The sequence below is a fragment of the Sarcophilus harrisii genome, chromosome 2, assembly GCF_902635505.1.
Source record: "Sarcophilus harrisii chromosome 2, mSarHar1.11, whole genome shotgun sequence".
Lineage (NCBI taxonomy): Eukaryota > Metazoa > Chordata > Mammalia > Dasyuromorphia > Dasyuridae > Sarcophilus > Sarcophilus harrisii.
This window is the reverse complement of record NC_045427.1, coordinates 267043985-267116073: the sequence shown is the minus strand read 5'-3', so window position 1 is coordinate 267116073 and position 72089 is coordinate 267043985. Positions and strand designations below refer to the sequence as shown.

Genomic DNA, 72089 nt, shown 5'->3' with positions numbered 1-72089 from the left:
TGTGAGAGCCACAAACAATGCTGGCTGTCAGAGAACAAGTTGTGAGTGAATAAGCCCTAGAATCCAGCCATGGGAATCTACCCCATCCCTACTACTTCTCAACTGTATCTCTAAGACATAACATTAGCATATCAACCTATTATTTGTTTTTCTTTCCCATAAAGTTATCTTTTGGGGAAATTCCCTTGGAAATTAGCTCTTGGTCAAGCAGTGTAATTATCTTCTACTTTTGGCTCTTTGCTAGATTCCCCTGGAACTTTAGCCTGCTTCAATTGGTGGCATTACAATTACAATAAATTTTTGCCCCTTTACTTGGAGACTGATTGTGTGGATTCTTTCACCATACCCACAACACCAATAGGGGACCCTAATATTGTTGGGGTATCTTCTGCATCAACACTGTAAGATCTACAAAGTACTTTATAATCATTATTTAGCTTTATCTTCATGACAACTGTGGAAAGTAAGTCCCTATTTTATTATCTCCATTTTATACATGAGGAAATTGAGACAGAAGTTAAATAACTTGCATCTAAGTTTGGATTTGAACTCCAGATTTTTTTTTTAATCCAAGTCAGCAAAATACTTCCTAGCTAGCTTATAAGAAAGTTTATTGGATAGGGAACCTTGATACTTCCCTTTCTTTTCTTGTTCAGGGTACTGAAGACATATTCTATTTTCTTTTTTGTTGATGAGTGGTGAATTATTTCATGACTCTTCGTGATCCTTTTTGGGATTTTCTTGGCAAAGATTGGTTTGCTCACTTTTAGAAAAAGTGAAGTAAATAGGGTTAAGTGATTTGGTTAGGGTCAACACAACTAATAAACATCTAAGATCAGATCCATTGACCTACCTATGTGCCCAATTTTCTACTTTACTTTGGGTGAATATTTTCTTTTAATGGAATCTCTTATATCATAAACAGATCATCATTTAAAATATATATATAGGAACTATGAAATTACTATACTAAATGAGTCAAAGTCCCTGCCCCAGGGATAAAAAGCAATGACAACAGGCATAGACATAGACAAAACAAAAAAAAATGATAGAGGAAGCATTGTTCTGTAGTAGTCTCTGCTTTTCTTGGGGTTGGCTTTAGGGAACACAGATGAGTTAAGAAGCTGTTGAATTTGTTATTTTTAATTCTGGTTGGCTCAACATAAAGAAACTTGTTTACAACCTTTTAAAAATAAAGGGATTCTCTGAAAAGCTCAAAGTATTTTTCAGATTTTTATCGAATTAATCCTCATGATAATCCTGTAAGGGAATTAGGATTCAAAAGGTTCTATTATCCAAGTCTTTGAGGTTTCAGAAGCCACATAATAGTCACTTTGCCTGTGGTTACTTACCAGTCTTGACTTAATTCATAAATTTATGATGTTCTTTGAAATATATAAAAAGTTAACCTCCAAATCTTGGCTTGCTGGTAATCATCAGTCATTCTCAGGTACAAATTTAGTTTTCCACTAAGGAATCTGTAGAAAAGATATTAACGTACAAAATGAAAGAGATAAAAACTTAAAATGTTTGGAAGGGCAAAGTTGGGGTGAATTGCTATATAACTATTAAATGAACAGATATTCATCAATCAACAACTATTGATTGAATTCGTACAATGTAAATGGTCCTTACAGATCAGTAAGTGGTCAACTCCACAAGTGTATTAACTCAACAAATAATGCCATTGAATTCAGTTCAGTTCAACAAATATTTATTAAACACCTGCTAAATACAAGGCATTGTTGTAAATTATTTGTATGCAAAATAAATAATTGTAGAAGTGTAGAAAAATTAGGGTGAAGGTCATTCCAAGGAAAACAGGCAAAATGGTAGGAGAAAACAATATAGCCCAGTTCTCCTTCACAGATAATGCCTCAAAGTATCAGACCAAATATTAATAAGGAAACCCATGAAGAAAATACATTGAGTTATTTTTATATCCCAGAGAACAGGAACAGAAACCAAGTTAGAGCTGTGTTGCTAATTTGTAAATCAGGTTCAAACCTAAACTGGTTCCTGTACTGGAATCTATACTGGGCAGGGAGCAGGTATAGAAGCAATTAGTAGTTGTATGTCAGTGACCCAAGATTGAGTCATGTATCTAGCCCCCAATTTGAGCTAGAGCCTTCAATTGACAGATTAGTTCAGGGACTCAAACCAAATAGGACTCTCCAGCCGGCTCTCCAGGACTGGGACTAACAACAATCTAACTGAATTCCAGCAAAAGACCATGTCCCTCTAACTAAGGGGGCCCTGGTGATGAACAAACTGACCCTATAGAATATCTTGTATTGACAAAATTATCTTGTATAGACAAAACTATCCTGTACTGGACACTTACCTTATACATTGTGAAGGTTAAGCTATTCCTGAGGCTGTCTTGTAGAAATAGGACAGTCACCAGTTGATTTATTGACATACACAATTATCAAAGTTAGCACACCTTGTTTAGGATTCTTTCTCATAAAAGATCCCACATTCCCCCTTGTTAGTTGTATGTACATTAGGAACTTTGCCCATTTGCTAAGCATTACAATGATTTGTAGATAATTTAAGTCTGTGAATTCATTGCAAATGACTCTCTATCTTTGCAACTTGTTGAACCTCAATCAGGTTCAACCTGGACAGCCCAAGAATACAAAACAGGACCAAACAATGCTTTAAGGTTCTGTCCAGTAGTGCTCAAAGTCTGACTCTAACATAACAATTCAAAAAAAAGTAAAACAGAAGTAACATGATAGAAACTAATATGATACCAGGGATACCTAGAATACAAACCCAGAAGAAGAAAATAATTCCAAAAGGATTAAAAACAAAGCCTCAAAGAAAAACACAATTTGGCCCCTGGGTCAAGTAGAATTCCTAGAAGAAATGAAGCAAGTGGAGCTTCTTTAAGATTTGAAATTATATTATAAATGAAATTCAAGTCCTCTAGGAAAGAAGTGGTAAAAACAAACAAACAAAACCAACAGCATGGAGGAAGTATTTTGAAAGGTATATTAATAGTTTAATATTAGAAGAACAAAACTTCTAATAAAAAAAATCAAATGAAGTTGGCTTAGCTATACCTGATCTAAAACTATATTATAAAACAGTGGTCACCAAAACCACTTGGTATTGGTTAAGAAATAGACTAGTTGATCAGTGGAATAGGTTAGGTTCACAGGACAAAATAGTCAACAACTATAGCAATCCAGTGTTTGACAAACCCAAAGATCCCAACTTTTGGGATAAGAATTCATTATTTGACAAAAATTGCTGGGAAAATTGAAAATTAGTATGGCAAAAACTAGGCATTGACCCATATTTAACACCATAATAAGAGCAAAATGGGTCCATGATCTAGGCATAAAAAATGAGATTATAAATAAATTAGAAGAACATAGGATAGTTTACCTCTCAGACCTGTGGCAGAGCCTCAGGAATCATTGGATTCTCTGAGATATGATAAGACTGTTGTAGAACTTGAAAACCCTCAGGAATCATTGGATTTTCTGAGAAATGATAAAACTGTTGCAGGATTTCAAAATCTGCTGTGATCATTGGGTTCCCTAACACATAAAAAGACTGTTGCATGACTTCAAAAATCTGCTGGAATCATTGGATTCCCTAACACATAAAAAGACTGTTGCAGGACTTCAAAAACTTGAGGGGATCATTGGATTCCCTAACACATGAAAAGACTGTTGCAGGACTTCAAAAACTTGCAGGGATCATTGGTTTCCGTAACACATGAAAAGACTGTTGCAGGACTTCAAAAACTTGTGGGGATCATTGGATTCCCTGACACGTGAAGCAATGGACAATAGATTGGTTTTGGACTATTTCTTGGCTGCTGAAGAAGACATACGTGGGACTGTTGTTTACATACCCTCCTTCTAGGACTTCTGGAAATCTCTTATAATACCATATTGATTTATATTATTTGTTATATCACTACTTGCTTATACAATTCATGTTTGTTGTACCACATTGAGCCTGCACTGATTGTGGGGAGAGTCATCACTAATAGCCTGTGTGTTATTGCTATGTGTTTGTGTAATACCTCCCATGCTGATGGGTTTGTGCATACCTGTTTCTAATAAGATCCTTCAGCCCAGAAACCCACTAGCAATCCCCACTTCCCTTTGGTGCTTTTCATCTCCCTTCCTGAGATGTTGGGGAGGGCATGATCACCTCCTTTTTAGTGCTTTCACTTCCCTTCCTGAGAAGTCAGAGGGACATGATCACCTCCTTTTTGGTGTTTTCACCTCCTTTCCTGAGAAGTCAGGGAGGGCATGATCACCTCCTTTTGGGGGCTCTCACCATCTTGAGAAGTCAGGGATGGCATGACCACCTGTGTTCTAAAACAAAAGAAAGCAGGAGATGTAGAGGGCTGAAACTATTGAATCTATGCACTGAAGTCATGACTGCAGAACACTTGAGGCTAACTACCGATTGGACAATACTCTATGGGCATATGCTTGGAAAATTGTCCTTTCCACTATCTGTGCTGGCTCAATGATTGATGTATACAGAGGATTGTAGGAGGGACTAGGGGGTGGAGTAAGACTAGCCAGGGTCACTTTTTGGCGGTAGACCAAAGGAGAAGGTTTGCAGAGATTCTGCTTCCATCCTGTCCAACCCTGCATCTAAGACCAAGAATAAAGACTAAGGACATTTGCTAATCCTGACTCCAGCTGATTCTGGGGTATCCTGGGTGCTAGTACAGTCGTCACAGAGGAGGAAGGAATTTGTGACCAAAGAAGAACTAGAGATCATTATTAATCACAAAGTAGAAAATTTTGATTATATTAAATTAAAAAGCTTTTGTACAAATAAAATTAATGTGGACAGGATTAGGAGGAAAGCAAAACATTTTTACAGCTAAAGGTTCTGATAAAGGCCTCATCTCCAAAATACATAGAGAATTGACTCTAATTTATAAGAAATCAAGCCATTTTCCAATTGATAAATGGTCAAAGGATATGAACAGACAATTTTCAGATGAAGAAATTGAAATTATTTCTAGTCATATAAAAAGGTGTTCCAAATCATTATTAATCAGAGAAATGCAAATTAAGACAACTCTGAGATACCACTACACATCTCTCAGATTGGCTAAGATAACAGGAAAAGATGAGGAATGTTGGAGGGGATGTGGGAAAACTGGGACACTGATGGATCCACCCATTCTGGAGTGCAATTTGGAACTATGCTCAAAAAGTTATCAAACTGTGCATACCTTTTGATCCAGCAGTGTTATTACTGGAGTTATATCCCAAAGAGACATTAAGGAAGGGAAAGGGACCTGTATGTGCAAAAATATTTGTGGCAGCCCTTTTTGTAGTGGCTAGAAACTGGAAACTGAGTGGATGCCCGTCAATTGGAGAATGGCTGAATAAATTGTGGTATAAGAATGTTATGGAATATTATTGTTCTATAAGAAATGACCAGCAGAATGAATACAGAAAGGCTTGGAGAGACTTACATACGCTGATGCTAAATGAAATAAGCAGAACCAGAAGATCATTATATACTTCAACAACGATACTATATGATGATCAATTCTGATAGACATGGCTCTCTTCAACAATAAGAGGTTTCAAATCAGTTCCAATTGATTTATAATGAACAGAACCAGCTACACCCAGAGAAAGAACACTGGGAAATGAGTATGGACCACAACATAACATTTCTACTCTTTCTGTTATTGTTTGCTTATATTTTTGTTTTTTTCTTCTCGGGTTATTTTTTTTACCTTCTTTTTAAATCCGATCTTTCTTGTGCAGCAAGATAACTATAAATACGTATACATAAATTGTATTTAACATATTTAACAGGAATGGGACTGTCTACCATCTAGAGGAGGGGCTGGAGGGAAGGAGGGGAAAAGTTGGAACAGAAGTTTTCACAAGGGTCAATGTTGAAAAATTACCCATGCATATGTTATGTATATAAAAAGCTATAGTAAAAAAAAAAAGAATAAAACTTCACCAAAATAATAGACTCCTTGAACATTAAGATGGACCTAACAAAAATTAGTGACTCCATGAATAATAAATGTTAAAGTCAAAGATTGAAAAAAGTGGAAGAAAATATAAAGTTTCTCATCTAAAAAATAACCTGGAAAACAGAATAAGGAGAACTAATCTAAGAATCATTACATTACCATGACCAAAAAATAGGAACTAGATATCATACTTTAAGAAATCACAAAAGAAAACTATCTAGAACTCTTAGAATTAGAAAGTAAAGTGAAATCAGTCATCTCTAGAAAAAATCCCTAAAATGAAAATATTCAGGAGCATCATAGCCAAAATCCAGGTCAAAGAAAAAATATTGCACTTAGAAAAAAAGAGTTCAAGTATTGTAGAATCAGTCCAAGTTGTACAAGATTTATCAACCACCACTAAAAAGAAATGTAGAATACAACATTCCAAAAGGCAAAAGATATAAGATATAATCAAAAGCAACTTATCCAGAAAAACTGAATTAAAAAGAGGTAGGGGGGAAGAAGGAAAGAAAGATGTTTCTTTAATGGAGTAAAAGATTTCCAGGCATTTCTAATGAAAAGAATAGAACTGAATAGAAACTTTTAAATACAAGCAGAGTAGTCAAAAGAAATATTTAAATAGTAAATATAAGTGTGTAATTGAGAGGGAATATACAAAGATGAAGCATTTACATTCTAACACAGGGAGTTGATTAAAATGTTCCCTCAGAATACTAGTGTCATCAGGGGTCATAAAAGAACTTAAATGAGACAAATGGTCTGAGGATGGTTTTATAATGATTTGATAGGTTTAAAAGAAGAAAAGAAAAGGGAAGGGAGAAAGGGAAAGGAAATTAATGAAGGAAGAAAGTGAGGAAAAGGGTGCATGAACTTATCTTACAAAAGGTGGATGTGTAAGTAAGAAACAATTCAAATAAGATAAATGAAGAAATGAGAGTCATTTGAACCTCTTTTTCACTAGAAACAGGGTGAGTAGAACAAACACACCCAAAGTTTGACATAGGACAAAATTCTACTCAATGGGGAAATGAGAGGAAAAGGGAAGAAATGAAGGAAGGAAAAATATGGAATAATAAGGGGATAGTTTAAAGGAAGTTTTTATCATAAGCAGGATAAACTGACCTCACAGGGCAGGACATAAATAGTATTTTAAAGAGAAACTTAGGCTAAGAACATGCGATTGCATTAAGTATAGAGTACTTTAATAAATCCATATTCTTCCCAGTGCCTTCTCTTCTTTATAAAGAGTTAGAAACAAAGAAAGAGGAAAGGTATAAAAGAAAATTATGGACATAATTACAATCAATGAATGTGGATAGAACAAACTCACTTACTACACTACAAAGCAGTAATCATCAAAAGGATTTGATACTTTTTTTTAAGAGAGGTTAATCCATGAAACAGAAAGTTCACAATATGCCAAATTTCATATTTTAGTATTCAAGAAGCCCAGTGACTCCAGCTATTGGGATAAGAACTCACTATTCAACAAACACTGCTGTGAAAACTGGAAAACAGTCTAGCAGAAATTAAGTTTAGACCCAGACCTCAAAATCACATACCAACAATTAGCTCCAAAGAGGATATACAACTTGAAATATCTTGTGTTGTCTTCTATTACAATGTTAAATCCTTCACAAAAGGAAAATGAGATATCTTACCTTTGTACCCTTAGTATTTAACATTGTTTTGCATACTGTAAGTGTTCAATAAATGCTTTCAAATTTAATTGATTCCCTAAACACAATGTCTGTTTAGATATTTATTAGATATACTAATATCTGTGCTTAATTCACGATAAGAGCTTTAAGATTCAACCTTCACCTTATCCATACTCATTCTAATCCTATTGCTCCACTTTTGAACTCAATTTGACTACTTCCAACCTCTACCAGCTAGCTTCATTATTATCCTTTTCTCTTGCACTTTCAAATCTTGCTTCCTCTCTTCTAGCCACTTGTCTCTACCTAAAGCATACTTTCCTATCCTGAGAAATTTCTTCCACAGATCTTGCTAGTCTTTTTAAAATACATTCTATTTCTCCCTTCCCTTTACTACCAAGCTTCATTAAGAAGGAATCTATGGATTACATTTTCTCACATTTTGCAATCTGACTTTCATCGTTACTATTCTCCTAAAATTTATCTCTAAAGGTTGCTGGTGACTTCATTGACCAATCACAATATTAAAGTATCTCATAGAGGGAAAGGACTTCTGAGGTTTTACAATCCACCCTGCATCCAAATAAGAATCTCCTATCACCTCTGACAAATAATTATCCATCCTTTGGTTGAAAATTTCCAATGGGGAGGAACCCATTGGACTTTTGAATAGCTCTAACCATTAACAAATTTTCTTGATAGGAAAAATCAGAGGTCTTTCGCTCTTTATCTTTGACTTCTTGGTAGCTTTGGATATTATTAACCACCTTATCTTTCCTAAAACTTCTTTCTTTGGTTTCCATTGAAATGTTTAGAAGTATCCCAAAGCTATCATTTTGCTTACCTGCATTCCATACACACCCCTCCTTACCTTACACACATCACTAGCGACCCATTCCTGGAACAGAACAGAGCAGAATAGGACACTGGTTTCCTGGGTTTCTGCCTGGGTTTCATTGTTGTTGCCGTTTTAGTTCTTGGAGAATGATGTAAAAAATACATGAGTCCATGGATCGACATGGATATGTCTGTATGTCATATCTGTATACAAGGAGAGAAACAGAAACAGACAGACAGAGATAGAGTGAGACAAAGAGTGAGAGAATGTGCATTTGAGCACTATTGGTCTACTTGTATCCTTCAAATAATTTATCCTTCTGCCAACCCCTGATTGTTGAAAATCTTCAAGGCTTTGTTCTTGACCTTTACATTGTGCTTTTTTTCTACATTATCTCACTTATCAATCTCATCTGCTTTCTCCCAGCTTCAATGCTATGCAAAAGACTCCTAGATCTATATCCCCTATAACTTCAACTGCTTACTGGACATCTCTGTCTGAATGTCTTGCCAGCATCTTTAACTTAGCTTGTCTAAAACAGATCTCATCATCTTCCTGACCACTCTTCCTACTGACTTCTCTGTTCCTGTTCCAATTTCTGAGAACACCACCCTCCTATCAAATGGCTCAGAAGACAGCATCAGTCATCTTTGACTCTTTTTTCTCCTCATTTCACATATCCAAATCAGTTTTCAAGTCTTCAATTTACCTATGAAATATCAAGGAATTTGTGAAACATAATGTATCAAGGATATGGATCTTTACCACAGGGCAGGGATTCCTCCATTGCTTTGATTAGGCTATCAGTTCCCTGCCCACCCCACTTTCCCCATTTCCTCTTTCACTAATTGACAGAGCAGGGAAATTTTCGTAATTTGGTCCAGTTGACTGAAGAATGTTAAAGTACGAAAGGCAAATGAAAAGAGAAAAAAGCTTTTTAAAGATCCTAGAAAGGTGCTGAGTGGAACAGAACAGTGATACATCACCTGGTCCCTGGAAAATGGAAGAAATAAACTAAAAAAATTTACCCCAAGTTAGCCAAGAATAGAAAACAAAGACTTGGTTGAGTAGAACAAATATTCCCAATGCCATCTAAAAAAAATCTTGTATGTGTAAGGTAGAGCTGTGGGATGCCCAAGGATGTGTGTGTGTGTGTATGTGTGTAAATAATGGAAAGTTTCAAAGAGCCTGGAAGAATTCTGGCCTCTTAAGAGTAAAAAAGCTAAAATACCATCAACTGAGGTATTAATGTAATCATTCCCTATTGGATTTAACGTATATTTTAACAAATTTAACATGTATTGGACTACTTGCCATCTAGGGGAGAGAGTGGGGGAAAGAGGGAAAAATTTGAACAGAAAGTTTTGCAAGGGTCTGTCGTTGTTCTTCTTTTCTAAAATATGATGGTTCTCTGGGAGTAGGTTTCTTGGGGAGGTTTTCTGGAGGCAGCCTTAGTTTCAGTTCCAAGTAATAATCATCTCAAATGCAGCCAGGTGTTAAAAGTTTAAATCCTTTATTGTCTCTTCCAAAATAGACAAGTTAGCTTTCTTTGGTCCCTAGAGCTCTCGTTGCTAGTCTTTTGCCTCTGCCAGCTTCAGGCTCTCCTCTTCCAAATCCCCAGTTCTGCCCGACTGCAATCTCTAGCTTGTCAATCTCCCCAACTGACTGACTTCTAGCTTTCAATCTCTTCAACTGACTTCTCACTTGTGAATCTCCCGAAGTCTCCTCACTGACGTGGCTCTCAATATCTCCAACTGACCCTCGCTGAGACTGAGAGCTTCTTATATATGATCTCTTAAAGGTGTGAACCCAAAGGTTGACTCCTCCTCTGAGAGAGTGGGATTGTGGGAGGTGTAAACTTGGATATCTCATACTGAATCCTGAAATCTCCCAAATTTGTGAACTAATGTATGAGCTAATGTGTGAACTCTCAAAGGTATAAATATAAGCATTGTTTCTACTAGTGACTTAACACCTTGTTTCAAGTTCTGGCTCATAACAAGGGTCATTGTTGAAAAATTATCTATGCATATGATTTGTAAATAAAAAGCTTTAATTAAAAAAAAGTTTAAAAACAAACAAACAAAAGGAACAAGTATTCAGGATCAAGAGGCTTTGGGGACATGGTAGAAAAAAGTTCAGAGTACAAACTGGAAGAGGAATTAAATCTCTTCTGCTTGACTTAAGGGAAAGAACAAGGAGTAATGGGCACTGCAGAGAGGTAGATTTAAATTTGATATGAGGAAAATCTTACTAACAATTAGAGTTGTACAAAAGTAGAATGGGCTACCTTGGGAAATAGCAGATTCTCTATCAATGGATGAATACAAGTAAAGATTAGATGACCAGTTTTTAGAGGTGATATTGAGAAAATTCCATTTCAGGTAGAAGTTCAAATAATGACTTTTAAATTCCTTTAAAATTCTGATATCTGTGTGAATAACTTATTGGCCAGAAGGTTAACTATGTGTCCCCTTCTTAACTAGCTGTTGTTGGGGTTTTTTAAGACCACTTTAGTACTTGGGTCTTCTTGCCAATTAGTTTGTAAACTTTTTTTTCCAAAACAGTTCTAACAAAATTCTGGACTAAAGATTGTAGATTTTGGACTTCCAAAAAAAAGGGATTAGGAGATATTTTGTCCAATCCCTTGACTTTATAGATAACAAAATTAAGACACAGAGTAATTAACTTATTTGCCCTGGGCCACACAGCTAGAAAGTATCTAAGGTGGGATTTCAACTGTGTCTTCCTGTGTCTGGTATCCTATCCACTACATCATGTTGTCTCACTGTATTATAGATGTTCCAAAAATTGAACTCAACTCTTTTAACTCCAAATGCAGCACTGTATTACTTTGTAATAGAAAGAGTACTATACCTGAAGTCAGAAGGGCTTAATCTACTTCTGGATCTACTTTATAATCTTGGGCAAGTTATTTCACTTTTGAAAAACCCATTTCTTCATCAGTAAATGAGGGGTCAGTTCTGAAATTTTTTTCTATTCTAAATTTTCAGTATTTCTTATTTTTAAAAACAAAAGTAACAAAAAATGCATTTATATGTTTCTTAAATGTTACCACTTAGTTATGAGTAGAAATTTCTAATATGGCTCTGGTTACAGTAATGGATTTAAGTATATTAGTTAACTTGTCATAATTAATTTTAAAATGATTGGCTAGAAGAAGGAAAAGAATATGTTAACAAGAGTTCAGTATTTAATTCAACAACAAAAAATTAATATTTATGTGGGAATTGACCTCAGCAACCAAGGCTGGTTCCAAGATTTCCACTTCTGTCTGCCAGATCTATCAGGACAGAGAACAAGGACACGGGAAATATGGCCACTAAGGGTGCACTAATTGCCTCTGTATTCTCAAAGACATATTCAGGCATTTTTTTTTTTCAAAAAAATTTTACATTTTCTAAGGGAAAAAAAACCCTAAAACAAAAGTAAAATAAGAAAAAAAGGGGAAATCTTACAGTTTTCTGATTTCAACTTAAATCATCACAGACAATTGACTTAACAATTTTTGAGGCACCTTAGTATTAGTTCCTTATCTTCATTTTAATCCTTGCCAAGGGGGTGGGGGGGTGGGGAGGGACAAACAACTCTTTTTTCAGCTCTTGAGAGCTTCTCCTTTCTTACACTTCTCCTATTTTTAAAGATTGGAAAAGTTCATATTAGACCTAGGATATTGGAGATCACAATCTGTGAAGATTTGTTGAAGTAAATAAGGAGTTTACCCTAGAGAAGACTAGGATGAGGAAGGAGTGGAAGATGGAATAGAAGTCATAGGCAGCAAACACAGCTGCCTTTAATCATTTGAAGGAATCCTTGTGGAACAGAGAGAAAGTTGTTCTGCTTAGCACTAAAAGGTAAGAACTAGGAGCATTGTGTAGATTATTAAGGAAAAAAATATTAATATTGTACTCTGCACTTTAGCCACAAATCCATCTGAAACAATTTTAAGGATTTAGCATTTAGAGAAACATAAGCCATTCCTCAATTGATCAATTTGTCTAAGAATACAAACAAGTAGTTTTCAAGAGGAAAAAACCTCAAGTTTTCAGTATCCATGACAAATATATATATATATATATATATATTACAAATCACTACTAATTAGAGAAATGAGAATTAAAGAAATTCTGACATTCTGTATCTATCTCACACTTTCAAGACTGACAAAGATGACAAAAGAAGTTAAGTGAAAAATGTTAGAGATGCTATGGGAAAATTGGCACATTGATGAACTCTTAGTGGATCTATGAAATGGGTACACTCATTTTGGAAAAGTTTGGAATTGTACCCCCCTAAAATTATTAAACAATACATGCCCTGTGACCTGTTATACCACTGCTGTGCCTATATCCAAAAGAGATAAGAAGGAGGAAAAGGTCCTTTATTTAACAATTATATTTATCTGTGATGTGATGTATAATGTGGGGTTTGGCACCAAAAGTTGGGGTTCAGGTATGTGAAGAATTCACAGTGGCAAAAGGTAGATTTATTTAGGGAAGTGGTTACAGACAAAACGGAAGGATATAATAGGTACCAGGAATGGTAAATATGAAAGAGTAGAAGAACATATGAAAGACAAATTCCTCAGTGGAACTCACAATTGCCCAGTAGAAAGGGCCCACCCCATGAAATTTGGGCATGGCCTTAGTTGGCAGGCTAAATCCTAAAAGAGACTTAATACCTTAAAAGAGTTCATTAGTTGTAAGGAGGAAAAGTAGAGTTGGGAAGCAGAGTGGAGTTAAGTGAGATACCACATGGCATGGAAAGGGGTAAGACACTACAAGGCAGAGTGTTGTGGTGGATTGATCCAAAGGAGGGCAGTAATTATAGTATTGGCTATAAGTTGTTTTATAAGGAGAATTTAACCTCAAGAACTTGAAATAACTTGTATTTCTGACTGGATTACCTCCAGTGGATGGGATCACAGAATTAAATTGAACATGATTATCAAAGCCTTCTTCCTGCCAGCCTTAGGGTATAATTTTTATCAATTTTTCAGTTTCTCTTTGCCCACCACACCCACCATTCAGGATCTTATCATTTGCTCTTGGGGGAAGTAATTTTTAGGTTCAAGCTGTACATTATTATTAATTATTATTAAGGAATAATAATTATTGATCCTTAATAAGGAAGGAATGCTTCAAGCTATATACTCCCTGCTTAATTCCCTTTCCATCAGATGCCAGTTTTATAATGAATACACATAGAAAATAGTAAATAAACGCATTTATCCAACAAACAGAATATAACAAATATCCAACAAATAGAATACAACAAATAAACAGAAATAAGAAAAAGCATACATATGAGGACATATGCCAAACATTACAGTGAACAAGGCCTCCCACTCATACCAATCCAGAGAATGAATCTCAGATCCTACCCAAAGAGTAATTTTCCAAAATCTATATAGAGTAAGCTGGGATGGAATTTGATAGACTTTTTTCCCAGAGTTTTTCTTGCCTTTCAGCAATATGAAGAGAGATTGGAATTGTCAGATCTTCTCTCTTAAAGCCAGAAATCAGAAAAGCCAAAATTTCTTTTTTCTTCAGTTCCAACTCTACTTGCCCTTCACAGAGACCTGGATATTGAATAAACAATTTCCAATAAGGGAAGAGCCCCATACAATTGGCCCTATGAATCAAAGGTTACACTATATAGCCATTGAAGGAAATGGTTTAGCTTATTTGTTAGCTTATTTGCACATTTGTTACAAGAAATTTGTTTTCTCCTTTTCTTTTTTTTTTTTTTTCCCAATGAATTTCTATTCATTAAAAAAACTAACAACTTTTTCACAGTTGTGAAAAATACAGACTATCAGATGAGGTCTCTATATAATTAGTTTTATCTAGCTCTATCTTTTTAGAAGAGACTTCTTTGGAAGTGAACATAATTTGCAAATGTATGTGATGTAAAAACAACTACTACAACAACAAATCAATAAAATGGAAAGTGAAAAAACAAATCAACATTCTAAATTCACACAATTCTAATTTAGAGAATTATCAGAACTGACAATCTCTCTATCCTTATTTGTATTCTCTCTCAGGCCCTTGGACAACTCTTTAGCTCAAGATAATTTATTTAGAAGAATCTTGAATGAGGAAAAGGTCACAATTTGCTGAAATAAAGTTTGAGAGGGAGCCTTCATTCTAGAATAGTTACTACTTGATTTTTTCCTTTTCCTCTCAAAGACTGAAAAGTTTTTTTTCTAAAATGTTGCTGTTGAATCTTGTCCATGACCCATTGTTATTAGCAAGCCAGTGCTATCTGTGGGTGTACAAATACTATGGTGGTTGGGCCATTTCCTTCTCCTGTGACACAATGCAAACAAAGGTTAAGTTACTTGTCCAGGGACACATAGCTAGTAAATGTCTGAGGCTGGATTTGAACTCAGGTCTTTCTGACTCTAGACCAATGGTCTCTAGCTGCCTCCTTTATATAGATAGTCTTTGTGAATCCTTTGTGAATGGAGAAGAAGAAAGAGGGAACAACCTTTAGGAGGATCCTATCTCTGGTCCTATCATTGTTTGTACAAAAACTTTTCAGTTTGGTATAATCGAAATTTTCTATTTTGTGATCAGTAATGATCTCTAGTTCTGCTTTGGTCATAAAAACCTTCCCCTTCCACAGGTCTGAGAGGTAAACTATCCTATGTTCCTCTAATTTATTAATAATTTCATTCTTTATGCCTAGGTCATGAACCCATTTTGACCTTATCTTGGTGTACGGCGTTAAGTATGGATCATTGCCTAGTTTCTGCCATATTAGTTTCCAATTTTTCCCAGCAATTTTATCAAACAGTAAGTTCTTATCCCAAAAGCTGGGATCTTTGGGTTTTCAAAGACTAGGTTGCTATATTTGTTGACTGTTTTATCCCTTGAACCTAATCTATTCCACTGATCAACTAATCTATTCCTTAGCCAATACCAAATAGTTTTGGTAACTGCTGCTCTATAGTATAGTTTTAGATCTGGTACAGCTAAGCCACCATCATTTGATTTTTTTATTAATTCCCTTGAAATTCTGGACCTTTTGTTTTCCATATGAACTTTGTTTGTTATTTTTTCTAGGTCATTAAAATAGTTTTTGGGAGTCTGATTGGTATAGCTAAATAAATAGATTAGTTTAGTAATATTGTCATCTTTATTATATTTGCTCGCCCTATCCAAGAGCATTTAATATTTTTCCAATTGGTTAGATCAGACTTAATTTGTGTGAAAAGTGGTCTGTAATTTTGCTCATAAAGTTTCTGATTTTCCCTTGGCAGATAGATTCTAAATATTTTATATTATCAGTAGTTACTTTAAATGGAATTTCTCTTTGTAACTCTGACTGTTGGATTTTGTTAGTGATATATAAGAATGTTGATGACTTATGTGGGTTTATTTTATAACCAGCAACTTTGCTAAAGTTGTGGATTATTTCTAATAACTTTTTAGCAGAATCGCTGGGGTTCTCTAAGTATACCATCATGTCATCGGCAAAGAGTGATAATTTGCTTCCTCATTGCCTATTCTTATTCCTTTAATCTCTTTCTCAGCTCTTATTGCTATAGCTAGCGTTTCTAATACAATATTAAATAAGTAACGGTGATATGGGCAACCTTGTTTCCTCAGATCTTATTGGGAATGGTTGCAGTTTGTCTCCATTACATATGATGCTTACTGATGGTTTTAAATAGATGCTGCTGATTATTTTAAGGAAAAGTCCATTTATTCCTATACTCTCAAGTGTTTTAATAGGAATGGATGTTGGATTTTATCAAATGCTTTTTCTGCATCTATTGAGGATGATCATATGGTTTTGTTAATTTGGTTATTGACATGGCCAATTATATTGATAGTTTTCCTAATATTGAACCAGCCCTGCATTCCTGGTATAAATCCTACTTGATCATAGTGTATTATCTTGGAGATGATTTTCTGTAGTCTTTTTGCTAATATCTTATTTAAGATTTTAGCATCAATATTCATTAGGGAGATTGGTCTATAATTTTTCTTTCTGTTTTCAGCCTACCTGGTTTAGGTATCAGTACCATGTCTGTGTCATAGAAGGAATTTGGTGGGACTCCTTCATTCCCTATTTTATCAAATAATTTATATGCATTGGGCCAAATTGTTCTTTAAATGTTTGGTAAAATTCACATGTAAATCCATCTGGTCCTGGGATTTTTTTCTTAGGGAGTTAGTTTAATTGCCTGTTCATTTCTTTTTCTGAAATGGAACTATTCAAACAATTTACTTCTTCCTCTATTAGTCTGGGAAGTCTGTATTTTGGAGGTAGTCATCCATTTCCTTAGGTTATCAAATTTATTGGCATAAAGTTGAGCAAAATAACTCCTTATTATTTCTCAATTTCCTCTTCATTGGTGGAAAGTTCTCCCTTTTCATTTTTAAGACTACTAATTTCATTTTCCTCCCTCCTTTTTCTAATCAGATTTACTAAAGGCTTATCTATTTTATTGGCTTTTTCATAGAACCAACTCTTAGTTTTATTAATTAGTTCAATAGTTTTTTTACTTTCAATATTTTAATTTCTCCTTTTAATTTTAGAATTTCCAATTTAGTATTTGATTGGGGGTTTTTAATTTGGTCTTTTTAGTTTTTTAGTTTGCAAGCCCAATTCATTAATCTTTTCTTTTCTGTTTTATTCAAGTAAGCCTCTAAGGATATAAAATTCCCTCTTATTACCGCTTTGGCTGCATCCCACAAATTTTGGTATGATGTCTCATCATTGTCATTATCTTGAGTGAATATTAATTGTATCTATAATTTGCTGCTTCACCCAATCATTCTTTAAGATGAGATTGTTTAGTTTCCAATTACTTTTGGTCTATTTCCCCTAACTTTTTGTTGAATGTAGTTTTATTGCATCATGATCTGAAAAAAGATTTACTATTTCTGCTTTCTTGCATTTAATTTTGAGGTCTTTATGTCCTAATATATGGTCAATTTTTGAATAGGTTCCATGAACTGCTGAGAAGAAAGTATATTCTCTTCTATCTCCATTCAATTTTCTCCAAAGATCCAACATACCTAATTTTTCTAATATTATATTTACTTCTTTAATTTCTTTCTTATTTGTTTTGTGGTTTGATTTGTCTAATTCTGAGAGTGCAAGGTTGAGATCTCCTACTATTACAGTTTTGTTGTCTATTTCTTCTTGCAACTCTCTTAACTTCTCCTTTAGGAAGCTGAATGCCATACCACTTGGTGCATATATGTTTAATATTGATATTGCTTCGTTGTTTATGCTACCCTTTAGCAGGATGTAGTTTCCTTCCTTATCTCTTTTAATTAGATCAATTTTTACTTTTGTTGATCTGAGATAGGATGGCTACCCTGCTTTTTGACTTCACCTGAAGCATAATAGATTTTGCTCCAGCCTTTTACCTTTACTCTATATGTATCCCCTGCTTTAAATGTGTTTCTTGAAACAACATATTGTAGGGTTCTGACTTTTGATCCAGTCTGCTATCTGCCTCCTCTTTATGGGGGAGTTCATCCCATTCACATTTACGGTTAGAATTACTAAATCTGTATTTCCTGCCATCCTAATAACCCCAGATTGTGCTTTACTTATTCTTTCCCTCCCCAACCCTCTTTCCCCTTTTAAACTTATGTACCCCTCTTGTATCACGATACTTATCCTCTTTATAATCCCTCCCTCCCCCACTTTGAGTCTTTCCCCCTTCCTTCCCTTATTACTCTTTTTCTTTTCCCTTTTCCTCTCCCCCGTTTTTAATGAGGTGAGAGAGAATTTTCTCTAAAACAAATGTCAATTATTTTTTCTTTGAGCCAACTCTGATGAGAGTAAGATTCACACAATGTTCCTCCCCTCTCAAATTCCCTCAGATATGATAAGTTTCCTTAGCCTCTTTGTGGGATGTGGTTTCCCTCTTTTTATCCCTCCTTCCCACCTTATTCTGCCATCATCCCTTTTCCATATCTACTTCCCTTTTTATGTTATATCAGTACTATCAAATTTACATGTATTTTTTTGTATATCCACAACAGAAATACAATTCTCAAGAGTTATTTTTACCTTTTTCTGCATCTCTTGAGTTTCTATTCTTGAGATCAAATTTTTGTTTAGTTCTGGTTTTTCTTCAGAAACAAATGGAATTCATTTGTTTTCATTAAACGTCCATCTTCTTCCCTGGAAGAAAATGCTCAGCTTAGCTGGGTAGTTTATTCTTGGCTGCATCCCAAGTTCTTGTGCCTTTCGAAATATCATATTCCAGGCCCTTCTTTCCTTTAATGTAGAGGCAGCCAGATCTTGGGTGATCCTTATTGTGGCACCTCGGTATTTAAATGGTTTTTTGGCTGCTTGTAAAATTTTTTCCTTAATCTGGATAGTTCTGAAATTTTGCCACAATATTCCTTGGGTTTTTATTTTAGGGTTTCTTTCAGAAGGTGTTCGATGAATTCTTTCAATGCCTATTTTACCTTCTGATTCTATTACATCTGGGCAGTTCTCTTTGATGATTTCTTGTAAAATAGTATCTAGGCTCTTTTTTCATCATAGTTTTGGAAAGTCCAATAATCCTCAGATTATCTCTCCTAGACCTATTTTTCAAGTCTGTCATTTTAGCAAGTAGATAATTCATGGTTTTTCCAGTTTGTCATTTTGGTTTTGCTTGACTGATTCTTGCTGTCTCAATGCATCATTAGTTTCAATTTGTTCAGTTCTAATTTTAAAATTATTTTCTTCATTAGCTTTTTTTACTTCTTTCTGTATATGTCCAATTGAGTTTTTGAATGTATTGTTTTGGTCTGTGGAATTTTTTCCATTTCACTAATTTTTTTTAGTGAATTATTTTCTTTTCAATTCACAGATCCTACTTTCTAGTGAATTCTTTATTTTTCCAATTCACAATTCTTACTTTCCTGTGATTTTTTATTTTTCCAATTCCACCAATTTGCACTTCCTGGGAATTTTTAACTTTTCCAATTCGTATTTCAGGAAGTTGTTGCTCTCTTGTAAGGCTTCTTTTCCTTTCCCATTTATCTTCTAACTCTCTTTTGAGACTTTTAATGGTCTCTTCTATGAGAGCATCATGTAAGGAGGACAGTCTGATGCATTTTTGCTGTTTGAGGTCTCTTCAGGTTTGCTGACCTGCTCTTTTTCTGCATAGAAGCTGTCGATTGTTCTTTTCATCTTTTTATTCATGTTTTAAAGCCTTTAGGATAGGTCTCTAGGCAGGGGTTACCAACTTCCTCTGCAGAGCAGGGAAAGATGTAAACCGATTTCCGCTCCGAGGTATGGGAGTGCTCTGGGTGAGTTTTCCTTCCCCAACAGGAAGTGGATTCAGCACTGGCCGAGCTATCAAACTGCTTAGTAGGGCTGAGTGGATTATCGATTGCCCTCGGCTAGAGACTAAGTGGTGAAAGTGTCACCGCCCAGGCCGGAGCCTCTTGTGGGACTGTGAGTATTAGCAGCTGACCACAGACCGCCACAAACTCTGCCCAGCGTCTCTGCCTGATGTAAATCGGCCCTGGAAAAGCTCTATGGCCCCAAGCCGAGCTCCCCCCTGCGCAGATTGGAGGCTAACCCGGGCTGCGTCCTCCTGCCGTGCAGGATCACAACTGCCCCAAGGAAAAGCCTCGTACTGCGGGTTGGGGCTGCGCGCTTGTGCTGAGATCTTGCCTTCACCCTCGGTTTGAGACTCTCCTCGGAACCCATTTCTCTCCCGTCTGCGATCTCCCCTGGCCCCGGAACCAACCTTTTTTGGCGAGACTGCAGATTTTCTTCGGCCGGTGAGTTGTTTTACTTCTTATCTTTACGAATTATAGCAGTCAAGACTATTTTTGAGGCTCGATATAATATTGATAAAGAGGGTAAGAGAAGAGCTTAGAAAGTCGCGTGTGTCTTCTCCGCCATCTTGGCTCCGCCCCTATCATTGTTTTGAAACTATCATTATTCCATTGTTCTTGACCTTTTAAAGTATTTTTCCTAAAAGGAAAGGTCTGGAAAGAGTTTTAGACTTCAGAATATTATTTCTTAATATTTTTTCAAATGAATTTAAAAGATTTTAATATGCTCTCCACCTTTCCTAAAAATTAGTTTAAAAGTACAATAGGCTTCTCAATCTATTGACCACTTGTCAAGGATTTAGGGGTCCTCAAACTACGGCCTGCAGACCAGATGCAGCAGCTGAGGACGTTTATCCCCCTCACTCAGGGCTATGAAGTTTCTTTATTTAAAGGACCACAAAACAAAGTTTTTGTTTTTGCTATAGTCCAGCTCTCCAACAGTCTGAGGGACAGTGAACTGGACCCCTGAGATATAACTTGACTTGACCTCATTTTAAATTGCTTAATTGGTGTCAAAAAGCTGTTCAAAGAAATAATTACAATTAAGTAACTTTGTCTTGGAGAAATTAGGTGGCACAGTAGATAGAACTCTAGGCCTCTGAGTTCAAATCCACCCTCAAACACTAGATAGGTGACTCTGGGCAAGTCACTTTACCTTGTTTTCCTCAGTTTCTTCATTTGTAAAATGAGCTGGTGAAGGAAATAGAGGTCATGAAAGTCAGACATAACTGAAAAATGAATGAATAAAACTTTGTCTTACCACCTTAGAGTGGGTTTGGGACTTAGCACTCCATTTTGTCTGTCTTGAGAAGACCAATATTGTCACTCTCTCATAGAACTTTCTGAAAGTTTATTTCAGTGGGAAGGGTTTATTAGAAGGGGGAAAGTTATAGTCCTTTTGCTGAAGAAGAAGATAGGATAAGTTATCTAAAACCATTCTTCTCTCTTTTAGTGAAAGCCTAAAAGAACTACTTGTCAAAAAAGCATCCAATTTCCTATTCCATCTAAAATTATAACATAAACCTTCCCACTTCTGTTTTTCTTTTTAAATTATCAGTTCAATGGGATAATTAATATTGAGGACCCCTGAGATATAACTTGACTTCCCTATTTCCCAAGCTGAGGCACTTAAAACAGGTACTCTTTGGGTATTCTCTTGGGAAGTTATAGAAGCATTTTGGGGGCTATTTTTTTCCCTTTTAGTATAATAGAGAAACTAAAGGCAGGTTCCAATTATTCTAGAAAACTTGGCTTAGCTTGGAATGTTTTCATATATGGGAGAGAAGAATCCCAGGGCATCTATTGCAGGAAATATATGGAGGCCTTCTGATATTGCCACTTAAATGATTTACATGTTACAATGGCTGCCTAATTGAGCTAAAGAATCATAGGATGAGAGATTTAGGACTTGAAAAGACCCGAGAGATTTTCTAGTCCAAACCAATTGTTTTACATACAAGGAAGCTGAAACTTCTTCAGAAGTTATGACTTTATTCACCAGGACAATCAATGGATCCTCTAACCCAAGAAATCATGGAGCACCAAGCTTCTCAAAATCATTCATGAGAGTGGCCTTTGTTACATTAACCTTGTAGAAAAAACAAGTTGGTCAGGCAAAAATTTATTTATTAAGCACTTTCCATCAGATATTGTGCTAAGTGCTAGGGAGGTGAAGAAAGGCAAAGACAGTTCCTTGTCCTAAAGGAAATCAAAGTCTAATGAAGGAAACATCTGTGTAAAAATAAATTATATGTAGGATAAATTGTGGATGATTTAGGAGGGAAGGCACTAACTTTGAGAGGGATGAGAAAAAGATTCCTGCAGAAAATGGAATCTTAGTTTAAACCTGAAGGAAGCAAAAAATCCAGGAGGCAGAGAAAAAGAAGAGAATTCTAGAAATGGGATAGAGGGTACATGGGGATATTCACCAGATATGGTGAATGACATGGAGTACATGATATTCAGAGAACAGTTAGGAGGCTGGTATCAGTAGATGACAGAATGTGAAGTGGGAAGCTAAGTTTTAAGGAACCCAGAATGGTAGGAAGGGCTCTAGATTATGAAAGGTATTAACTAATATTCAGTGGATTTTATATATGATCCTGTAGTAAGTAGGAAGCCAGTAGGGTTTATTCAATTGGGGGTAGTGACATGGTCAGATCTTTGCTTTAGGAAGATCACTTTGATGGCTAAGTGGAGAACAGAGTATAATGGGGAGTGGCCTTCCATAGGGAGACCAAACATAGAACCTTAAAAAATGGGGTTTATTGTAATAGTATGAAGTGTATGTAATTATAATAGTTATGAAGTGATGATATATGGCCTCAACATAAATGTGTCATCATTATTTCAAATTGGGCAGCTTGGTGGTACAGTGGATATAGTGCCAGACTAGTGTCAGAAGGATTCATCTCAATGAGTTCAAAACCAACTTCAGACACTATCTGTAGGATCCTGTGGGAGTCACTTAACCTGTTTGCCTCTTCTATAAAAAGAGCTGGAGAAGGAAAGAGCAAACGACTCCATTATCTTTACCAAGAAAACCCCAAAAGGAGTCACAAAGAGTCAGATATGACTCAAATATCTCAACAATAACAAAAATTATTTCAAATAAGGGACTGCCTCTATGATATGGTCAATCCTGTTCATCATGGTAGCCATAAATTTACAATCTTAGAATGAGAAGGGACCTCAGATATCACCTATTCCAAACTGAAGAAGAATCTTAACTACATGCCTGTCAGATAGTCCTTATAGCATTAGTCTGAAGAAATCCAGCAAAAAGGATCTCTGGAAACAAAACACCACTCCCAAATAGCACTCATTGTTACATTTGCCATTTTTAAGCTTAGACACATTATCCCTAGTTCTGTCATTTAGGAACAAGCAGTACAATTTTATTCTCTCTTCATGATAGTTTTTTTAAATAATTGCTGATAGCTATCATGTTCCCCCTAAGTTGTCTTTTTCACCTCCAAAATCACTCCGAATTTCAACTTGAGGCCTGTGACATCTTGCTGCCTTCCTCTACACATACCCTAGCTTATCAATTTTGTATTCGTGTCTGACTCTCCATGACTCCATTTTGGGGTTTTCTTGGCAGAGATGCTACAGTAGTTTGCCATTTCCTTCTCTGGATCATTTACGGATGACAAAATTGAGGCAAACAGAATTAAGTGACCTACCCAGGGTCATCCAGCTAGTCAGTCAGCTTGGAATTCAGGAAGATGACTAGCCCTGGTGAGCTCTCCACTGCACCACTTAGCTGCACTTAGCTTATCAATACTTCATCAGATTTATGCTCTCATCAGTCAGTGATTCTCCCAATAATCCAGATGGAAACTTGTGCAGGCCCACCCATCCTGTGTCCTGTAACACTTCTATAGGGGAGGTTCAGCCAGTACCCTGGGAGCCTTCCTCTCAATGAGATGATGGCCAGCAATGGACCATGGAGGCTTTCTATCAGTTAATATTTTCTTTGTGTGACTAACTCATCCTTTCTTGTACAATTTTTGATTGGTTAATATGCTACAATTTTCACACATCCATTATGTGCCACTATGTACTATTTTTTTTCTATCTCCTCACTAATCCTGAAAACTATACCTCCCAAGGTAGCCTAATGTTTCTTTAGCTTTTTTGGCATTCCTCTCCCCATTTCAGAGAAACATAGGAATACTTGTATAAACTGATGAAGAATTAAGTGAACAGAACCAGGAAGAAAAATTAAACTGCAACATAATAAATACAAATAATTTTATTTTATTTACTTTTGAGTTTATTTTTAAACAGTATTTTATTTTTCCAAAAACAGGTAAAAATTAGTTTTCAACATTCATTTTTGTGAAACTTTGTGTTCTAGATTTTTCTCTCCTTCCTTTACTCCTCCCTCTCCACAACAACAAGCAATCTGATATAGGCTAAATAGGTGCAATTCTTTTAAACATACTTTCATATTTGTCATGTTGTGCAATTTTAAAATATTCAAAGACTTTGATCATTGCACTGATTCCAGAGAATCTATGATGAAACATAGCATAGTTACTTCCTGACTAAAAAGTTATGGATTCAAAATGGTGAAGAATTAGACATGCTCATTCTGGGAATTTGTTTTACTTAACTGTGTATATTTGTTACAAGGATCTTGTTTTTATTTTGGAGAGATAAGACAGAATAAAACTCAATTTTTACTCATATGAAAATTAAAATACACTTTAAAAAATACTGCATTCTAGAATCATTTTTTCTTTTTTACTTTTTTAGAATTGGACCTATGATTACACTGATATAGGGAATTTGTAGTAAGGAATTTTCTACAACCAATATAGACCAACATCTATTCTTTCACTTATATAGCCTTTTGGACTGTTTTCTGGGAGTAATGAGAGGCTGAATGACTTGCTTATAATCACATGGCCAGTAAGTATTATTAGAAAGCAGGTCTTTCAAGACTGGTTCTCTATCAATATACCCTGAGGATTTTCCAGAATTTTCCCACTTGTCCAAATCAGAAGCCTGCAAAAAAGATTACATTCTATTTACTTTTTGAAAACCAGGACATCTGCCTTCTCTAATCCATTGGTACTTTTACCATTTTCCACAATCTTACAAAGATCACCCATGGAGGCTTAGTACTCATACCTCGTAACTCTTTCAGTAGTCTAGTATGTAATCCATCTGGGCTAAATAACTAAAATATTCCTGAGACATTGCAATATCCCAAGTTGCCTTCTAAAACATCAGAGAGAGCACAAACTAACTTCAGGAAGAACTGGATTCATTCATTAATTTTGTGGATGTTATACAGCAAGCATTTCATTTTCAGCAATTCTCCAAGACTATACAGTTGCTGAAACACACATTGCTGGAGGTATGACAAATATGTCATACCTGGAGTCCACTATGTTGCTAGAAATTGAAAGTCTGTTCTGTACCACCACCACCACCACCATCATCTCTCTCTCTCTCTCTCTTTCTCTCTCTCTCCCTCCCTCTTTCCTTTCTTTCCTTCCTCCTTCCCTCCTTCCTCCCTCCCTTCCCCCTCTCTCTCTCACACACACACACACACACAGAGACATTTTCCAGGTAAATTAGTTTAGTTTTGAATGAATGAAAAATTTATCAAGCACTTACCTATATGCAAAGCACAGTGCTAAGAGCTGAAGATAGAAATAGAAAAGTTAGCTAGTCCCTCTTTTCAAGGATTTCCCACTTTAATGAGGGAGACAATATATACGGGAAAGTCCTGTAGCCTAATTTAGGGTCCAGGAACAAAATAGATGTTTATATTTCATCTTTAATGTTAAATTAAACTATGTGTGTCCAGATATGGTAAATGTGATCAATATTGAATTCATAGGAGTTTGCCCTGCTAAAGTATAGATTAAATGCTTAGACTATGTGGAGAATCAAGGAATTTGGGTTGCTAGTAGAAAATGACCTAAGTTGCCACTGATTCCTTTCCAGTTTTGCTTCTGAGTTGATTTGTTATCAACCAGGAACATTTGGAGGAGTGAAAAAAATCTCACTCCCATCTCTTTTGCAGTTTTGCTAAGTGAAAGTCTCAGGATGATTGAAGGGAAAATATTGATAAGCTAGAAATTTAAAAGAAATTTTTTTTATTGACAAAACATTTGCATGGCTAATTTTTTAGCATTGACCCTTGCAAAAACTTCTGTTCCAACTTTTCCTCTCCTTCCCTCCACCCTCTCCCCTAGATGGCAGGTATTCCCATACATGTTAAATATGTTAAAGTATATGTTAAATACAATATGTGTATACATATGTATACAGTTGTCCTGCTACACAAGAAAAATCGGATTTAGAAAGAAGATAAAAATAACCTGGGAAGAAAAACATAAATGCAAACAAACAATAACAGAAAGAGTATAAATGCTATGTTGTGGTCCACACTCATTTCCCAGTGTTCTTTCACTGGGTGTAGCTGGTTCTGTTCATCACTGATCAATTGGAACTGATTTGGATCCTGTCATTGTTGAAGAGGGCCACGTTCATCAGAATTGATCCTCATAGAGTATTGTTGTTGAAATGTATAATGATCTTCTGGTTCTGCTCATTTCACTTAGCATCAGTTCATGTAAGTCTCTCTAAATCTCTCTGTATTCAACCTCTGGTCATTTCTTACAGAACAATAATATTCCATAAGATTCATATACCACAATTTACCCAACCATTCTCCAATTGATGGGCATCCATTCATTTTCAAGTTTCTAGCCACTACAAAAAGGGCTGCCACAAACATTCTTGCACCTTTCCCTCCTATAAGATCTCTTTGGCATATAAGCCCAATAGTAATACTGCTGGATCACAGGGTATGCACAGTTTGATAACTTTTTGGGCATAGTTCCAAATTGCTCTCCAGAATGGCTGGATCCGTTCACAACTCCACCAACAATGCATCAGTGTCCCAGTTTCCCCACATCTCCAACATTCATCACTATCTTTTCCTGTCATCTTAACCAATCTGAGAGGTGTGTAATGGTTATCTCAGAGTTGTCTTAATTTCATTTCTCTGATCAATAATGATTTGGAACACCTTTTCATATGGGTAGAAATAGTTTCAATTTCATCATCTGAAAATTGTCTGTTCATATCCTTTGACCAATTGGAGAACTGACTTGATTTCTTATAAATTTGAGTCATTTCTCTATATATTTTGGAAATGAGGCTTTTATCAGAACCTTTAGCTGTAAAGATGTTTTCCCAGTTTATTGCTTCCCTTCTAATAAAAGAAATTTTAGATCATAATTCAGATGAGAGATTAGACTGAGGGACCCTGAGCAACTTTTAGAGAAACCAAAAATGAGATTTCATCTCAGTTTGAGAGTTCATTTGAATTGCCAGTACTGGATAAACTCTTGGAGTTTCTACTACAAAAGCTAAATCCTCTTTGTCAAGCAAATAAACATTTGTAAAGTAATAAGCACTGTTCTATCCTCACAGACGGTAGGATAACCTGTGGGATTATCTACCCTTTTATAGATGAAGATTATTGTCATTTATGTTGCTATGGTACTTTATTAAACATCTTTAGCTTTAGCTAATGTACCCTCTGATTGGTCTAGAAAAGGAAATATGTCATTATGGTTTGATGAGCTATAGTTTTGAGAAGATGTTGACTCACAAAGTTACCTAATCTGCACTGGTTTTCTGAAGTCAGGTATGTGTGTGTGATTCTATATCTACAATTAGGGAAAAGTTCATAATCCCTGAATAGGAGTACTGGTTTTCTTAGGAGCTCATTTATGGGGGTGAACAGGGGAAACCTTGTGATGAGTTTTCCCAAGCAGCATCTGAAATATATCTTCAATGGAAGGTCAGCATGAACCCTTGAACTTTGCAGAAAGGACATAGGATACTCCTCTGTTTCTCATTGACTTGTAACACAAGTCAGTGTAGTCAGACTACAGTCTGGTAACTGTGAATGGGGATGGGGAATTATCTGTTTGTTACTAGAAAAGTTACCCCCTCACTCTGCTCTATAAAGCAAACCTGTCTTATTTAACTTTCTAGCCCTTAGACTTCCAGGTCCCAATAGAGTAGGGAAGATTTTCATTCTCTCTCTTTTTTTAATAATTGTTTTAATTTTTCAAAATACATGCAAAAATAGTTTTCAATATTCACCCTTGAAAAACCTTGTGTTCCATATTTTTCTCCTTCCCCTTCTCTTCCCTTCCCCTAGGCAGCAAGCAATCCAATAATATATGCAATGAAATATGTGCAATTTTTCTAAATATATTTTCTTATTTATCCTGCTGCACAAGAAAAATCAGATCAAAAAGGGAAAAAAGAGAGGAAAAAAACAAGCAAATAACCAAAAAAAAAAAAAAAAAAAAAAAGGTGAAAATACTATATTATGATCTACATTCATTCCCAACAGTCCTCTTTCTGGATGCAAAGGCTCTCTCCAACCCAAGTCTTTTGGAATTGGACTGAATCATCTCACTATTGAAAAGGGCCAAATCCATTGGAGTTGATCATTACATAATCTTATTGTTGCTGTGTATAATGTTTTCCTGGTTCTACACATTTTACTTATCATCAGTTCATGTAAATCTCTCCAGGCCTCTCTGAAATCATCCTGCTGATCATTTTTTATAGGACAACAATATTCCATTACATTAATATGCCGTAATTGCATTCAGTTTCCAGTTTCTGGCCACTACAAACAGGGCTGCCACAAACATTTTTGCACATGTGGGTCCCTTTCCTTCCTTTAAGATCTCTTTGTGATACGGGCCCAGTAGAAACACTGCTGGGTCAAAGGGTATGCAGTTTGACAGCCCTTTGGGAGCAGATCTTCATTCTAAGGGGAAGGAGTGTGTTTGCCTGAGGTTTCTGGACTTCGAATATCAGGCTCTTTCTGCCTTTATGAATATAGATCAGACACCAGTTTTTGAGACTCAACTTTACATGCTTAAGATATTGGCAGCAGCCAAAGCATTAACAGAATTCCTAAAGAAGCACATGGCAGTGGCCAAGCTGTATTTGACTGAGAAGAAAGAGCTTGAGTTTCCGTTTCTCCAGCTTTTGAGGGGTTAATCATGTGGTAATCAAGTTCAAGAGTTCCAAAGTTCGAGAGTTCACCTGCTTAGAAGAAATTTTCTCTGCTGCTGGAGAACAAAAACCAAGTCATGGTATAGAGCAGGTGGCAAGGTCAGATAGGAAAGCTCTGGACCCGGCCTAAGCTTCCTGCTGTTTCTTAGAGAGGTGGTTCAGCATGAATGATCTACGTGAATAGGATTGTTCATTAGCTCCCAAAAGTGTTTACCCCCTTGAGGGACTCGAACAAGTTATTTGAATATTTCACATGTTTCTGTCTAAGTCCTTGGGATCTCATGTAGTTTAGGAGGTTGGGGGTGCAGCAATGGGGACCAAATAAAGGCTATCCTGTATCCAGGCACCTACACGGTACATTTGCGTGTCAGCGGGAGAGATGCGGGATCCTTGCTTCCTACATCTGGGTATTCAGAGGTTTTGTCCGCAAGGAAGCAGAGAGAAAATGGGGAGGTAAAATGACTTGCCCAGAGTCACACAGATGGGGAACAGAGAGGCTGCTGTCGAAGTGGGCAGCTGCCTCCTGCTTTGATTTGTGAAATCGTTTCTTACAAGAGATTCCCGGATGCTGCAAAGAAGGGTGAACAGCCTAACCCAGGGGCCAAGAATTGCGGGCACCCTAAGTCAGGTCCCTTCTCCCTTAGCTCGACACGACTTCTGCCGGCTCGTCCGGCCCGGGCAGTTACAGGCCCCCAGTTACGGAGACGCGGTTTGGGACTTGTGCTGATCCGGGCAGTTTAGGCACGGCGCTGCAGGAATCAGGCCCGAGACTGCGCGGACGCGGCTCCCCTCCGCGGCTGCCCGCGGCTCGGGCCAGAGCGGACGCAGAAGAGGCCGCCTGCTTCGGCAGCCACGGAACGGGCCGAGAGAACACAGAAGAAGACACCGACTCTTCTCCCTTCTCCCCCGAAAGGGCGTCCCGGCTGGTCCGAAGGGTCGGCGGCGACAGCCTCGCCCGCGGCGGGCGCAGGAGCAGGGGGAGGCCGTGCCCCGGGGCCGCAGTAGCCCTATTGCAAGGAGCTGAGACGCGCAGCTTAGGACCCCGGAGTCCGGGAGCTAGGGACCCTGCGGGCGAGCGGGCGGGGCGGGAAGGCGCCCGACTGTGCGCGCGCTGCCCCAGCGTGAGCGCGCGTGCCTCGGGGACTGCAGGAAGAGGGCCCCCGCTCTCGCGCGCTCTCGGCCCCCGCCCAGCGGTCCCCCGGCCAGTTCTCGTGCGGACCCCTCCCTTTCTCGTGCGGCTCTGGTTTCGCGGCTCCGGCGCACGCGCGCTGCCCCTCGCGGAGGCGGAGGGGGTGGGGACACCCAGGAGCGCAGGAGGCGCCCTCGGTGTGGGAGGCTGCGCTAGCGCCAAAGCCGTCGGACGCCGCCGGAGGAGCCGGCGCCCGGATCCGTGCGGCCGCCTTCCCCGCCCCTGGCTCTCTCTCCCACTCTCCGCGCTCCTCCTGCCCGGAGCAGGGTAAAGAAGCCAGGCGCGCCAGGCTGACCTTGCTGCAGAGGGGCGGAGCGCAGCGCAGCGCGGCGGGCCGAGGCGGGCCGGGGAGATGAGTTCTCCCCTGCGCGGAGGCTCCCCGGCAGGCGTCGGGCAGGAGGCTTCGCCGCGCCAGCGACCCAGGTATCTGGCCCGACTTCACCGATGATGAGACTCCCCGGGGAGGAGGGAGGACCCGCCAGGGCGAGCGGGCTCGGCCCCTCGCGCCTGCATAAGGGAGGCTGCAGCCCGGGCGTTCTATGCTCTGTCCCGGAGCGTGAGCGGGCGGGCGGGCTGCAGGTGAGTGCGCGGCGCCGGCGTCCTTGTGTGCCGATGGGGAAGCCTCCCCTCGGAGCCCGGCGCCTGCTGCCTGGGCTGCTGCCCCCTCCGGGGTTCGTCTCCCACGCTTGTGTATGGGCTCGGGTTCCGCGGAGAGTCCCGCGCCCTCGTCCCGTCCGTCCGCGGGCTCGTGTTCTGCGCCTGACGTTCGTGCTCCAGTTGCGTCGGAAGTCGGCGGTCCCGGCTCCGTGTGGGAGCCTTTGCCCTGCTCCTGCTGCCCGAATTCTGCCCCGTCTCTCCCAGTCTCGCCTGGCCCCCGCCAGCGCCCCAACTTTGCGGGCTCCCGAACCCCCCTAACTCTCCTCCCGCTGGGGTGAGCATAGAGCAAGAGTCGGCCCAGGTTAACTGAGACGGAGGGTCCCAGCTGGGGTGTAAACGAAAGCCAAAGATAGCAAACATTTAATTTTTATTTAACTCCTTTTTTCCTAGGATGGGAAAAAACAAACGGACGTGCTCCGCCCAGAAATCTCTTTCCAAGTAAAGGGAACTTGGTGACTGGAAGCTCCAGGCTGTGTGAAGTCCAGAGCCGACAGATTTACCAGCCATCTCTTCAGCCATGGCCCGAGCCAATGTATGGAACCGTCTCAAGTCCTGGTGGAAAAAAGATGATACGCCCCCGTTTCTGAATGATACTAGCGCCTTTGACTTCTCGGATGAAGTAGGGGATGAAGATTTCCCCAGGTTTAATAAGCTCCGAGTTGTGGTTGCTGATGATGGCCTAGAAACGCCAGAAACTATTAATGGGACTCACCTGGCCTTCCAGGGAGACGATGATTCCTTACTGGATCAGGATGTTCCTTTGCCCAACAGCCAGCTGGGTTTCAAAGTAGACCCTTGTGACAATTGCCGGAAACAGAGAGAGTTGCTGAAACTTAGGAAGGTGAAAACCAGGCTTACCATAGCTGGGGTTCTTTACCTGCTCTTCATGATTGGTGAACTTGTGGGTGAGTTGTGTTATGGGCATTTTCTCTTCTGCCTCCCGGGAAAGACAATCTAGAACGCTAGATACTCATGACTTGAGATTTAATGCCCCCTCCCCCCCCCAAGGGAAATAGTTTTCTAATCATCAAAGTTACTGCTTTCTGATGTACACACCAACCTAAGTGCCTCAAAAGTGAGGAACCTAAATTTCAAATGAAAAAGATTAAGACCTTTTTAACTGAGTTGTATCGGTCACCTTTTTTTTTTCTGTTTAAAGATAAAGTTAAAAGTTAATTTCTGCAAACTGAAAAATATTTTAGATAATAAATGATTCTCAGACACTCATTTCTGTAACTGAATTATAAGAACCCTGTCGGATGAAAAAAAAATCTCTACATAGAAGGATTGGTGTTGCAGGAAGTCATTTGACTTTAATAGTGGCAGAATTATAAACTAGAAATAGAAGGAATTTTAGAAATCATCTAATCCTATTCCACTGCTAGAAAATAGCAGAGCCAGGGTTAGAAACCACTTCCACCACACCCTGATTACGGTAGTATCTTCTGTCTAGGGAATCACCAGAACCCTTTGAAGTAAATATAAAGTAATAATTGCATGGACTGATTAATTATTCAAGAGATTGATCCTCTTAAATTAATAGCTTATCAATAAACATTAATTAGATATTAATATTGTTAATGATAGCTATATTATTTATATAGCTTTTTTTTTTTTAAACAAATACCTCTATTACCCTCAAAAGAACCTTGGAGAAGGTAGATAATACCGTCACCCCCATTTTATTAATGAACGAACTAGGACAGATCCTAGAATCACACATCATGTGTTTGAGGCTGGATTTACGAACTCAAATTTTCTTGACTCCCGGTCCACTAGCCACCTGGGAAATAATTTAATCAATAAGGGACTCTGAAGATCTATTTTGGTGAACTTTTCTATTAGAAAAGGTTTCTATAGCTTATCCTCTGATAGCAGTAGGTATCCTGGTGTTTTGTGCATTCTATTCATTTGGGGAGCATTCTGTTCAGTGTTTTACACAGCCATTCAATGTAGCTGCAGTCTTTCTAGTCAGTAAATATTTATTAAATGCCTTTGTGCCAAGTACTGTGCTAAATGTTGTCCCTCAAAGATAATTTTGCTAAGTGGGGGAAAAGATGCTTCACTTTCACACACATGAAAGGGATTTCATTTTCACATGTCATGAAACATGATGTGTATGATATATGTCTGGTAATAGTGAAATTTTTTCCAGCCATTCTCATAATTTCAATTCTGAAATACTTGACTCTTGTCAATTAGTTGGAACCTTGGAATCAAGTTTTATACATAGTCTGAGGAATGAGTGTAGCTCTTTTTTTTTACAAGGTACTACTTTACCCAAAAAGGTCATAGAATTGTCTCAAACATCTTATTTTGACACATGAGTAGCACTTTTTAAGAAAGTTTTAGCGTCTTTCTGATTTTAGGAAAGACATAGATTTAGATGACTTATCAACTATTTTCTAGTGCTATGGGGCTAGTCCTATGTTTCAGAAAGTGAGAGTTGAATAATAGTTTACTATTAAAAATTCCCATATATACATTGGCAGCCCACAGATTGTCTATATGAGGTTTAGCCTACACAATATTTCACACCCACAGTCTCCCACCTGCAGTGACTAGGAGATGCATTTTCTCTCTCCTCTGTGAGTAGGCTTGCTTTCTCAATGTTCATTTGCATTTTATTCTTTCCTTTTACCTTATACTCATTATGTTTATAATTCCTGGTTCTGGTTACTTCTTCCTGCATTAATTCCTACAAGTCTAACTATATTTCTCTAAATTCATCTTGTCTTTATATATCGTCAGGTCTTCCTATAGTTGGGATTGAATTCAAAGGGCAGTATGTATTTGAATTCTTCTCTCACCAATTTTTTATGTTCATATGAAGAAATGATTTTTTTTCTCCATTGTTATGGAAAAAAAACTCTCTTAATTGATGCCATCTGGGCAATTTTATTGCATATTAATATCTCATTCATGTAACCATTTGTTAATCAAAGGACACCTACTGTTTTTCTGGTTCCTTCCTACCTCAAAAAGTGATTATCTTGTAAGATATAGGACCTCTCATATGCTCAGCAATGGGAATTTGGGTCCAAGTCAGTTGTTTTTGTTGTTTTTGAGCATAATCACAAATGACTTTTTTCAATGCTTAGATCAATTTATAACTCTACCAACAGTGTATCAGTGTACCTTTCTTCTGCTTACTATATGCAAGTTTCTCTCTTCATTACCAGAGCCTTCATTATAGATGTGTTAGACAATGGGTAAGTAGTAGCAAATAAACTGTTCGATCCTCTTGTTTTGTACTGAACTGAGAAGACTTGGTAGTTTGGTGAAGGAGATGTATACTCAAATGAATATAATGAAAAGAAGGCATCAATTAAAAAATTAATAACCAAAATCAAGGTTTAACCAAAATGAAGGGGTCTGATAAGTCCTTAAAGTGAGTCTCTTTAATGCTAGTATTTTTTTTTTGTAAGAATAAATTTCAAAATATCCTATGTATTCAGGATAATGTAATATTTATAAAATTCATTTTCCTTTTGTTGAAAAGTGTTACTACATGATATAACGTCTTTTTATCTATTATAATATGGCATGTGCATATAGGCAAAACAGTTCACTTGAACTTTGTGGTTTGGGAATTTACATCTTGTAGATTAGAAAGAGGAATTGACAGTACCACTACAGTGAACATTTATTTGCAGTAGGGCTATACAGTTAAACATTTAAAAACATCTCCTGGATACAAGGCACCAGTAGTGCGATTATGAAGACAAAAATAAAAGTTAGCCTGTGATTTGAAGGAGTCTATGCTCTACATTCAGACCTTTAATTAGATTCTTTGAGACCTTGCAAAGTTTAATATTTCTAGTTTACTAATCTGTTATTGGTTATTGACTTACTCAATCTTATTTTTTTCCTACTTTATGTTAAGGTGGCTATATTGCAAATAGTCTTGCAATCATGACGGATGCACTTCATATGTTAACTGACCTCAGTGCTATCATACTTACCCTGCTTGCTTTATGGCTTTCTTCAAAATCACCAACCAAAAGATTCACTTTTGGATTTCATCGTTTAGGTAAGTGAATTCATGTTTCTATCAATGTATGAGTCTATGGCATTATTTGAATAACTGCAGTCCAACGAACCCAAACTCTTAAATGAAATTTTAAAGAAATGTTGCTGAGAGGCATATGCATACTAATACAAGGTATTTTCATTTTTTGTTACAAAAGTAGCTTTTTGGGTATGTCATGAAGTTTATAAATTTAACTGAATCTTTTATATCTTTTCTATCTATGGTATTGCAGAAATTGTTATTTTTCGTAGTGACCCTTTCATTATCAAAGAGATTTTTGGTTGTGTTCAACATATTTCCTGCTTTAGTAAACAGACTTGTACATTTTAAAATTTCATTGAGGGATTTTCAGTTAAAACCTCAGTGCATCAAAACATTCCATCTCCTACCATTCTGGTTAGATGCTTTTTTTCCCTTTAAAACTAAAGGGGCAGCTAGGTGGTACAGTGGCTAGAGCCCCAGCCCTGAAGTCAGGAGGACTTGAGTTCAAATCTGGTCTCAGACACTTAACTCTTCCTAGCTGGACAAATCACTTAATCCCAATTGCCTCAGTAAAAAATAAATAAATAAATAAATGGGTTTCTGTTGAATCAAACTTTAGAAGATTAAGTTTTAACCATCTCTGTACAGGAAGTACTTCATAAACCTTAAAGCAACATATAATGTCCTGCAAGCATATATTGCAAGTATGGCACTTGTGGCCACTAACTTCCTCTGAAAATGAAAATTGTACTTTTATCTCATACTCCAGATTTACTTTCTTTTAAAGATAAAGTTTACTTACTTGAAAGTGAAGCATACTTGTGATCCTTTCTTATTCCCTTTATTATTTAATTAGTATGTGTTACAGTTTATAATAGTTTATAAAATACATAAAATTAAAATCAATTGATACTAATTACATAGGAGAAACATCATGAACACATGGTGTGGGATGCAGGAATAGGGAGGGAAGGGCTGCTAATAAATTAAATTAATACCTTTGGTAGTTGCCTGTGATTACTATCTTTTAGTTCAGTTTTGTAGAAATACTGCTTTTTTGAGCCAATATGGCAGTCCCCCTTTTCTTTGTGCTAATCTTTTCTAGTTATCTGGATTTCCACAAGCTTTATCATGTATACCAGAGTGTGACTTGAAATTTAACCTGACATGATAGCTATAAAAGGGGTAGGTAAAAATCTGCCTTCCTTATCCCTTTGCATGCTCAGCACAATTTTGCAATTGAGATCTGAAGATTTCAACCTTTTATGTGGCTTATTAAAGTCTGCTTTATTGAAATTAGAGATTCATTACTGACAATAACTCCGGCATTAACCCACTTACACTATATGCCCATTTAATCAAGTTGGATCTAAAAACATTTTTTAAATTAATTTTTTAATGTAGTAAAAAAAAAAAATAAGAAATGCAAGATGATTAATTGCAGTGACTTCCTGGAATAATATTGTCTGATCATATACCTTCATACTTCTTATCAGCTGGAATGGTCTGGGCAACATAGTCATTGCGATCTTTATATATTCTAAGATTAAAAAATGAGTAAGCAAAGTCCAAGAGGACTTTGGGACTCAGGGGTAACTCCCATTTGCTAAGGAGGTAAGCAGGAGGATTAGAGGATATGAAAATTCTAATCTTACCTGCAGTTTTAGAGCCCTCCATGGCAGGAAAGGCTGATATTTAAACCTCTGGTGCTCTTTGGGGAGAAGTAGAGGAGAAAATCTAGCATTTCTTTGTGAACAAATTATTTTAAAATTGATCTGGGAAGGAGGTGAGGTAGGGATCCTTCTAATATGCATAGCATCCCAAAGTTAGTATCTGGAAGATCAGGGAAAGAATATCAATAGTATATGTCCTCTGGTACTTCTAAATAGTCTCTGTCGATCTGTTACAGTTTCACATTGGAGGAACAAAAAAAGAAAGAAATTGTCTCATCCTCTCAAATATTATAAGATTTATCTTCTCCTTACTATGTGAAGTTGTACTGTAAGTTATCAGACTTGAATCTGTACTCAGCTCTACCCCAAGCTAACTATATAGTGTGACTGATCACTTTTTAGAGGTTTCCCCATTTAAAAAAGAAGATTGGCTTAGGTCAGCAGAGAGAGTACCTTTCAGCCCTACAATTATGGTACTGCTACACAAGGACATTATGTCCGTGTCATCTCATTCGGCCTTCAGAAAGACCTGGACTTAGGCCCTGCCTCTGATACACTAACCTTGTGTCCATGAACAAATCGCTTAACCTCTCAGTGACCTGGGAATCTCTCCAAGACTTAAACGAGTTGCTCATCACGGGCAGTAGTGGGAGAGAACTTTCACATCAGGCATTCCCTAAACTGATGTTTCCCATAGGCTGAGATTCCTCCAATAAATTCTTGGCTCCTTTGAAAGTCTTAAAAACCACAGCTGACCGTGAATTCCATAAGGAAGTATCTCAGTCTCAGAATGATATCTCTAGATTTCTACGTAAATTTGAAAAGTTTATAGATGCTCACTTCTCATTTGGAGGCAGGAACAGACAAATTGCCAGCCTCAAACATCCTGTTTTAAGTATCAAAGAAATGGTTGGTTTGTTTCTGCATGGTAGATTTATTTTTACAAATAGCATTTAGTACCACTATATATGTAGAGGTAACAAAACATGATCAGTCTTACTAAATTTTTTTGCAAGTTTCTCTATAGTCAAAGCACTTCCTTTTCTTTAATAGTGCTAAGTTAAGAAGATAAATGAATGGAGAATTTTTGGGAGTGGAATAGATAGAAGTAGAAGAGTCTGAAAATAAAGATTAAGAGGAGCAGTAAAAAAAAAAAAAAAAAGATGCATTTAAACAGAATCGATAGGAAAATTCCCTCTCCAGTTCTTGACTCTCAACTCTTGACTTTGGAGCTGTGTAGATGCCTTTGGGAGAAAGGGCTATAAAGCAGTCACCAGTGAGTAAGGGCTCTCTCCTTTTCATTTTAGGCAAAACAGATTGAATCAAGTATTCTGAGCAGGTATGGTTGTGTAATACATAACAGATTTTTACGTACTGTTAACCCTCAACAAACCTACCTTTCTACAAAGGGCACCATCATCCTCAGTCCCTTAGGTTCTCACAATCTCATTGTCCTCTTCAATTCCTCATCTCCTGTTTCACGCCACACATCCAGTGAGTAGTCAAGTCTTCTCATTTCAGCCTTAACACCATCTCTCTAGCATCTATTCCCTTTCTGTGATCTTGCCACTGGACCCAAATGATTCCAGAGGAGCAAAAAAACTTGGTCACTTTGCACATTTCTCCAGCCCAATTCACTTGGAAGTCATAGCATCCCCTTCCCAAAGTCATGGTCCAATTGGAGAAAGAAGTGCAAACAACCACTAGTGGATAGCTACCCCATTGGGAACCCAACTGGCCAGTTCCAGTTGGGTAATATATTTCCTTCCTTCTTTCCTTTTAATTTTCCTCCTCTCCTCACTTCTCCAATTTTTCCTTTCTACAGCTGCCATGAAGATCATCTTTTTTAAAATTTCTCATCTTTTTTAAAAATCTCATAATATAAAAATTTATATTTCATAAAGTTTTATAATGTATCTAATTACTAGAACAACCATAACATGTATATGATTTATAAATAAACATATTGTATAAAATCTTTGCCTTATGGGGATATGTGATCCAAAATGTTTGTATACCACTGCTTTAGATAAACCTCCTCTCCTTTTTTCCTCATTGGAATTTTCTCTTTTTGACTTCAAAATTTGAGAATTTTCCAACTCTTTTGGACTGACTTCCTACATTGAATTTCAGTCCATGTGATGCTATCTATTCTTTCACTGAACAATTTGAAATCTATTCAAAATCTAGGGCATGTCAGACCATACTTGGCTTTTCTCTCCTTACCAATTACAGATGAAGCCACTTCTCTTCAAAGTTCTCATCATATCCACACCATCTACCAGTTCCTGTTTGTTGCTGGAAGTTCGAAATTTATTTTCATTATTTCCCCTTTCTTTTGAACGAGGAAGTCAACTTAAAGACAAATCAGATAATTATTAGCTGATCTGCCTTTGTCAGAGAACATTCCCATTAGGTGCCCAGATTTGTATACACTTAGCCCAATGCCTGACACTTAGTAATTGAAATCATGATCTCATCATTACTAAATCATTCACTAAATCACTAAATCAGATCACGAGGCTTGTGATCTGTTCCTTTTACTTATTTTGTCCATTTGATCTCGATGTACCCCGTGACTAGATCATAATGTGTCATTGTGGGAAGAAAGTTGGATTTGGAGTCAGAGGGCTTTAGTCGAATTCTTGCTTTTATGTCTTCCCAGAAAGACTTTTTTTTTTTTTTTTTTTTTTTTTTAGAAAGGGGGAAAACAGCATAATTGTTCTATACATTGAAAAAATCCAAAAATAATGTGTAATACCTGTGGACCTCTCACTTCCACAAAGAAGATTGGTTGAGAGCATCTTCTCATATCTCTTCATATAAGTCTTGGTTGATCTTTATAATTTTCTTACATTTTCTTCTATCTCTCTTTACCCAGATCCTTTTCATTGTTTCCTTAAGTAAGTTTTTTCTTAGAATGTTTGGTACAATTATAGTGGAAATAAATGAGAGAAATTAAACAGTTACCATGAAAACACAGTGATTACAAAGATGTAGATTTTCAGAAAATGGGGTTTTTATCCCTTTAAAAAGTTTTTTCAACAGTTAGAGGCAGGTGCTATCCCTGTTTTTTGTTTTGTTTTGTTTTTTAAATATATTTTTATTTTATTAAATGTTTCCCAATCACATGTAAAAAAAAAAATTAACATCCATTTTTTTAAATTTTGAGTTTCCAATTTTCTCCCTCTATTCCCTACTCCATCCTTAAGAAGGCAAGTAATATGACATGTGAAATTGTGCAAAACATTTCCATGTTAGTTGTATTGTAAGAGAAACATACACATGGGGGGAAAAATCGAGAAAAATAAAGTTTTAAAAGTATGTTTCATTCTGAACTTGGAGTATCAATTCTCTCTCTGGAGATGCTTAGCATTTTTCATTACGATTCTTTTAGAACTGTTTTGGATCGTTATGTTGACAAGAGTAGCCCAGTCTTTCACAATTGATCATTGTTACAGTCTACAGTGTTCTCTGGTTCTATTCACTTCACTTTGCATCAATTCATAGAAGTCTTTCCAGGTTTATCTGAAAACATTCTATGGCATAATAGTATTTCATCACAATCACATACTACAATTTGTTAGTCATTTCTTAGTGAACATCCCTTCAATTTCCAATTCTTTGCCACCACAAAAAGACCATAAATATTTTTCCTTTTATTCGATTTCTTTGGGATATAGACCTAATACTGGTATTGTTGGATTGAAGGAATGTGCAGTTTTATAGCTTTTTGGACTTAGTTCCAAGTTGTTCTCCAAATGGTTGGACTAGTTCATAACTCTACTAGTAATGTGTTAGTGTATCAACATTTTCTGGACATATTTTCTCTCATGTTAGTCAATCTAATAGGTAGGAAGTGGTAACTCAGAGTTGTTTTTATTTGCCTTTTCTATAATGAAAATTGAATTAAAGCATTTTTTATGTAACTGTGACTAACTTTGATTTCTTCTGAAAACTGCCTTTTCATATCCTTTGATTATAAATTGGGGAACGACTCATATTTTTGTAAATTTTGTTTCAGTTCCCTATATATTTGAGAAATGAGACCTTCATTTAACAAGAGACCTTCATATAAGGCTCATTTTTGTAAAGCTGGTTCAGTTCCCTATATATTTGAGAAATGAGACCTTCATATAACAAGAAAAACTTGTTATAACAATTCTTTACCAATTTCTTATTTTAGTTCTAATTTTAACTATATTAGTTTTGTTTACACTAAAACTTAAAATTTCATGTAGTAGGAATTATTCATTTTATTTCCTGTGATCCTCCCTGTCTCTTCTTTATTCATAAACTCTTCCTTTATAGATAGAGCTCACAAGTAAAATATTCCATGTTCCCCCAGTTTGCATATGGATCACGCTTTACGTTTATTTTTTATTTGTTTTTAATGCACATTGCTTTTGACGCATTTTGTTGAGAGAGAAAAGTCAGAATTAAAGGGGAATATTATGGAAGGGAAAACAAAAAAGAAGTGAACATAGCAGGTGTTGATTTACATTTAATCTCCATCATTCTTTTTCTAGATTTAGATGGCATTTTTTTCCTAAAGTCTATTGAAATTGTCTTGGATCACTGAACTACTGAGAAGAACCAAGTCTTTCATAGTTAACCATCACACATTCTTGCTGTTACTGTGTATAATGTATTCCTAGTTCTGCTTGTTTAGCTTAGCATCAGTTCAGATCACCCTTTATATTTTTAAACCACTTACCCATTTTGACCATTTTTGATCATTTCAGTCATATCCATTTTTGACATATCTTGGTGTAAGACTGTTTCCTCTAAACTGCTTTCCAGTTTTCCCAGAAGTTTTTGTTGAACCATGGGAGTTCCTGCTCTAAAAGCTTGGATTTGGGGGTTTATTAAACACTTCATTTACTGTTGTCATTTATTTCTGTATATTGTGTACCTAATCTATTCCACTGATTTACCACTCTATTCCTTAGCCAATACCAGATTGCTTTGATGATTACTGTTTTGTAATATAGTTTGAAATCTGGCTCTCTTTATCTCCTATTTTATGTCAGTCAATAAGCACTAAGTATACAAAAGAAAACAAAATGGAAAATTGAAATTTTTGTTCTCAGCTCACAATCTAAGGGAAAAATAATAGCTAGTGTTTCTGTAGTGCTTTGAGGTTTGGCGATGCTTTTACAAGCACTAGTTCTGTCCTCACAACAACCCTAAGAAATACATGTGTTTTATACTCTTTTACAGATGAGAAAACTGAGGCACAGAAAGGTTAAATGGTTTGCCCAGGATCTCACAGCTAGTAAGCTTTTGAGTCAGAATTTGAATTCAGGTCTTTCTGACTCCCAGGTCCTAAGCTCTATCCATTGTACCTCCTAGCTGCCCAGAGACAACTTGTTCCCTGTCAAAGGACTCCTCTATGCTTCAGCTTATTGAAATCTGCTCCTTTCCAGGGCCTTTCTCAGGATTTTTTCTCTCTTCCCTCTGTGATACTCTTCATCTCCAGCCAAAAGTGAAATAGAATACCTTGTATAGATATTCTTTTTGTTCTCATCTCCTACATTGTATTAAACATATCTGAGTCTTATCTCCTGTTAAATCCATTATATCTTTGAAAGCAAAAGATACAGATGGTTTTTCATCTTTGTAGAAGTGCTTCTTTGCATGTACTTAAAATACAGTTTAGGAGTATTTAGAATAAATGAGTAATACTGATTTCTTCAAGGAGAGAATCTGTGGTGGAAACAAACACTTGTTAAAACATGTATGCATTTGCAAATCTCTGCCAAAAAAGTAAAAATGAAATGGACTCTGACTTTAATCAGAAGAATTCTGAAGATGGATCCCATACGTACACAAATAATCCACAATAAACAATGCACAACACTATAAGTAATACACAATGAATGTTTGCTTTAACAAATAGGGGAATCAAGGAAAGTCTTTGTAGAAGAATTCGTACCTGAGTGGAGCTTTAAAGGGAAAAAATTTGTGGGGGAGAATGAGAAAGAAAAGGCCTTCTATGCATGAGGGATTTCCTCAGCAAAAGCAAGAGTAGAAAGATGGAACAGAAAGTTTGGGGAACACCTAGTCTCTAGTTTTGTTAGACAGTAAGCCAAAGAGAATAATGCTAGAGGTGTCTGGATAAATAAATCGGAACCAAAATGGTAGAAGGCTTTGAGCATGTAGTTGAGTTTTTGTGTGTGTTTGTTTTTTTCTTAGAGACAGTAGGGAGCCATTGAAGATCTTTGAGCAAAAGAGTGTAGTGGTCAGACTTGTGTTTTTTGGCAGCTCTGTAGAAAATGGATTAGAAAAGGAAGAGGCTAGAATCAGGGAGCCCATTTCAGCTCTTAGAACAGTTTAGACCAATGCAAATGTTATTGACAGCAAATGTTAAGAAATACAGTGGAGCCTGACTAGAACACTTTGCTATGAGGTGGAACTCAGTATGAGGTAAGTTAGTCTTGGACCCTGTCCAAGGGGACTGAGCTCCTGAAGCACCAAAAAGAAATCATTACTAACATTTTATCTCTACACTGATTCTATTAAATTAGGGAAGTAGTCAAGTGAGCAGACAGAAAAGGACAGATGCTAGATATCTTGTGAAAGTAAAATCAACAAGGTTTGATAACTGGGGGAGAGAGAAGAACCAGGGATAAATTTCAGTTTATAAACTTGGATAGCTCAGAGGATGATAGTACCCTTAACAGAAATAGGGGTGATTTATTGGAAAAAATAATTTTTATTTTTAGTGTTTTGAATTTGAGATGTCAGTGGTATGTCCAAAGGGAAATGATTGGCTTACAGTTTTGACTTTGTGCTGGAATTTAGGAGAGAAATTAGGTCTGGATTCACCTATTTGTTGATAATCTGAATTCATGGGGATTATATCATGGGATATAATCATGTAGAGAGAATCTAGAGCAGGGTTCTTAACTTTTTTGGGTCATGGTCAGTCCTCTTTGGCAGTCTGGAGAAACTTTGGATCCTTTCTTAAAATATTTGTAAACGCACAAAATTACAAAGGAATTTAATTGTGTTAAAATATGCTATCAAAATATTTTTAAAAGCAAGATTTGGGGCCGTAGGTTAAGTACCTTTGGTCTAAAAGAAAGAAGAAAAATGGCAGTTTAGTCTTCAAAAACACCTAAGTCCAAGTATTGACAAATGGATTTAGCACAGGAGATAGCAAGCATGTATATAGGAGAGAACAGTAATCAGAAGCTGCATAGTGTGCAAATAGAGTAATGGGATAACTAATCATCAATTAGCAGTGTCCCTAGAATGAAAACTTGTAGTCAAATGAAGGAGTCAGAAGCTAAATTCAAGGAGCTGAGAACTGATGGAAGTGATCAGTATGTAATTTTTTCCCCCCTAGGAGAGAGAGAAGAAGTTAGGTTGAGGGTACCTTAAAGTCTTATGAAGGTTTCTTAAGGATAAGGAAAATTAATCACATTTGCAAGAGAAGAAGAGCTGGTAGATAGACAGAGATTTAAAAGGGAACAAAAAAGATGGAGGAGGTGAGCTGATGAGAAGAAGGATCTGGGCAGATTCTCAGAGGAAAATAGGATTGAGGGTACACAAGTTGGATTGGGCTTGTCAAGGAGCATTACTTCTTCATAGCCAGTGTGAAGAAGGAATATGGAAAATGAAGGAAATTAGAAGAGATGCCCTTGATTTTTCTCCCAAAAGTCTTGAGAGACACATATGAGGTGTTGAGGTAAGAATTTAGAGAATTGACAGTGAAATGTGACAATCAGACATTAGTTGAGATTAGATAACAAGAATTTCTAGTAGCCCACAGACTTCATTCTGTGTTGCTGAGCAACATGGGTGTAGGAGTCAAGAAGGCTAATGATGGTACAGATAATTCATCATACCACATGGGTACAAAGTCATTTGTATTGGACGGAATCTGTGAGAAAACAATTCCCAAATGAGTGTTCACAGAGTTCTGTTTGGCAAATTACACCTGAATCCTGTTGTTTGGTTATAAAGTAGAATAAGGCACTCCTTGTCCTCAAGGACCTTACTATATTATCTGATAAATGCTAAAATACATTTTAGAAAGAGTCAAGGTCCTTCAGAGGTAGGAACTCACAGAGGAAGCCCTCAGAGTAGATTGGGGCCAGTGGTAGCGTGCCTAGAAGGACCTTTTGAAGTCTAGACTTCTAGCACACAGCCTGAGGGCCAATTGTTGCCCATCCGAACCTAAGATGAGACTTTGTTCCAGAGATATTTGAAGCAAAGAAAAAAGGGGGGTTGGGAGGAAATACCCTGATTAGCTAGCACACATAGATTTTTAGGTCAATAATATCTAGCTACCCACCACTTTGCCAATACTCATCTAAGTTGTGTCTGTAGTATTTTTTAGAGCCACTAATAATTGTAATTAGTTTCATAATTCAATTTAGTAAGAAATGGGAGATTTCTCATCTTGTGGACATTATTTGAAAATCTTTTCATTTCTCTTGACAAAGGAGTTTAAACTTTATTTGATAGGTAGGTGGAGGAAGCCACAGAGGCTTTTCATCTAAGGAGTGATAAAATCAGAGCCTCTAGCAGGTAGGTCACTCCTACTTCTGGTTGGGATTCAGCAGCTAGCTAAAATAATCACGACAGCATGCATGCAGCACAATGTCCGTGGCTGTTTGGTGTAGAGCCTCTTAGCCTTTCCTTTTCAGCAATAGCGTCTCTTCTACTGAGATCTGCTCTCTTCCCAGAGGAGAAAGAGAGGAAATGAACATTTGTTAAGCCCCTCTATGGTGCCAGGCTCCGTGCTTGGTACCTCACAGATATTATCTTGACTGATTCTCGGAGCAGCCCATGAGGTAGGTGCCATTATGATCCCATTTTACAGGTGAGGCAGGCTTACCCAGGATCACACAGTTAGTAAATGTGCTTGGGATGGATTTGAATTTGGGTCTTCCTGATTCTGGGGCCAGCACTTTCTCTCCAATGTATTCTCCTAATTGCACCAAAGAGAAAGAAGGAAAAAAAGGACCCACACATATGCTACAATTCCTCAACCAAGTGCTTCTCACCTTATTACATAATTATTGTAATATGAATTGTACAATAATTATGTTTAATATTAGTATCCAGGTTTGTCTAGAATCTTTTATTGTGAATTGACTAATAACTAAAAGTACTTTCAGCTAACAGAAAAATGTAATTGAGGTAGAGTAATTTTACTATTTTACTGCCAATAAAAATATTTTTGAAGTTGAATGAATTGAGGTTCTATATTATAACATAAGTAGCCCCCCTTGGAACAGTCAAGAAGTTTAGATTCAGTATCATTTGTTTTCCAATCATATTCTAATGAGTCAAAATTATCTCTGATTCCATATATCCTGATATTTGTATGTGAGAACTAGTCTTTTTCAAAAGGCAGCTGGGGGTGTGTGTATGTTTGTTTCTTTAAGTACATAAAAGGCATTTTAACTGTCAGGTCTTATCTGAATTTTCTCAATGTCTACAGCTCTTCCAGATCACATCTCCTGCTGAGGGATTTGTTGTTGTTTGGGGGGGGAAGAAGGGGAAGGTTGAGGGTGTGTGAAATGTTGTTAAATGTTTGGTTTCTGTGCTGAACTCAGACTGCATCTTAGCCGCATCTCTGATTATAAAGATCTGTTTTTATTTCAGTTACTTGTGGGAAAACAGCCTAGATTCATTCACTCTATCTAATCCCTCCCCCAGCCCTCTAGTTTTGCCATGGATAAGTAATTTAATGAGGACCAAATAATGTATAGAGCGCAGTAGCAAAGCTTTTTAGGATACTATGATAAAAGGCTTGCCAACATTTCCATTCAAAACATCTCTTTCAAGAGTTTTTAATTATGTAGTAAAATTTCCCTTCAGATTGAAACATGACCTTTCAGGCTTGTTTAAGAACTAATGGGAGTAATATTAAACTACACAGATCTCTCCAGAGTTTTACATTATGAAACTCACTTGGATCCCCTCTAGAAAATGAAAAATATTAACTCTTCAGTCTGGCTTTATATGTTCCTTTTATCTTAGCAATCCTAATTGTAGATTATGTGACCTGGGACCAACCCAGAGCTGGAATGAAAGTACTGAGCAGGTCATAATTTGACTGTTGATTGAAATTTTTTTTCCTCTTAAATCTTAAAAAAAAAAAAAAAAATCTATACATTTGCACAAGGATTTATCTACTCTGACTAGATAAATTTAACTACCTTACTATATTTACCATACTTTCTCATTAAATTTAATATTAAAATATAAAGAAACAGTCGTCTCTTTCGGCAAAGGTGAATTTTTACATCTTAAAAATCTTCACTTATGTAACAAGCATCTAATCTTAAATATGTGTCTCCTTTTCTAGAATATATTCATATTATCTTTTAAAGTATTTCTTTAGAATCTGTCAATACAGTGTTTGGCAATTTCAGCAGATGATTTATTTTAGAATAAAAATTACAGAGCAACAATATCTCTCCATTCTTATTCTAGGAAATGAGATTGTGTGGTATAAATGATTCCCTTAATAATTCATGAAAAAGGAACATGACTGGTATAGCAGCATCTCCTGAGTTACCACATGATAAAACTAGGAATCCTTAGCAATCAAAGTCATCCTTAATCTTTAACTCAGAAATACAGCTTGGTATGGTTGAAAGAATCCAGGACTAGAAACGTGGTTTTGCCAGACCCACCTCCAACAATTGCTATATAACCATGTGATCTCATCTGTAAAATGAGGACAATACTTCAGGACCTACTTCAAAGAATTATTGTGAGGAAAGCACTTGGTACATCTCAAAGCACTAAATGGATGTAAGTTTTCAGCTGTTAAGAACCCTTGTGATACTTAATTATATTAGAGTCACCATGGGGAAAGACTACTTTTAACTTGAAACTGTAGTTTTTTAGTAAGTAGGGTCTCCCAGGATAAGAGGATATGGCCTCTCTAAACTGTTGAGGATAGCCAAGCCTAATTTAGGAGCAGGTACAAGATTCCCCAATTTTGGAATGTTTGTGGGAGGTCCCGTGTCCCCCCCCCCCCCCCGCCTTATTTTGATTTTTCTTTCCTTTATTTTCATTTTATTGTTATTCAGCCCAACTAAAACCGCTTTAGAATTTGAATTAATATTCTAAAAATTCACAATATAGTAAACATTGTAAGGCATTTTGCATAACCGATTTTGAATTTCCATAATTTGATTACAACTGTGAAATAATATTTATGCTAATGAAGCTCCATATACTTAAACTCCTGTTCTTTGTCATGGCACGTATTTTCATTAAAGATATTTCAGAACAGAGCACTGACCTTTTGTTCAAGTAGAAGACCTTGTATGAAATTCTATTTTTGACACTTGACAAATTATATTAAAGTTTTGCTTTCTTTCTCTTTTTGTTTCATATGAGATGAAAACATCTCTTATGTTTTCTCATCTGTAAAATGGGCTTCTAAAACAATGATAATAGCACACATACAACTCTCACTTTATTCACTTACTATGTGCCAGGCACTGTGCTAAGTGCTTTACAATTATGATCTGATTTGATCCTCTCAACGATCATAGGCGATGAGGTCCATTACTGAGTCCCATTTTGCTAATGGGGAAACTGAGGCAGTCAGGTTGCGTGACGCAGGTTCACATGACTGGTAAGTGTCTGAGGCTGGGTTTGAACTCCTCACTCCAGGCCCAACCCTCGATCCACCATGCCTTCTAACTGCCCCACCAAAATCATAGAATTTTAGAGTTGGAAAAAACTTTCTGGGTTATCAGCTTGTACAAAGTTAGATTGCTCAAATGGAAAGGCAAAAACAACATTCATCAGGCTTTTCAACATAAGAACAATACAAACGAAACAGTAACTAAAGAGCTTATGTTTTCAGGGGAAACACAGTCATACCAAGGCAGAAAACAACCCCAGACTAAATATTGGCTTGGATCAAACCAGTAGCCATTCTAACTCCAACCAGTGCCAGAAAATGGTTTCTAGAATCCATCCTCCATGATGCTGAAATGGTTGTATATCTTAGCGTTTTAGAGCAGGAAGGAACCATGTAGACTAGCTTCTAGAGGAGGCTAGAATCCCTGAGTATTTCCAGCTCATTGCAACTTTGTTTATAACACAAACACTGAAAAGGTTTGAATCCTTCATATTCCTAATTCTGTTTTATTGTTCTATGTGTTTGTTTTATACCTCTTTACATATTAGGCTACAGATCTATATCAGTAAGAGATAGCATTTTTATAATACTTTACAGAAATTTTCTTCACTTGATCCCTAGCAACAAATCTGGGAGGTGAGTACTATTCTCATTTTACAGTTGAGGAAACTGAGCCAGGGAGCTTAAGTGATTTATAGAGGAGTCATGCAGCAAATTAGTGTCTGAATTTCCTGACTCCAAATTTCTCTTTTCACTGAACTGCCACATTAGTTGCTTGAATGTAAGCTCCTTGTCGGCAGGAACAGGGTTTTGTTCTTTGTGTTTGGCTTTTTATAAGTATTGCTCAGCACAGTACTTTGCACATTGTTTGAGTAGGAAAAAAAAATTTGATTACTATCTTTGGCATCAAAGCAGCATTTCTTGAGCCCTCAACAACTAAAGAATAGACTTCCATCCAAAGCTTCGAAGAAATTTTGATTTTGGCTTCCTAAAGATTCCCAGAGCCACTATTCCAAAAGGCTGAAATTTAATTGCAATGAGAAAATCATGTTGGGGAAAGGCCTTTCAGAAATGAGAAGAATTTGATAGAGTAGAATTTTAGAGGAAATCTAATTCATTGTTATCAAACTCAAGGAGAGATGAGGGCCACTAATCCCTATCCTAAGGATTTTTGTGGCCTGCATAGCGACTGTTTTAAAATGAAATATCTATATTTTTATTATGTTTTTATTTTGTTAAATATTTCCTAGTTACATTTTAATCTGGTTTAGAATGCATATTTGATATTTCTGATATAGATGAGGAATCTGAGACCCAGAGAAATAAGAGGCAAAGCCTGGTTAGAATGATGATTTGGCTCAAGGAAAGAGATGAATAGCACCTCTTTGCCCTCTCCATCCTTTCCTCTTTCCCCCAGTTCTTTGTAGAAGTGGGAGACTGTGATTATGAAACATTACACTTAGTGTTTGTATGTTAACTAGTTTTGCTAACTAGTTAGTTTTTATTTCTTTTAGTTTGCTAAACTGTTTTGTTGATGTTTTGTTCATTGTGCTGAGAAATGGCTTTCTGGGAGTGGATAGGGAGAAAGATACTTTAGAAAATGAAGTCATGCAAAAACAAAATATATCACCAAAGTGTTTTGTGTTTTGTTTTTTTTTTTTAAAGAGGAAAGAAACCAAGATTCTAACTCAGCCTTTTACTCCCAAACTAAATACCCATCCTACTACATGTTACAGTATGTCTTTGAAGCAAGAAAGTGTAAATACAGTATGTATAATATTTTGATAAATTTTACTTAGCTACAAATATGCCTATGTAACTTGTTTATCTTTACAGAGGTTTTGTCAGCTATTATTAGTGTTCTATTGGTCTATATACTTATGGGATTCCTCTTATATGAAGCCGTGCAAAGAACCATCCATATGAATTATGAAATTAATGGAGATATAATGCTCATAACCGCAGCCATTGGAGTTGCAGTTAATGTAATGTAAGTTCTATTTGCTGTTTTTTCCCTGTTGAATATTTTATATTTGTTATTAATGTTAATAAATATTATTTAAATATCGCATATCTTAAAATTTAAAAATGGAACAGTAGTTGTTTGAATTTTTAGTTTTAAAAATTGCTCATTGTATATTAAGTGTTAATTTTCCCCAAAAAGGATAGTAAAACTACTACATGATCCCATTTTCTCTCTACTATTGATTTAAGCATAAATGTGTTTGACTAAAACAAAATAATCAGGAGACTGGTCTTGGAGATAATAATACTACTAGAGTTTTCACATTAAAAGTGCAATAAACAGTAAAGTCGTCAGAACAAAAGTGGCATGTTTAAACACTTATTTTTTAATATGTCCCACTTTCTGAAGCTGTTTTTAGTTAGTTGCTATAACTGTATGTGTTTTTTTCAACCAAACCTACATATTTGTTCTGTCCAGTAATAACCTGTGGAACTTTGTAAATCCCAGTGTACCTAATATTGGTAGGTTCAGAGATGGGTATTTAAACAAAAGAATTTGCTGAATTGTTTGTTATCACCCTATGTCCTCCTATTTTTCTCCTCCTTACATTTCTCCTACATCTGTCTTCTTGCCACTCCTTTTCCTTCCATCCTGTCCTTTTCGTTTGTCTTCTACCTACCTCCCTGTTTGTCCTCTTATTCCTATATACATCTCATCTGTTGGATGTACCTGGGTGACCTTGTGCCCGTCCATGTGTCCTGCAGAATGTCTTGTCACCCTCCTTTGAAGGTGGTTACTAGCACAGAAAGGTGAATGATGGGGGGCAGAAGTGACAGCAGGTACCCTTCTTGCCTGTCTCCCAGCTCTAACTGCAACCCAAGGAAGCTGGCTTTGCTCTGGACTCCAGAAAACAGCTACCCTCGAGTCCTGAAGAATTAGGAGGCAAAAGGTTCCACAGGATTCAGGCCAAGGGAGACCTGGCTCTCCTTTCAACCTCAGCTGGCTTTGGAACTGCTGAATCAAACTGTTTCCTATGAAATGACTCTGAGGAAGCAGAGATTGAAAATGGCAATGCTGAGTCCCACATCCAGGCTTATTGGTGGGAGACGTAAACCCTGCTCTTCCTGGACCATGTCCCAGAGGTCCTGGGAGGCAGTTTCAGGCTCTCATTTGGGAGCGTCTGAGCTTAGGTGATCTTCCCAGCTAAGTCCTTTGGCTTTTGCTGGTTATAGAATGTGCCAAAAAGAAAGCTGATGATGTAAGAAAAAGAATAATTCGCTGGAATATAGAAACATACCTTTTTTTTTTTTTTTTTGTCATTGTCTAAAGGTGCTATAGGCATTAATGTTACATTGCTGGTTTTTTGTGTCCCCTTAAAGGAGACTAGTAACAAAAGTTTGCCTTTTTTTCTCTCTTTGGAAAAATAATGATATTTTCTTTTTTTAAAAAAACAGAATGGGATTTCTGTTGAATCAATCTGGTCACCATCACTCCCATTCCCACTCCCCTCCGCCAAACTCTCCTACCACAGGTTCTGGGCATGGGCACGGGCATGGACATAACCAAGGAACTGACAGCCTTGCAGTGAGAGCAGCATTTGTTCATGCCCTGGGAGACTTGGTGCAAAGTATCGGGGTGCTGATAGCTGCCTACATCATTCGATTCAAGGTAATCCAGATGTTGATATCAATGTTAAAATATGTGCTATTTTGCCATAGCATATAAAGATAAACATTTTTTACCACACAGGTTTCAGTGATGGTAAATGATATTTGGGAAATTAGGTTTAAATTGTTAAAGGACTTTTTTTTAATAGCTTTTTATTTACAAGATGTATGCATGGGTAATTTTTCAGCATTTACAATTGCAAAACTTGTTAAAGGACTTTTAAGCGTTGAAAAAGTATGTATATAGACAGGATAATTCACTTGAGAAGAAAAGGCAATGTGGGTGACTGAGAAACCAAAATCAGTCATTTCCATTAAGTGAGAACACGTAAGATCTGGTGCTTGGGTTTAATATATTAATCTATTCCCAACTAAGTCCTTTGACTTCTGTTAATCATAGAATGTGGTATTAGAGATGGGACTTTAATTCAGGAGTTCTTGGCCAACTCTTTATTCATAACAGCATATTTTTTGAGTATTTTTAAGTTAGTAAAGGTGAAATAATGGCTTTTTTTTTTTTTTGGGGGGGGGGTAGTCCAGGTTAAGTGATTTGCTCACAGTCACACAGCTACTAAATGTCTGAGACTGAATTTGAACTCTGCTCTTGACTCCAGGGCCAGTGGTCTATCTACTGTACCACCCAGCTGCCTCAGTATATGAACAATGAACAACTGTTTTCTGATATTGTTAATGGAAAATCAAAGATAATGAGCTTAAATTTCATTAGAGAAGCTTTTAATTTTATCATTATTGTGAGATTCTGAAACATGTTACCAAGGGAAGAACAGACAATCTCCTTATTTGGAGATCTATCCTGAGTAGATTTTCTTATTACCACATATACATCTGTGATTTTTTTTTTCTTTCTGAAGTACTTTGAATGCTGCATTGCTTAAGGTATCAGAACTGAATGACCTAGAATTCCTCTCTGTGCATTTTTATTTTTATTTTATTTTGCATCATGTCAATTTCCATAGAAAAGTAGGAAAGAAAAAGATGTCTCTATATGTTTTAATAATCCTTGTTGTTCCTTTTCAGCCAGAATACAAGATTGCCGATCCCATTTGTACATATATATTCTCATTACTTGTGGCTTTTACAACATTTCGAATCATTTGGGACACAGTCGTTATTATATTGGAAGGTAAGATCAGTGTTAAACTTCCTTTTATGTGTGTTGTCATCTGAATTTTACTGGGGCACTTCTCAAGGCCAAAGACTCTGACATCCTTTCTTTGAGGATGATTGGAGTATTGTAATTTTGGACATCTCGAGTGAAAACTATGCAGATATCAATACTGATCTTGAGTTATCCATTGTAACAAGAGGCTAGTTTTGGAATATCTTGATTCTCACATTTCCCTCTGTATTTTGCTTAGCATTTTCAGGGTTTTTTTTTTTTTGTTTGTTTGTTTTTTATCCTTTGTCCTTCACTGTGAGCTACAAACTAGTATCAGAGAGCCAATATTCTAATAGTACCCCATTCTAATAGTGAAAGTCACCACTGAAGTCCTCTTCTTGTTATGGAGGTGTTCACTGGTTTTTTGGAGAATATAACATCAAGGCAAGAGCTCTAATAGGTTCTTCTAACTGGAGAGGTTTCAGATGCTCAGGGATAGTCTATCACCTGAGTACCAACACAGCTAAATTTGGAGCAGCTTTTCACCAGGCTGGCTGTAGGTGATAAACTTACCAGCAGTCTCAACTCTCGGCCTGCAGTTAATGATATAGTGTAATTGTTCAGTTGTTTTTCAGTCATGTCCACCTCTTCGTGACCCTATTTGGGTTTTTCTTAGCAGAAATACTAAAGTGGTTTGCCATTTCCTTCTCCAGTTCATGTTACAGATGGAGAAACTGGGGCAAACAGTAAAATGACTTGCTCAGCATCACAAAGTGAGTCTGTTTGAGGCCAGATTGGAACTTTGGAAAATGGGTCTTCCTCACTTCAGGGCTGGCACTCTTTTTTTTTTTTTTTTTTTTTTTTAATTTAATAGCCTTTTATTTACAGGATATATGCATGGGTAACTTTACAGCATTAACAATTGCCAAACCTCTTGTTCCAATTTTTTCACCTCTTACCCCCCCACCCCCTCCCCCAGATGACAGGATGACCAGTAGATGTTAAATACATTAAAATATAAATTAGATACACAATAAGTATACATGACCAAACCGTTATTTTGCTGTACAAAAAGAATCAGACTCTGAAATATTGTACAATTAGCTTGTGAAGGAAATCAAAAATGCATGTGTGCATAAATATAGGGATTGGGAATTCAATGTAATGGTTTTTAGTCATCTCCCAGAGTTCTTTTTCTGGGCATAGCTAGTTCAGTTCATTACTGCTCCATTGGAAATGATTTGGTTGATCTCATTGCTGAGGATGGCCTGGTCCATCAGAACTGGTCATCATATAGTATTGTTGTTGAAGTATATAATGATCTCCTGGTCCTGCTCATTTCACTCAGCATCAGTTCGTGTAAGTCTCTCCAGGCCTTTCTGAAATCATCCTGCTGATCATTTCTTACAGAACAATAATATTCCATAATATTCATATACCACAATTTATTCAACCATTCTCCAACTGATAGACATCCATTCAGTTTCCAGTTTCTAGCCACTACAAAGAGGGCTGGCTGGCACTCTATCTGCTGGACTACCTAACTGCCCCTGATCCAAGAGACCCCAGGCTTTTGAAACAAATCCTCTGACAAACACTTGGTATCTGTGTGATCTCAGGCAAGTCAGTTAGGCTCTGTAGTTCTCAGGGTTCCTCATCTGTAAATCAAGGGGTAGCTTCAGAGGGCACTTAGAACACTTAGAGCCAGGATCTGATAAGTATATCTCTCTGGGTTGCCATCTGGATGAGGGAAGGCAACACCAACACTGGTGAAATTCCAGATTATTATATGATTGGTCATGGTAACTTCATTCTAAGAGGCCTAAAAGGTAAAAAGTTACCCAATATAAATAATTCCAATAGACTAATGTGGAAGACTAATGGTGAGATTCAATACTCAACATAAATATTGTATCTTTCCAGAAACTTTGCTAAAGGATCTTTACATCATTTCTGAATGAAATAATTCTGCATATGACATAACCAGAGGAATATAGACAAAGAATCTCTTAGCAAATTTAATTTGCTTTCCAAAAATTTTGAGAATCTGTGGCAAGTGCCAAGATGTATCCAACCCACTCATAACTCGTCAAGGTTAAAAAGAAATAGTTAATGGCATTTATTTAGAGATAATTTAGGAACCTCCTCTGGTAAGTGAGGGGGAGAAAGATTATAGAGCTACATTTTTGAAGTTTAATAAGCAAGAAGCCTAAAGTCTGAAATTAGCACTGGAGAAAGAAATGCATCCAGACCAGAGCTTTGTTGTGGAGATCAGCTCTAATGTACTAACAGTTCTCCCAGTGAAAATGGAAGATGATAATTTAAAAAAATAATAAAAACACTACCATTTATATAACATTTTAAGATTTGCAAAGTACTGTACATAGCTTATCTCATTTAATCCTCACAACAACCCTCATTTTTATTGTACCACCAGATTGTATGAATTCCCTATTGCTTGTTGAAAATTCAAATTCTAGGCATCAAAAAGCAAATACATAGGAAGAATACACTATGGATCAAAACCTGTACTAGGCTTTCGTGAAACAATACTGCCCTCAAAGGAGTTTACATTTTAATTATGGATTTGGCATGGAAAATACAAAGTAACCTTGGAAAGGGACCTTGATGGAGGATCAGGAATTAGTATGTACCTAGTATGTTTTCCACTACCTTGACCACCATCTCTCTTCAGACCCTAATGATGGGGACAGCCCAACATCCTAAACCAAAGAGCCCTGGGAATAGTGTCCTTCAAGAAGAACTATTTCTTACTGCTCTGCTACTATAACCCAAGAACTGTGGGACTTTTCCAATTGACTTATAGCTGAAACTTTCCATATAAGTTGTCTCTCCCTTTAGAATGAGTTCCTTGGAAGACAGGAACTGACTTTTTTCTGTATTTCCAGCGCTTAGCACAGTGCTTTGAATTTCAGTAAGTGTTGGATAAATGCTTCATGCATTTGTCCATTCAGTAAGTCACAAGCATCTAGAATGAGGAAGTAGATAGGAGTAGGGGAACCAACTGATCTGGCAGGCTATTGTAAGAGTCTGATGAGTGCTTGCAATGGGTCAGTTACTCTGATTGTATCTGTGGGTTTGGTAAAGAGCTAGAGATGACACCGAGATTGTAGACCTGAGTGACCAGAGAGATGGTGCCATATTTGTCATCAACGGTGAAATTCAGAAGAGGAGAAGGACTTTGGGGGAGAGTCAGGTTCTGTTTTGGCCATATTGAGTTTGAGATGCCAGTAGGCCATCCTTTTGGAAATAGCCAGTGGACAGTTGGTAATGTGAGCCCAGAGCTAAGAGGACTCTAGGGCCAGAAGAATCAGGATGGAAGTCCCCTATGTAGAGTCAGTCATCAAATCCATGGGAGCTGGTGAGAACACTAAAGTAGGGGCAACCAAGAAAGAAAGAAGGTCCTCAGGTGTGCCCAGTTTAATGAGCATGATGGGGAGAATGGTCCAGCAGAGAAGCTGCAAGAAGAGTAAGGCTCAAGGAAAACTGGGAGAACAGTGTCATGAAAACCCAGAGAAGGGAGAAAATGTCCAGGAGGTGATGGTCATTGTTGCCAGTACTGCAGAGAAATCCAAAAGAGGATTGAGAAAAGGCCATTCATTTCAATATTTGAGATCACTAGTAACTTTGGAGAGAGCAGTTTTAGCTGAGTGATGGTGAATGAAGCTGTATTTCAGAGGGTTTAACCAAAAGGAAGAAGATTGGAAGTGGAGGGTAGTATCAGTGGTATTCAAAAACCTTCCACTCTGGATTTTTATGGCACTGTTCTCTTGGTTGTTAGATATAATGGTAAATTGTATGCTTAAATGTAAGCTTCCAATATATAAAACAAACTTGTTTTGGAGCCTTCTTTGTGATTTGTCTCATTACTACTTCTAAGATTTCTTTCAAACCAAGCTTGGCTATACTGATTTTCTAGGAAACTGTATTCAGTGATATAAACAAATTAGCTCTCAGATCTGTGGAGGAGGAAAGAATTTGTGACCAAAGAACTACAGGTCATTATTGATCACAGAATAGATATTTTTAATTATATTAAGTTAAAAAGTTTTTGTACAAACAAAATTAATGCAGGCAATATTAAAAGGGAAGTAATAAATTGGGAAAACATTTTTAGATTCAAAGGTTCTGATAAAGGCCTCATTTCTAAAATAAATAGAAAATTGACTCAAATTTATAAGAATTCAAGCCATTCTCCAGTTGATAAACGGTCAAAGGATATGAGCAGACAATTTTCAGATAAATTAAAACCATTTTTAGTCAGTATGAAAAGATGCTCCAAATCACTATTGATCAGAGAAATGCAAATTAAGACAACTCTGAGATACCACTACACACCTGTCAGATTGGCTAAGATGACAGGAAAAGATAATGACGAATATTGGAGGGGATGTGGGAAAACTGGGACACTGATACGTTGTTGGTGGAATTGTGAACGGATCCAAACATTCTGGAGAGCAATCTGAAACTATGCCCAAAAAGTTATCAAGCTGTGCATACCCTTTGATCTAGCAATGTTTCTACTGGGATTATATCCCTGAGAGATCTTAAAGGAGGGAAAGGACCTGTATTTGCAAAAATGTTTGTGGCAGCCCTGTTTGTAGTGGCTAGAAACTGGAAAATGAATGGATGCCCATCAGTTGGAGAATGGCTGAGTAAATTGTGGTATATGAATGTTATGGAATATTATTATTCTGTAAGAAATGACCAGCAGGAAGATTTCAGAAAGGCCTGGAGAGATTTATGTGAACTGATGGTAAGTGAAATGAGCAGAACCAGGAGACCATTATACATGGCAACAAGACTATACGATGATCAGTTCTGATGGACATGATTCTCTTCAACAATGAGATGATTCAAACCAGTTCCCCTTGTTCAGTGATGAAAAGAGCCACCTACACCTAGAGAATAACCAAGGATGGATCACAACATGGCATTCTCACTTTCTGTTGTTGTTGTTGCTTGCTTGCATTTTATTTTGCTTCACTTTTTCTCTTGTGCAGTATAATTGTATAAAAATGTTGTATATATTGGATTTCACATATTTCTATCATGTTTAACATATTGGACTACTTGCCACGTAGGGGACTCTGGGGGAGAAGAGAGGGAAAATTGGAACACAGGGTTTGTTGAAGAATTCTTCACACATATGTTTTTTTTAATAGCTTTTTATTGACAAAACTTATGCATAGGTAATTTTTCAACATTGACCCTTGCAAAAACTTCTGTTCAAACTTTTCTCCTCCTTCCCTCCCCCCCCTTAGATGACAGGCAGTCCCATACATGTTAAACATGTTAAAGTATATGTTAAATATAATATATGTATATATATATATATATATATTTATACAGTTATCTTGTTGCACAAGAAAAATCAGATCTAGAAAGAAGGTAAAAATAAACTGGTAAGAAAAACAAAATGCAAGCAAACCACAACAGAAACAAACAACAGAAAAAATGCAAATGATATGTTGTGGTCCATACTCATTTCCCAGTCACACAGATGTTTTGAAAAATAAAAAGCTTTAATTAAAAAAGAAAGAAAGAAACTTTATTCAGTTTATTACCTCTGTTACTTTGAGTTATTTTTAAATGCTGACCATTTTCATCAAAACCATTGTCTGTTTTAATACTTGAATAATATCTTTGTATTTTCTTCCTAATAATCTTTCTAAGTCTTTTATTAGTTTTTTGTTTGTTTGAAGACAGAGTAGTTGTTTTGTAGTATTGATTACATCTTTGTTTTACTTTTAGAAAACTTTAAACATTCTTGTAACTTTTAGAGGGCATGTGTATGTATGTGTTTTTTCCTTACAAGCTAACTGCTTATAAAACATTCTGAACTTGTAGGGGTGCCAAGTCATTTGAATATAGACTATATCAAAGAAGCTTTGATGAAAATAGAAGATGTTCATTCAGTAGAAGATATAAATCTTTGGTCTCTCACTTCCGGAAAAACAACAGCCATTGTACATTTACAGCTAGGTGAGTTGCTCCCGCAGTATGACAAGAAAGGTTTGTGATCCTTATATCACTATAATTGGGTAGTAGGTGATCCAGTTAATCAACTAGCATTTAAAACTGGGGAGAAAAAGGTAAAAGACAGACCTAGCTCATAAGGAATTGATGGAAACAACATATAAACAGGTATGGTCAAATTTGAAGGAGTAGAATAGGTGAGCAAGGCTTCTGGCAGATGGGGTGAAGAATTTATTTTGTAACAGAACACTTTCAGTACAGGCCAAGGCAACAAGAGATATTGCTGTGTCAAATCTGAAGATGAAAATAAATCCATCTTGGATATATTTGATCTAATTTTCTATATTATCAAAGCTAATGTTCTCAAGTTTTAAGTTTTCCAATAATGGTTAAAGATTGAAACTAGATATAGATTAGGAAAAAGAGGGGGGGAACAGTGAGAAAATATGCTATCTACCTCCTGACAATGAGAGAATGAAGCCAAGACTGAGACATTTTCAGTTATAACTATTATTTTTCTTTTATGCAGTATTTTTTTCTTCCTTTTTTTCTCTCATCCTTCCTTTTTTATTTTTTCTTCCTTCTTTTTTTTTTTTTTTTTTTGCATAACTTAATCTCAGGGTATAGTAGTAATAGGGATTACCAAAAAAGAACAGAAGGAATATTATTAAGAAACAGTATTTCAAAGTATTCCTATCTAGATTGATTTAAAAACCAGATGCAATTGGGCAGCTAGGTGGCTCAGTGGATAGGGCACTAGCCCTGAAATCAGGAGGACCCAAGTTCAAATCTGGTCTCAAACACTTAACACTTCTTAGCTGTGTGACCCTGGGCAAGTCACTTAACCCCAATTGCTGGGGGGGGTGGGTGGTGGTGGGGAGAACAAAACACCAGGTGTGATCTATATTTTTTTTTAAATGTAGATAATTTGCAGTGATAAATTTAAGTGATATGCTAGTTTGATCGATAGAGCATGAAACACTCTCAGGCATGTGGATTCATGCCCTGCATTGAGTTTGACTGTGCTTGAGAGGCCTTGTGTCATGGTGGATGAAAATATTGGACTTGGTGAACAGGAAGGCCTACATTCAATTCCTTTAGAGGAGAGGGTTGGATTCAGTGACCTCGAAAGCCCCTTCCAGTTCTAAATCTCCAATCCTTTTTAATAGTTCAAACATGGAAGGTGGGAACGAGAGGTTAGTTAAAGTGGTAAAATATGGCAATTTTGCAAACTGACATTTATTTCCTTTTTTTGGAGACAGTTGGGGTTAGGTGACTTGCCCAGAGTCACACAACTAATAAATGTCTGGGGTTGAATTTGGACTTGGATCATCCTGATTGTAGGGCTGGTGCTCTATCCACTCTGCCACCTGGCTGCCTCAGGAAACTGGCTTTATTTTTTAAATTGTTTAGCCTTTTGTTTTTATTTCAAATACATTTCTATTTGAAATGTATTTGGAGATTTAGCAAAACCAAACAATACATTGTTGTTGTCTGACAGTAAGCATGATAATCCATCCTCATAATTTCCCATCTTTACAATAAAGACTGATGCTTTTTCTCCACAATAGGGGATGAAAGAAAGTTTGGTCATTATCATTACATTGTTCACTTTGCTTTTGTTCTTCCATTTATGTTTTTAAAGTTGTCCCTGTTTTGGGCTCTTCTTACTTAAAAGATAGTAATAGTTACCATTCACAGCACTTTAAGGTTTGAAAAGCTTTTTCCATACATCATTTGATGCTCACAACAACCCTGGGAAGTAGGTGCTTCCATTATCCCCACTACACAGATAAGAAAACTGAGGCAGACAAATTAATTAACCTGCCCAGAGTTACATTGCTAATAATTGTCTAAGACAGCATTTGTACTTGGTTCTTTCTCACTCCAAGCACAGCCACTCTTATCTGCTCTGATACCCAGCTGCAAGTATACAATTCTAAATCTTAAGCAGCCTAACCAGATGATGAGGGTGGAAAATAAATAACACGTAAATCAAAGGTCTTTATAGACATGGTCCAGAGTAGGAGTAATAACAGTATAAGTGTATGTATGTATAGATAGATGCATAGTATATATTGTATACATGTATATTTTATGTATATGTGTGTGTACATATCATATTGTGAAATATACATATATGCTAAAATAGTATGCTGTCACCAAATATATAGTATTCAGTGCTAATTACTGCAAGTTCATTTTAATGTATTTTATTTTTTTATATATATATACATGTGTGTATACACACACACACACATATTATGTATATATAATATACTATTACTACTGCTCTTATATAAAGTACTTTTTCTGTTAACAAAACACTTTTCCTCCCAGAAAGCAGAGTTGTTTGTCTCTCCTGTGTGTTCATTCAGTAAGGTATAATTACCAACGGTGTTTTCCTTTCTTGTTGTAGCACCCGGCAGTTCTTCTGAATGGGAAGAAGTACAGTCAAAGGCCAGGCACCTGCTGATAAACACTTTTGGGGTCTATAAGTGCTCTGTCCAGCTTCAGAGTTACAGGCAGGAAGTGAACAAAACTTGTGGAGGGTGCCGTAGTGCCAGTGCCTAATGTCACGCTTGGGAACTACAGCCTTATTTATCGTGCAAACACTAGCGAGCAGCAATAAGTGACCACATGAATGAGCGACTGGGATCCCTGACAGCTCACCCCGAGTCAAGAAGGAACACAGTCCCCGAGGACTCCGTTGTAGTCCCTTAGAAAAGCCTGGACAGCTTGTAACCTGGAAGAGGTCAACATTTACTTTGATTTTCAGACAGGGATGTTACCAAAATATTGTTTACAGAATGAGATGTGACTTTGCAGATACCTCGTTGACAAAACTTAAAAGATTTCCTTTGTTAATTGTATCACGTACGACACAGAGGCTTTCAAGGAAGAACCCAGAATTCAGTCATTACATTTTGGGGGGAGAGGGGAAAGAAATTTTTAAAAGCCAAATTAAATTGAGCATCAAAAAAAAAAAAAAAAAAAGCACTGAATTTTTAAAATTATGTTGGCTTTTTGCGATGAACTGGGGTCACTTTTTTTTTTTAATCCTCAAAAGTTTTAGGAAGTTCTGGAAAATATCAAGAAATAGAAGCAAATGCATATATTCCCAAGTGTTTTATAAATGTTTTCCTTTATAAATAATTCAGAATGTCATTGGTCTGTTTCTGCCTTATAATTTTATTTTTTCCAGATGTTAGAAACAAGGTTTTGAATCTCAAGGCATAATACATTTTAAGCATTTGTCATCTTCTAAAGTAGAGCCAAACATACTTTACCATGGTTTTTTTGGTCGTTGTCATTAAAATAATTTAGAAACTATTTCCAGTATTATTTTTTGCATTAGGGAAATTATAGTTTTAAACTGTGATCATTGAATTTGAAATAAAGGACTAGAGGAGGGTGCTGGAAGTTTTAAGAAATTTTACTGTTTTATTATTAAGTGAATTAAATTTGGCTGAAGGTAAAAACTGAACCAGTAATTCACTTTTAGATCTTTTCATTCTGTATATCCTATTTGTTTGGATCCTATGTAAATGTAGGATAAGTATATAACTGTTTAATGGCCCTTGCAAAATAAAATTCTGTGAGGCTCAGCTTTGCACAGCCTCCCTTCCTCTCTATGTACAGATTTTTAACTACATTCTCCTAGAATTTGGATCTACTTTTGTGATATGGACTAGTATTTTAAAAATCAGGGATTCTCCATGGTCATTGGATGCCTTGATATGCTGTAGCCACATTAAAAATGCCAAATAAGTGTGGTGTAAAAAAATATAAAGATCACAACCAAGTTGCATGTTTTTGGAAGTGCTCAGGTGATAGTTGTTAGCCCTGAGTCGGCAAAAAAGGAAGTCTTGAAGGTGCTGACTATGGCTTGGGAATTGCACAGTTTAAGCAAAAATTGAAGGTGAGGGTTATTGTTTCCATCTGCATTGATGAACTATTTTTATAAAATGTGGTGGTGTCCTCTGACCTACCTATGTTCCTTGTTCTGCTTAATCTTGGCCTTCCTTTTAACTATTTAGGAGTATCTGCCTGTTCACAATAGATTTGCTCTTGAAAGAGGTGTGTGTAAGGACTTACAAAACACATTTGCTTTATAAAAGAATCCTACTGTGAACTCGGGCCTTCATGCAAGGTATGCAATACCAAATGACATCAGATAGAATATTGGGGAACCCACCAAAGTGGGATGTCCTGCCGTTCTGAATGGTCTTTGTTACCTTGTAATACAATGGGTAAATTAGATCTACACAATGGGTAAAAGACTGCCTTAAACATAACTTTATTCAGTCTAATTCATTGCATATTCTGGGGTTTGGAACTGTCTGGACATAATTTTTGTTCAGAACGAGCCTAGTGTTTTGAGTAAGGTGTTTCTTGTTTCCCTGATGAGGCTTTTTATTTGGACATGAGATGGAGGGGTACCTGAAGTAGAGTAGGGAATGCTTCCCATGAGGACTTTGTCATTTCTGAAAGTGTTCCTGTAACTAGCATGCTACAGTCATTATTTTCATGTATAAAACTATGTGATTTTGAATTGTTTGTTTGCCACGTCACTGAATTGGCTTCTCTATTCTAATTTTCCTTGCTTTTTCTGAAGGTTCCATCTTCAGAAGGACAGGACAGTTTTTTAGAATCCTTCTTATGCTCCTCAACATCTCCTTGCTTATGGAGTTTTGCCTGGCCCTTCAAGTCTTCCCTTCCATCCAGAGTTTGTCATGGATTTTTTCATAGGATAGTTTGGACAAGATCTAAACCCTTTCTGATTTGCTAGAGAATGAGAGAAGAGCTTTGGTCACCATTAATGTCTTTCACAGTCTTAACACCATTATTAGAAATTTATTTCCAGCTTAGGTAGAATTCTGTCCAAATATTCCCAACTCATACTCCCTGTAAGCAGTGTGCACTTCCTCACTAGTGTAGATATAATTGGGATGAATTCCTTCAGGATTCAACAAGGTGATGAGTTATTTTTAGAAACAACAACCAATATGGGTTTATTTGGAAGACAGAACTGGTTCACAGTCATCCAATTACGATACATGTATGATTTTCTAAACTTCTATAACCCAATATATTTATTGGTTTTTCTTAATGAGAAACAACATGCCAGACTGGCCTTAGAATCTAGAAAAGTCCTCATTCTCACACATTTTTGTTACATGATTATGGGCAAATCACTTAAACTTTTACTGCCTCCTGGCAGCTCTCTCAAACTTAAAACTACACTGAGTTGCATAAATGGAGGGAGTTTTCAACAACAGGAGAGTTATAGTCTGAAATATGGAGTATTGATCAAAACATAATTATGGAGAAAATCCTTCCCAAAAACCGAAATACTTGATGACAAGGTTTTGAATTCAAGTTTATTTTTGACATGCAGGATAGACTAAGGGATGTTTGCCGTTTATTAGGTATTTAATTGCACTTGACCTCTGGAACCAGAGTCAAATAAGCATCAGACAGATGCTTTTAGACAGAGGGATCTCCTCAGATGCTGCATTGATAACTGGTGGCTTTATCCCAGGACCTTGTTTTTTGATTGTTCACACACAATGTAGAAAGGAGCAAAGTCTGGTTTTCAAATGATGTATTCAGCTGACTGGATCTAGACAAGATACACCTCATTCCTATTGCAGGCTGCTTCGTGACTCCAGCCAGCCACCTCCAATCTTTTATGCATTCCATTCTGTAAATAATTGTTGGTCTTTCTGAGAACTTGACATGTGAGGCAGAGAAAGGGTTATGGGGATGTTTGAGGTCCTGCCCATCAAATACACATAGGGCCTCAACTTAGCCAATCTGAATTGGATGGCTTTATTGAGCCAAGTTTTCCACATACTGTTGCAGATGTACAATTAGAAGCAATCAGTCTGAGTTATTTAATTTTGATAATAGTAATTATTCAAGAGAATTTCTTGGTTTCTGTGACAGTATTAAATTTGCAATAAATTTATTGCAACATGAAATTAGAATGTTCATGTGGAGACTTTTGCAAGCAAGAGAATTAGTGGCTTTGGGAAGCTTATGCTTCGTTTTAAAGTATATCGTTAAATAAGCCATATCACAGTTTGATGGAACTGTGTTTATACTTTTCCATAAACTCTTTCAGAAACTGGGTATTTTGCACATAATCAGTTATAGAAGGATTTATTTGAAACAGGGGTTTGTCCATGTAATTAGAAATCAAAGTATGGTATATATTTACTGTATTTGAAATTTTTAAACTGTACGTACTTTCCTAAACATTTATTAAAATAAAACACATGGCAAAATAACTTTTGCTTTATTAAACAGAGCCTACAATCTCTTATAAAAATTAGAATCTCTTGTCTTTATTCATTACACATTCACATTAGACTCAATTGTTTATTGGCAACCTTAAGACGTTGTTTTTCTCCTTTTTCAGTCTTTGAGCAGAATAGCCTAACAACTTCAATAATCTATACTTCAGTGCCTTTGTAGGTATTTGGAAATTAAGATGAAGATTAATCTAATTCCACTGATAATTGATATTATAGTATAGGAATTGCTTATTATTTGGATTCAGAAATCCAGGGGGATAAGAAAGTGAAAATGAAGTGGGATGTTCTCTTCTTGGCAGCTGGGTTCTATTTCAAGCCTATTTCAAATTCTATATGAAGCAAGTGCCAAAGAGCACATTTTAAGTATTTGAGGGTTTTTGAACACGTTTAAACAGTGAGACATTCTAAATCTGAAATGCGATTCTTTTATTTATATTTTTATATATGTATATGTGTGTGTATATATATATATCTGTATATATATATATATATAAATAGCTTTTTTGTTTTTCAAAATATATAAAAAGGTAGTTTTCAACATTCTTCCTTGCACAACCTTGTGTTTCAAAATTGTCTCCCTCTCTCCCCACACTCCTTCCCTAGACAACAAATAACCCAATATAGGTTAAACATGTACAATTGTTCTAAACATTTTTCCACATTTATGCTGCACAAGAAAAATCAGATCAAAAGGGGGGTGGAGGGGGAATGAGAAAAAAAAAAACAAGAAAAAAGGTGAAAATACTATGTTGTGATTCACATTCAGTTCCCATAGTCCTCTGGATGCAGATGACTCTCCATCACAAATCTATCAGTATTGGTCTGAATCAAGAGGGTCACTTTCTACCCCCTTCCCTGAATTTGCAATGAGATAAAAATGTGATGTGAAGTTTTGTTATCAGTGTTGCCTTATTGTTTATCAATGGTCTTTTTTTATTATAGCTTTTTATTTACAAGATAAATGAATGGATCATTTTTCAGCAATGACTCTTGTAAAACCTTCTGTTCCAACATTTCCCTTCCTTCCCTCCACTTCCTTCTCCAGATGTCAGGTTGACCAATACATGTTAAATATGTTAAAGTATATGTTAAATATAAGTATATATGTCCATACAGCTATTTCGCTGCACAAGAAGAATCGGACTTGAAATAGTGTACAATTAACCTGTGAAGGAAATAAAAAATGCAGGTGGACAAAAGTAGAGGGATTGGGAATTCTATAATTCCCAGAACTCATCTCCCAGAGTTCTTTCCCTGGGTGTAGCTGGTTCAGTTCATTACTGCTCTATTGGAACTGATTTGGTTCATCTCATTGTTGAAGAGGGCCACGTCCATCAGAATTGATCATCATATAGTATTGTTGTTGAAGTAAATAATGATCTTCTGGCCCTGCTCATTTCACTCAGCATCAGTTCATGTAAGTCTCTCCAGGCCTTTCTGAAATCCTCCTGCTGGTCATTTCTTACAGAACAATAATATTCCATAACATTCATATACCACAATTTACCCAACCATTCTCCAATTGATGGGCATCCATTCATTTTCCAGTTTCTGGCCACTACAAAGAGACCTGCCACAAACATTTTGGCACATACAGGTCCCTTTCCCTTCTTTATAATCTCTTTGGGATATAAGCCCAGTAGTAACACTGCTGGGTCAAAGGGTATGCACAGTTTGATAACTTTTTGAGCATAGTTCTAAATTGCTCTCCAGAATGGTGGAATCAATTCACAATCCCTTCCAACATTCGTCATGATCTTTTTCTGTCATCTTAGCCAGTCTGAGGGGGGTGAGGAAAGACTTCAAAGTTGTTTTAATTTCATCATCTGAAAATTGTTCGTATCCTTTGCAAATTCAGTTTTAATAAACAGAGAATAGTGTTTTTAAAAGGACTGTTGTGTTTTCCATCTTGGGTAACAATGACTTGTTATTTCTATCATTGATACCTAAGATAGATGTCTTTTCTTTGATACTATCTCTGTGCGAAGACTTTTCATCATGTGTACTTGATATATTCTTAGTCAAGATCTAGTGCCTTTGATTCTGGGTCCTCTCTACAGCTTATCTGTATGCCATTTCAAGCAATAACACCAAATTCCAATTTGGAAATTTATTCTCGTGTTACTGTTTTTTTCTAAAGTTCAACTAGAGTTTAATAAGCCTGTATAGTTTCCAAGAGTTTTCTTTCCACTGTCCTATAACTGGAATTACCACAGCTGTTTATTATACTTTTTAATTGCTTATTGAGATGGTATAAAGATAGACTAAAACATAGAAGTAGACCTGAATTTTTCTCTTTTTTTTTTTTTTTTTTTTTTTTTTTTTTTTACAATCCTATCTTTAGAGAAGTTGGCAAGATACCGGTCACTATATTTATAATTTTGACATTTCAACAGGGTTGTTAACCATAGAGTTAATCCATTTACTAACTGGATTTCTCCTTGCCATATCCTTTTCCAGCTAAATTAATTCCTTTTTAGGGAAAAAAGGCATTGTCCCATGCATCAAAGCTGAATCACTTCAATAAATAATATTCTTGAGCATTAGAGCTGGGAAAGGATTTTGTATGATTTACTATCAAGTTATGGGGGGGATGAGGTCAGTTTGAGATACTACGTCCTGCTCAGGAAATCACAGTATTGTTATTTGTTCTTCATTCTTGATGAGAACCATGACACCAGGAAGATGATGACTTGCAAGTTATTTGCATTTAAGAGGCAGGGATTTGCAAAGTCACTAACCACACTCTTCGTTCTAATTCCTGTTACAGTACAACTTAAATAAATACAGTACAAACATGCAGGGATCTTTCCCTTCCTTAAAATAATTTTTTCTTTGATTCTGTCATCCCTTTAAGATAGTGTCCTTGCATTGTCAAACCTCTAAAAAGAAGCATTTCCTTTGAGTCAGCAGTGCTGTTACTGGGGCTGCATCCCAAGAAAATAATAAAGGAGGGAAAAGGCCCCACATGTGCAAAAGTGTTTGCAGCAGCTCTTTTTGTGGTAGCAAAGAACTGGAAAAGGAATGGATGCCCATCAATTGGGGAATGGCTGAACAAATTGTGGTACATGAAGGTAATGGAATATTATTGTTTTATGAAAAATGATAGACAACTATAAGAAACGACCAGTAGGGTGATTTCAGAAAGGCCTGGGGAGACTTTTGTGAACTGATGCTAAAAACGAGCAGGACCAGGAGTACGACAACAGTAAGACTATACGATGATCAATTCTGATGGACATGGCTCTTTTCAACAATGAGATGATTCAGGCCAGTTCAATGATCTTGTGATGGAGAGAGCCATCTGCACCCAGAGAGAGGACTGTGGGGACTGAATGTGAACCACAACATAGCATTCTTACTCTTTGTTGTTGTTATTTGCATTTTCTTTTCTTTATCCTTTTTTTCCTGTTTGATTTGATTTTTCTTGTGCAGCACAAAAATTTTATAAATATATGCATATATTGAATTTAACATTTCTACCATGTTTAACACATATTGGATTACTTACTATCTAAGGGAAGGGGGTGGGAGAAGTGGGGAGGAAACTGGAACACAAGATTTTGCAAGGGCTAATATTGCACAATTATCCATGCATATGCTTTGAAAAATAAAAAACTTAAAAAATAAAAAAAAAGAAAAGAAAAATGATGAACTAGCTGATTTTTACAAAGGCCTGGAGAAATTTATATAAATTGATGCTGAGTGAAATAAGCAAAACCAAGAATATATTGTACATAATAACATCAAGAATATGCAATGATCAACTATGAAAGGCTTGGTTCTTAGTAGTTTAGTGATCCAAAGCAATCCCAATAGAATTTGGACAGAAAATGCCATCCACATCCAGAAAAAGAACTAAGGAGATTGAATGTAAATCTGCACATTCTCTGTTCACTTCCTTTTTAATGTTTTGTTTTTATCTTTCCCGTGGTTTTTCCATTTTGCTTTGATTTTTCTTTCCCAACATGGTTCATAAAGCAATAAACTTACTACAATTAAAAAAAAGAAAAAGAAGTATCTACACTCACTTGAATCCGTCAAATCTGGATTCTGAGATCACCACTCTACTTAAACTATTCTTTCAAAAATTGTCCTTGAATTTTTATTTCCTGAGATAATTGGGATTAAGTGATTTTTTTCAGGGTCACCCAGCTAGGAAGTGTTAGTGTCTGAGACCAGATTTGATTCGGGTCCTCCTAACTTCAGGACTGGTGCTCTATTCATTGGGCACCTAGTTGCTCTTCCTCCTCCCCCCCTAGCCCCTGGAATCTTTAAATACAAACCACATATCCCAATATTCCTCACATCTTTTAACACAATTGACCTCTCCCCTCTCTTCCTGGGCACTTTTTCTTCATAGTTTCTAGATCTCCTGGTTTGTTCTTAATCATTCTTTCTCAGTCTAATTTGTGAATCTTCATTTATCTGCTAACAGCTAATTTGTTGTAGAGTTTATCCTTTCCTTATCGCGGCTATCCTGGATTGGCATAAGAAATTAAACAAAATTTTTTTAGTTTTACAGAAGCTGCAGATGATACATGAAGGCCAGCAAGACGACAGAGAAAGAGTTTAAAAACTCAGAAATGCATAAAATATGTGTATAACATTGTACAAAGCAACCTATTTTTATCTTTTAATACCATAGTAATTCAAACTTCTGTGATACAGAGGACCAAAAAATTTCACAGATTTTCCAGGTCTCAGGGTCACCATACCCCTAACCCCCATTGTATAGAAGGAATAATTATTCCCAAAATATCTATCCTGAATCTTCTCTCCTCACCTTTCTTGTGCTTATCTGCTCTGACAGGTTCAATTCTCATTTCTATGGATATGATGGGGACAAGTAGGTGGTTCAGTGGATAGCACACCAGACCTAGAGTTATGGAGAATTCCATATACTCTGAATTATGAATTCAAATTCTAGTTGTTCGATCCTGGACAAGTCACCCAGCCCTTTTTGCCTCATATCTGTAAAATGAACTGGAGAAGGAAATGGCTAACCACTCTAGCATCTCTGCCAAAAGAGTCAGACATGAACGAATTGAACAGCAAATGTAAATGGCTAACAAATTTATACTCAGTCCTGACTCTTCTTCTAAACTTCACCCTCATTTCCAACTGTTGTCCTGTTGACACTTCAAACTCAAGTTATATTAAGTAGGAAACTCATTTTCTCTCTTTCCCAAATCTCTCCATTCTCCCAGTCACTAGCTTGACCCTAATCCTTTCTCCTCCCTCCCTGGGTCCAGTCTCCTATCAAGTTTAATTTCAATCCATCTCTTCTTCATTCACAGACCATTCTATCCAAGTCCTCATGCCTCATCAGGATTACTGTAAAGCCACTTGATTGTCCCTCCTCCCACATTCTCTACCTCCAAAAGATTTCATATAGCTAAGATGATTTTGATTTTGCACAGATCTGACTGTGTCCCTCCCCAAGTCAGTGACCAAATGGCTCCCTCGTTCCTCTAGGATAAATCTAGCGACTCGGGCTGCCATTTAAGACTTCCCACAAGCTGGCCATCCTTTTCGGCCTTTCTTCATATTATTTTCCTTCAGGTGCTTTAGGGACTGAACTATTTGCTGAGCCCAGCCTTTCATTTCTACCTCCAGAAAGTTGGACATGCTGTCTCCTGTACCCCCCCATGCTGCCTCTTGGATTTGTCAGATTCAGTTCAGTTGCCCTTCCTTATTCCTTCCCTCCTCCTACAGTTCTTTTGCTTCAAATTACCCTATGACTCTTTTACTGTTCCTGGTTGTACTTGTTGTACCACACACACAAATGACAATACCTCCATAAGGACAATGGTTATTTTATTTGGGAATCCAAGCATCTGACATGGTACCTTGTATAATAAATGCTTAATATATGTTTATTGCTTTGAACAGATCTCACAGATCATCTAGTCTAACCCCGAAAGAAGGACAAGTTCCTTCTGTCATAATTCTTACCAAATGGTCAGTCATCTGTTGGATGGAAAAAAGGGGAAGATCCTACTGCTCCTAAAGCTTCCTATTTTTAAGTCCCATTGTGGGATTTTTTTTAACAGCATATATGTCTCTAAGAAGAGAAACTTCCTAAGTATTTGGTAATCATCCAGTTTTATATAAGCATAATTCAGGAAGATGGAGTCCTAAAGAATACTTTGACCTATTTCTTAGATTTAGTTGAAAGCCCTGTAAGAAAGCTGCATATATTTTAGTGTCCAATATCCAAACTGGACTCCTGCCCAATTTGAATGAAAGAAATCTTAAATGCATTTGGAGTGTCTCCATGTGCATTGTATTTGTCTTATTTGTACAACTTAGCTATTTGTTCAGCCAAGATTAAACTTTAATGGAGCTAGATAAATTAATAGAATTTTACTTTCGAGGAGAGCAGCTAGGTGGCACAGTGGGTAGAATGCCAGCTTTGGAGTCAGAAACACTCATCATCCCGAATGCAAATGTGGCCTCAGATACTCACTAGCTGCGAGACCTGGGCAAGTCATTTAACCCTATTTACCTCAGTTTCCACATCTGTAAAATGACCTAGAGAAGGAAATGGCCAACCCCTCCAGTATCTCTGCCAAGAAAACCCCAAATGGGGTCACAGTAGAATCAGCCCTGATTGAACAACAGGATTTAAGGAGCTCAGAGCAAAAGGCAAGTAACTATTACAAGTTTAACAAAAGAAAACTCCTGTGCCCCTGTTCTAATTAAGTAGGAGTCCAAATTCTATATCTGAAGGAACAGGAAAGAGGAACTATTATTGTAAAAGTTCTGTAATAGACATAGTTGAAATTTATGCTGAAATGGACAAGTTTCCTTTTTTTTTAAGCTTTTTATTTTCAAAACACATGTATAGATAATTTTCAACAACCCTTGTAAAACCTTGTGTTCCAATTTTTTTCTCCCTCCCTTCCCCCTATCTCATTCCCTAGATGGGAA

General features: G+C 36.8%; 1 protein-coding gene across 1 annotated transcript; it reads left to right on the top strand.

Moving 5' to 3' along the window:
* Positions 1-30446: 30446 nt before the first annotated feature.
* Positions 30447-65146, top strand: SLC30A4 (solute carrier family 30 member 4). Its single transcript, XM_003756105.4, has 8 exons — positions 30447-30526; positions 31151-31665; positions 34647-34793; positions 49914-50067; positions 51498-51711; positions 52749-52854; positions 58702-58836; positions 61250-65146. The coding sequence occupies exons 2-8, from the start codon at positions 31278-31280 to the stop codon at positions 61402-61404; spliced, it is 1299 nt and encodes a 432-aa protein (XP_003756153.1). The 5' UTR covers positions 30447-30526; positions 31151-31277; the 3' UTR covers positions 61405-65146.
* Positions 65147-72089: the final 6943 nt, after the last annotated feature.

Excerpts from the sequence above, each read along its gene's own strand:
- SLC30A4 (XM_003756105.4), top strand. The coding sequence starts at position 31,278 with ATGGCCCGAGCCAATGTATGGAACCGTCTCAAGTCCTGGTGGAAAAAA. Across the intron at positions 34,794-49,913 it reads TTTTGGATTTCATCGTTTAG|AGGTTTTGTCAGCTATTATT; the intron begins GTAAGTGAATTC and ends TTATCTTTACAG. Across the intron at positions 50,068-51,497 it reads GGAGTTGCAGTTAATGTAAT|AATGGGATTTCTGTTGAATC; the intron begins GTAAGTTCTATT and ends TTAAAAAAACAG.